This window comes from Amblyomma americanum, chromosome 3, assembly GCF_052857255.1.
Source record: "Amblyomma americanum isolate KBUSLIRL-KWMA chromosome 3, ASM5285725v1, whole genome shotgun sequence".
In the NCBI taxonomy this organism is placed as follows: Eukaryota; Metazoa; Arthropoda; class Arachnida; order Ixodida; family Ixodidae; genus Amblyomma; species Amblyomma americanum.
In genome coordinates, this window is record NC_135499.1 from 152,213,483 (window position 1) to 152,284,425 (window position 70,943).

The 70,943-nt window shown below is 48.4% G+C and overlaps 2 protein-coding genes across 15 annotated transcripts; one reads left to right on the forward strand and one right to left on the reverse strand.

Annotated features, from left to right (window-relative positions):
- The first annotated feature begins 217 nt into the window (after positions 1-217).
- Tm1 (tropomyosin 1) lies at positions 218-23,682 on the forward strand. Of its 14 annotated transcripts, none has more exons than XR_013313348.1 (10): positions 241-481; positions 3,781-3,906; positions 9,800-9,933; positions 10,727-10,844; positions 12,913-12,983; positions 15,448-15,523; positions 18,894-18,956; positions 19,970-20,039; positions 20,854-20,993; positions 22,810-23,682. XR_013313348.1 is itself a non-coding variant. In XM_077658405.1 (9 exons), the coding sequence occupies exons 1-9, from the start codon at positions 368-370 to the stop codon at positions 22,890-22,892; spliced, it is 855 nt and encodes a 284-aa protein (XP_077514531.1). In that variant the 5' UTR covers positions 218-367; the 3' UTR covers positions 22,893-23,682. The 14 variants fall into 14 exon arrangements, 8 of the variants coding, with proteins under 8 accessions (XP_077514531.1, XP_077514534.1, XP_077514533.1 ...); XR_013313349.1 differs by lacking the exon at positions 18,894-18,956 and adding an exon at positions 18,734-18,796 and having other exon boundaries at positions 244-481; XR_013313347.1 differs by lacking the exons at positions 10,727-10,844; positions 12,913-12,983; positions 18,894-18,956 and adding exons at positions 10,915-11,032; positions 12,597-12,667; positions 18,734-18,796 and having other exon boundaries at positions 266-481.
- Positions 23,683-33,487: 9,805 nt separating this feature from the next.
- LOC144124187 (uncharacterized) lies at positions 33,488-49,102 on the reverse strand. The gene is made up of 5 exons (XM_077656838.1): positions 48,740-49,102; positions 44,385-44,867; positions 42,404-42,631; positions 41,297-41,686; positions 33,488-33,689 (listed from the first exon to the last, which is right to left on the reverse strand). Exons 1-5 carry the CDS (start codon positions 49,100-49,102, stop codon positions 33,609-33,611), a joined length of 1,545 nt encoding a protein of 514 aa, XP_077512964.1. The 3' UTR covers positions 33,488-33,608.
- Between the last annotated feature and the right edge of the window lie 21,841 nt (positions 49,103-70,943).

Sequence of the window (70,943 nt, forward strand, 5' to 3'; positions counted from 1 at the left end):
AGCGGTCGTTGATGCGATGACGCGGCTGCGGTCGGAGGAGGACAAGGTTACGCGTGGCGGTTGTCGACCGTTGGCGGCGGTGTGCAGACCGCGGGGTCCGAGCCGAGAGAGCGGCGCTGCGGCGGCCAAGGCATTCCGGAGCGGGACCTCGGCCGTGCCATATTTGGCACGGGCACCGGGGGAGGCCGAGGGGCAGGAAACTCGAACCGCGTGACGTGGGCGAGCGCCAGGGGGCGCCGGCGTCGGGCCGCGAGGGATCTGAGGAACTGTCTTCTCGGCGTTCGGACTCCAGTCGTCCCAGGGCGTTCTCAACGAGTGGTCCAAGCTCCGTTCAGTGCTCAGCGAGCCAACCCGAACACCAGCCAAGATGGAGGCCATCAAGAAGAAGATGCAGGCGATGAAGCTGGAGAAGGATAATGCGGTCGACAGGGCAGAGACCGCCGAGCAGCAGTCCAGGGAGGCCGCTCTGCGCGCCGAGAAGGTACGGACGCGCGCACCGGGCACATGCAGTGCGTGAGAGTGCAGGCAGACAGGCAGGGCGAAACTGTGTCTTTAAACACACGCCCACACGTGTGGTGCAGATCTTGCTTGTGTGCAACAGTGCGATTCATTGTAGAAGCCGAGAGCACGAGTGCCGACATTGCCGCCTTGTTCGCGTGGCGAGGAACGGTGTGCCAGGGACTCGAAAAGGGCGTGCATAGCTGGAGAGAACGATAGCAACCACTTCTGTCATGCATGTTTTGAACTCCGCCCGTGGCATTCTTCGGCACACGACTTCTGTTGCTTAGCTGTTCGGCGCGTGCATTAGCTCCAAGTAATCAAGGACTGAGTGAAAGAAACTAAGAAGCCTTGTACTTGACTCTCTCATAGCCGTCGCTAGAACTGTATACCGTTTCTGTGATTGTGGAGAGCTGACGTGCCTCCCCATTAATTGAAAGTTGCTCTCAAATGTCCACAACAACTTGCAATCGGAATTATGGAAAGTAAAACTCGCGTGACGTAGCTCCGTGGTGTCCACTGAGGATTCACATTACGCTATCGGCCTTGTTTTAACACTCGTGAACATTGACCTGGCTGAGAGTTCTGAAAACAAACACGAGGCAGCTGAGAACAAGGGTAAGAAGTGTCCAACGAGCGCCTAGATCAATTGAACAAATTTAGCTAGCTGAGCAAATCAAGAAAAAAAAACTGAACAATGTCGTCCAACGTCCAGGCAGTCGTATTCTGCCGCGCTCCCTCTAAACGTGCCCTGTCCTTTCCAACCTAAAGTGGCAGATCGAGGCGGGAGGGCAGACGAGCCGGCGCTCGACGAGCGCTGCATCTGCAGCGGATCTATTTCGGACCTTCTAAATCTGGCGCCGCGAACCTAAACATGGGCACGCGTCCCGGCAAATACCTTTTCGGGTTCCCCCGTCGTGCAACGCGCGCCGGATGTGACGTCACGGCAGCCGGCATTCTTGCACGCATGCGCGTGGCCTCCCAGCGCATGCCAGATACGAGCGGTCCGTTTTTGTTCCGGCCGCCGACTCTGAAACTTCCCCGCTCGCGATTAAAGTTTTGAGGAGATAACTGTGCTCCGGTTCCGTTACAGTTGGCGTCGGAGCATTTCCCGATGAAGCACCCAGCTACCCGATGATGTGTACAGGAAGGCGTTTAACGTACGCGGCTATATTTGACTCTGTTTCGCACTGATTGCACACAAGCATATTTCACCTTCGAAAGAGGCTGTGCCCTGTCATCGCATCGATGACTAGTGCATATTACTCGTCGATCTTAATGTAGCGAAACACCACAGCGCAGTTGAAAATAAGAATAAACGGACTGACTCCAACGTCAGATGCACTGAGGTTGCACGAACCTGAATGTTAATCTTTGTGTCGTGAGCAGAACGGGTATTACACGAGTGCATTGTTTCCTATTAACAGCGAGGCATATTACGGAGCATCTCATAGAATGCTACCAAATACAAATGTCTGCTGTGGCACATATCAGGAAAACAACATGATCTATCATTTTCAATCTTTTCCTACGCTCTGTTTCGCCATATATGAGTGTTCATGAATGAAAGAACTTAAAGATCTTTTTTACCTTTTGATGCAAGAGAGATGTTTCAAACACAATATGCGACACACAAAAAAAAAAGGTTAAACATGTTTCAAGGACAAAGATATTTCGATGGTATTTTGTTCTCTGATATCAAGGGCAAGAGCTTCTAAGTGCTTCAACTTTATAACCTCTGTTATGCTTACACCAACATGCCGATCAATACATTCACACATCACTTAAACGTCTATTCACAACCTCAAATTTGAACGTATCTTTCGGAAATGCACTTATATAGTTTAATATCGCACATATATAATTGCTGCTGTCTGTTTTTTTTTTTCTAGTATTTCATGATGAGTAAAAACTAATACTTCATTGGCTAGTTTCATACAGCTGCTAGGATGAGAAATTAAATCCCGTTCACCGCCTAGTTTATTTATATACTTCAGCATTTCGGGATTTGCACGCCTACGTGCTGTATGCCATATCCTAACTTCACAATTTGATTGTTATTAATATTTTTATCTGTTCTTTTAGTCAGTTTTACTTTAGTTTTAGCATTTGCTCCTAGTGTCCACAGTAGCGTTACCTGATGGATCAAGTGTCATGCAGTGTCGAACAAAGCAAAAGCGACACCTTCAGAAAGAACGAGCAGATCAGCTAATCGTTTTACCTCGAGAGTGTTCTTCGTACCTTACGGCGATCAAACTTTGTTTTTATTGCGACTGGCCATCAATAAGGGATATCTTTTTATTTATTTATTTTTTGTAATGTCACTAAGCTAATGAGTGCTAGATGCAACAGCGAAAACTGTGACGCACATTTTATATATAATTCATTTTAATAATTCCCAACATTCTAAAACAAAACATCGCAGACCACCAAGTTCTTAAAAGAATAATCAAGCACATCGGTATACCCATGCCTGTTGTGATACAGTGTGCATATATAACAATACGGTTTGTTTTGTTGAGAGGCGCACGTGAACTTGCGCTCTCAAATGTATCCCCAAGCTGCATCCAAGTAAACTTTTCATATGGTCGGATGTCGCGCGTGCTACAAAAGAAAAGAAGATAAATGAACAGCAAAGTAATCGAGATTTAGAAATGCGGGTGTTTTTTTTATTACTATTTCGGGAAGCTCACCGGAACCATTTCGAACAGTTTAACTATTGTCACCTTTCCCACCGGTTACACGCTCATGCAGATCCCACACATGCAATGGTGAACACACTGTTTGTATACGTTTGCATATAAAAGCAGCGTTCAACCGTGCGTTCACGCTTGTTCACATAGAAGCGTGGCGTAGGATGACTTAGCATAACTCAGAGGTATACTCTTGTTCCGCCAGCGTCAGTACAGCGTGAGATAACCGCTCTGCGTGCGTTCCAAGCTTCGACTTTCTCTCAGTAGCATCCTAGAAAACCTCATTTGGTGGAAAGGATAATTGCGCGAGCCGCGTAGCTGCGTCTGGCGCTGTGTCCGATCCTGCTCTCCAGGCGAGCTATAAGCGCACGTGGACGCGTGGCCGGTGGTGGCAAGCGCACGTGCAGGACAAGAACGCGGGGCGTAGAAAGGTTAGAAAGCGACGCATGCAGCTGCGCGTGGAACGCCCATTGGCGTGCATGAGTGGCTGATATTAGAAGGGATAACAATGAGTGCTCGTTGTTCGTGGAAGTGTCTTCCTTTTCTGACCGTGTGTCTTGGGCGGCGTGTCCCTGTTCCTCCCCTGCAGGCCGAAGAGGAGGTGCGCAGCCTTCAGAAGAAGATCCAGCAGATCGAGAATGAGCTCGACCAGGTGCAGGAGCAGCTGTCGCAGGCCAACAGCAAGCTGGAAGAGAAGGACAAGGCACTGCAGGCCGTGAGTATGATAAACATCAGTGTGAACTGACTAAGCGCAGAACTGGCCGTGTGACAGTTCGTCTTATGCTACGGGACATCAGATTTACAGCGTTTCGGGCTGACAGGCGGTATGTAGATAGCAGCACTTCCGTCTGTAAGATGTGTTCGGATACGAGCTATAGTGGTTCGGCGGTGTGCCTCAAGATGTGAACTCGGGTTCCCGCTGAAACCTAGAGTGCAGTAATTAGCCGCCCCCTCTCGTCTTCTCAATAATTGGTGCGTATTTTTTATCGGGGTTGGGACGCTGATGTGCAGGCGTTAGTGGGAATGCATGTTCTGTGAGGTTAACGACAATTAGACATAAGCGAGAAAAAAAATGTTTGGTCACAAAAACAGCATAGTCATCAAGCGATGCGGCAATGTCAAACGTTGTATACACACCCCTAGGCGTGAATAGCCTAATGCTATCTATGCACATAGTGTGCAGATGGCGATTCCCGTATGTATTTCCGCAGATGCGCTCTTCCCGAAGCGAAAATGAAGATTGCTGCAAAACCCTGCAGGCTCACTATTCGTGATCATTTTATAATCGTAAGCAAAAACAAAATCGCATCATCGTTCAACATTCGCGTGTTCGTCCGATGAGCAGTTCCTTTGTTCTTGCGGTCTCGCGGGTCCAGCTATCCGAAGGCGAGATAAAGACCCCTCCCTACTCCACTCCCGACGCAGTGTAGTACATTGCACGTTTACGCCGCAACGCGCGTTTAGGCGTGCGCGCGCGCGGTGGCGAGGAATGCCCGTCGCGCCATTTGCATGCATTCCAGCGTGCGGCGGCGCTGGCTGTCGCGTCGTCCCTGAGCGGACGGCGAAAGCGTCGCTAACCCAGTTCGCTTCGGGGCCCGCACAAGGGCGCCCCTTTCACGCCGCGGCTGAAAGCCGACACCGCGACCGTCGCGCGCAACAGGGGCACGTGCGGCTGCAGTACGGGTCGACCACGACGTCGCCGCGCGGTGGATACCGCGCTACGTGGACCCCGCGCTCTTAGGCCGCATCAAGCGCGACGCCAAGCGCGACGCTTCTGTTCTGCGGCGGCGGCGATTGCGAAGCCTGCCTACTGCGATGACCCGATAAGGGAGCACTGGCTCCCGTTCGGTGGTTCCTTGTCTCGAGCACCGCGCCACTGTACTGAGCCGGCGTATCTGCCTATCTATCGAAGCCGCGCTGGGTGAAAAAAAGACGCGGTGAGACGAAAGGAAGGCAACGCCATCGTATATATAGTCGACAAAAAAGGGAGAAAGGTACTAGAGAAGCAGGGAAAAAGTACCGGTCGCCGGACCTGACGTGGCCACACATGACTGTAAAGGTCTTCGTCCTCAATCTGGCGGGCGGATTGCCGTAAACATCAGGTCTTGTGGATAACGAACAATCACGGGTGAAAAACGTTCGGCGTGAGAAAGCGTCGACGCTGAGTGGGGTCGAAACCTCTTTATAGATGATTCCGCAGAGCCCAGAATTCTCGACACGGTGCTTGTCGCCGAACCGTTACACCGCGCCTAATTATGCCGGTGCTTGTTTTGGTTGAAGTGGTTGGCTGGTATCCCGCTGGTAGCCCTGTAAAGCTAGCTCTAAGGGCGTTCCTGTAACAAGGGTGCGCGCGATGCAAATGTAAGGCGGCGGGACGCGGAGAGGTACTGCCTCGTAAGACGCCCTACCGGTGCCACCGTCCCGCCTCACCTGCAGTGGTCCCACGTTGAGAAACATCCGTTGGCAATTTGCAATTCGTAAACGGTTCGTGAGGTGTCGACAGGGTTACAAGCGCGTTATCAAATTTCTGCGTCGGCTTAGCTGGGGGTCGATCGCGCAACATGCGAGGCCCTGTACGCTGACCGCATGCACATTGCCGCCATTGTGGATCCAGATAGGTGTAGTGTCTAGCCCCTTAATTTGACTCCATCTTATGTTGGCCTTTTATTCCCTGCTATACGACCTTTCCACCGTCTTTATGAAGGTAGGGAGATCGCACTCTCCTTAAACAATTAAAAGGAGAGAAATAAAGGGAAGGAAAGTACACACTGCGCCATATGACGCATTAGGATGTTTCGCTTATGGGTGATATGGCTGATGTAAGACTCGAACGTTGCTCATCTTTTGCAACTCGCATCTAAAAACATTAATTTGTTTAGTTAGTTCCTTGCGGCTTCTGCCCAAAAAAAAAATCGTTGCTTTCCGACTTGAAAGGAGTGTGTTCTTCAGGCGCATTGTTATATACGTTCACGTTTTATTATGCGGCCACTTAAAGGCAGCACGACCGCAAATGAATTCATGCATTATAATCTAGTCGCGAACATCACAGCAAATTTCTGACCACAGACAGCCTCGGAGCGTACTCGAACAAGTGTGTTGTTGGTAATATTTCGTCGGAGAAGTTTCCTTTTATCCCAGGGGCAAAAGGAAAAACGGTCATGAAAAAAAATAATTTTCGAACAAGCTCCAGCCCACACACACACGAATCCCCTACAGATGACTTCATACTGACCACTGGAAAGAATTTGCTGCTGCCTAATGCGATCCTGGCCACAAAATCAGCGTACAGATTATATTATTTAACATGGAGAATCTGTTTATGATGAACGTTGTACATTCAATATTCAAAAGCCCGCCTCAAGGTAACCTGAAACTCAGGGAGCGCACCGCTCGGCTTATGACGCGCACGCCAAGTTTTGCTGTCAAAACTCGGGCAGATAATCCGAAGAAGTACTTCAGATGCTGTAATTGGTGGAATTTGTTGCTTTATATTGCCTTTTATGGTCACGTATACGCTGCAGGAAGCTTAGTTATGACTAAGGAGACTTCTATGCTGGGTGACTACATCTGCGCGCGCGCGCGCTACTCCGTAGAGCCGCTGTACGCACGCGGCCTCGCCCATCACGACCTTGTATACATGCGCCGTTCGGCGACTTCGTCCACGTTAGGCCTGTAGCGGGTGTGTATCCCCACCCAGTTGTCAGTATTTCGGCGTCTTAGCATTACCAGTCAAAATGAGCGCCGTCCAGCAGGGAACGTTGCTAGAAGTGCTCAAGAAAAAAATGCGGGCCATGAAAGACGAGCTGGAAACCGCAAAAGAGCAAGCAGAGGACGCACAATCACGAGTTATGGAAGAAATCCGGCGTCGTGAAGAAGTGAGTGGCCAACTTTGCATTGTAGCAGGAGTGCGGTGCCGGAGATCGCATGTTTCTGACTTGCGAGCATCCGTAAATCCCGATCAGTGAGTGCTGTGCAATTTGGGCGACATATTCGCCTGTGCGAAACTTTATTTCGCCTTCGTCGAAGCCTTATAAGGACCGAGTTTGTAACCCACATTACGCAAACCACCCCGGTCTTGTTGCAGTTGTGTGTTATTTTTGCCCCTCCGAAAGTGCGGCCACCTCGCATGCCATCGGCCGGACACGTAGCGTCAACTTGGTGTGTTTTGGCCCGTGCCACAGCGTAGATTGGTATGCGCGCTGAGTTGCCGCACCTTTGGAGATTTGTTTTCTCAAGCGCCGCTCCCCACTCGGCATCCGGCGCGGTATTCTAGACGACGGACCGACCTTGGAGGCGCGCAACATAGCGCTAGAGCGAAAAAATGTCGAGGAAATTAAAACGTTCCGATACCATCGAATACCCATTGGCTACCGGCGGTGGCCCGCCGTGGCCGGCTCTTCACCTCCCCCTCCCATCCCCCTTCCTTTAGTGCCCTAAGCTGGTTTTTACGCTCTGGTATATTCGACCCGGAATTTGTGGCCGGCCGGTTCGCAGCGTCGCTGCGTTCCAAACCACAGGCCCGCAGATGCGTGTCCTGAACGCCAGTTTCCGGGCCAGTGGCATTGCTGCCCCCGAAAGTCGGTTCCTAAAGCACGTATTGGTGCCAAACGCTGTTGTGTGTCGATGTAGTCGCGCGGACTGCGGCGTTCGATGCCGATCGTAATATAACACCTAGCGCACGCATAGCTTGTGTGTCCGCGCGTTTCCGCGCTGTAGTTGTCAAGTGAAATTTACGCCCGATCGCGATGCATCCGCCGGTGTGTGCCTGGCTCGGTTCTAGCAGTTGGCTCGCTTGTTTGTTTAGTTCGTAAGACACGGCCTGGGACGAGAGTCCGCACCTCGATTGTGTGCCGACGGCGGTCTATTGCCTTGTCCTTCGGATGCGGTAACGTCGGGCTGAACGGAGGGCGTCTGCTGCCAACGCATTGTGTTTGTATGGTTTAACTCCAATGCAGTGGATTTCAAAAGGAGTAGTATTTTCTGGCATCTGGGGGTGAAATTTATTCATACGTGTAGTCGGACGTTGCTTATGTAATTTTTGTCCAGCAATTGCATAGCAACACACTGAATTATTGTCACACGTTATCTCTATCTGTTTGAAGCAAGATTATTTATCCACAATGTAAATGTCAAGGTATCGGTTGCCGCATGCTTTCAGTCACAAATGCAAGAGTGTGTTATGCTTAAACTGCACTTCCTGAATGTGTCACTGTAATTAAACACAAAAGAAGCTTTTTTTAATTACAATCAATGTTGTGTCTATAGGCTAATGTGGTCATGTTAAGATGTGCTAAGGGTCATTTTAACGAGAGCAAAAGATGTAGAACTCAAAAGCACTATAGAGTGCATGTCATGCTTTAAGTTGTCTTTGCTACAGCGCGCTATTTGAAGACGTTCCACTGCAGGTCGTTGAAAGCTCATGCAGGGTTTTTTCATATTATCCCACTGTTAAGTGTGTTGGCGTGCAATGTAATGATAAATGCTGTTGGCAAAATACAAAGCATGTGTAGGTGACCATGATGTGGCCTCATTTTTTCCATTTAATTCTTCATGTCGGAAAGGTTGCTTTTCTATATCTTATGGCATGATAACATTGTCCTGTTGGCCTGTCTACTGTAGGTGGTTGCTTTATCAAGCTGGCAAGCATGGGCATCACAGACATGTTTTTATTCATTTTATTTTTCTTTGTTTTGGGGACAGTCAATGGCAGTTTGTAAATTACTTTTGACAAGAAACAAGTAAAAGTCACTCCCTCCTTAGGCCACTGTTAAGCCAGCTTGAATTTGGAATGTGAATGAGCATCATTCACCATTTGAACTGCCAACTTTTCATGATGACTGTAATATTCATTGAAAAATTACCACAGGAGTTGAGAGATGTTGCAAAAAAGCTCCCTGGAGCTTCTATCACTACATTTGCTCAAATGCTCATATTGGGCACACCAGCTCACCTTGAACCATGGTACCACTTTCCCGATTAGCTAGTAGCACGCAAACAAGCAGTGATAAAAGGCGTATGCTCTTTGAAATGTCGGGCACCTTACAATTGTGTTTATTGCTGTACATTTTACAGCAGTAACTGTCCTGGATATCTAACATAGGTGTTACCAGTGTTGTTAGTAGTTCAGCTCGAAACTATGCTGCATTTACTACGTTTCTAATGTGTGTAGCCTCAACTGTACCAAATGAATTGCATTTTACCTGGCCTGACTTGCTTGTAAGGTGTGGCTGATGCTACATGGATAATTTAGAACAGTAACCTGATTGGAAAGGTACTCTGCTGCATCATAGCCATGTGACACCGGTTGCATATGGCCTGTATGCTTGGTGTAGCTTGTTTGCTTTCTTTAACTGGCATTTACTTCCAAAACAGCCCCACCTGACTGACCCTACTGCTTAGGCAGCAGCTGCAGTTCCAACAGGATGCATTATGGCAGCAGAAATACTCTGCGTGAACTTAGGTTGTGATAGTGTGGGCGTCACCTGTATTCTTGTTCCTGACTGCTAACAGAAGCACTTTGTTTTGTTTTTTGACTGTTGAAAAAGGAAAATGATGTGCTGGTCACCAACTCACCACCATTGCCTCTGAAACTCTCAAATTGTGTGCAGGCTGAGGCTGAGGTTGCTGCCCACAACAGGCGCATCCAGCTGCTGGAGGAGGACCTGGAACGCTCTGAGGAACGACTCAAGATTGCCACCCAGAAACTGGAAGAGGCCTCCCAGGCGGCTGACGAAAGCGAACGGTACTTTTTCACCTTAGTCTTGACTCTTAATTTGACTCCTTTTCATTGATGCCCATAGCTCCGGGCAGCAGCTGGAATACTGAGGTAACATTTGGGCCTCAATTCAGTGGTCAGAAGAAGTTTAGTGTTGCACTTTAGAGCAACGCTAAAATGGCTTATGTACCTCCAACCTTAGGAGCCAGATTTGCTCCCTTGTGAGCCAGATTTGGTTAGGACCAGGTGGCAATTTAGTTCCTTTGAAAATAATCTTGTGGTTGTGCGTAATTTTGCATTGGTTTTACCTGTTGTGATATTGTGAAGCCAGGCTCCCTCAAATATTCATTAAGTCTGCATTATTAATGTGTAAAACTCTATTTTCTAGCTGTTTCACTGTCACTATTCTCATTACAACGCAGTTATATATACTTATAGTGGCTATTTTATTGTTGCTTATCTCAAACCTGCATCTTTTTTAGACATTAGTACTAGCATCAGCATCACTCTTATTGCTGACTGAACAGTCTGTACCAATATTCATTACTCTCTTGTTGTACATTGTTTCTGCCAGGGAATATGTTTACTGGTTTTGTCCATCGCGCATGAAAATACATGTCGTCTTGACGGAAGCTTAGCTTTCTTTAAGAGGGGGAAATATGTAAGGCACCGCATGAGCAGCAACTGTACACACATGCTCAGATTCTTTTCCCTTTTCTTTTCTTCTGAGTGGGAAAGGTAAAAAATTGAGGTGCAGTGCTCGCAGCACTCGGTGTGTCCTTTGTGCTGCTCTCAAATGTGCATAACTTCGCTCGTCAAGCATCCGCAAGGCACTGGAGAACCGCACCAACATGGAAGACGACCGGATCACACTGCTGGAGAACCAGCTGGGCCAGGCGCGCCTCATAGCCGAGGAGTCTGACAAAAAATATGAAGAGGTGAGGTCTTGAGGCCAGCTGGAGCTGACCGCGCCGTTCTTTCTTTCTTTCTTCCCACTCTCGCGGACAGCATGCGCAAAATGCTGGAGCACAGGAGCATCACCGACGAAGAGCGCATGGACGGTCTCGAGGGGCAGCTCAAGGAAGCGCGCACGATGGCTGAGGATGCCGACAGGAAATACGACGAGGTGACTTGGCTCTGAGAGAGAGTGGAAGCGTCTTGGAGGGGCAGCATGCTGTGTGCCCTGCTGCACACTGCCCTCTGCTCCGTGTGTGCCCTCCTCGCTCCTTCCAGCTTCCCCCTAACAGAGCCACGTACACTCTTGTCCAGTGTTTTTCGCTGCACCTGTCTGTGCACTTGACATAACATGGTGTGTGGGCCTGCACCCATTTGCCTAGTAGACCTCGCCACTAGGGCGCCACTAGTGTGTCTTCTAGGTGCATGGTTTTCCTGGTGTGTTCCTTCGCTGCGGTGTGCTGCAAAGGGGTTTTTGTTAGCCAACTTACCATAGTGAGACTATACTACAGTGTGCTTCCCTGTTTCCGCCGTCTTTAATGGCATTGCAGTGTAGGTGGTCAGGTTTGAATGGGTTTTAGTTATGAGTAGACTCCTCTTTCTATGCATATGTGTGCGTGAAAGGCACAAGAAACATCACTTGGAGTCTCCAAGTGTGTACCATGCATTTTCTGGCAGGGCATTCCTGAAGTGATGGTCTAACCGGGAGACTATTGCACTTCATCATGATATTTGTCTAGTTTTGGGGAAACATAACTTTGTTTTCTTTTTTCTTCATGGATGTCATTTTTAACTTCTAAATCAGCATTATGTTGGAAGCTCCTCAACTTGTTAGACACCTTTGATTTCTGCAGCAAAGGGTATACCGCAACTGATTGACGTTTGGAGTGCAGTTTTCTTTTCTGCTTGAGTGTGCAACATACTTACGTCCACTAACTCTGCACGTTCCTCCATGTTTGTTGCTGTGAGCTAAACTGCAGTGACATTGTGAGCAGTGGCTTTTGATGCTTGCAGAAAAAGATTGAACTGCTGTAATGGTCATGAAGTCCTTTAAACAAGAATGTTTATTTTTGTACTCACCAAGATATTAAGTAAATCAGCATGCCTGTTTTTTTGTAAACCCCAGTCTACTATAGTTAATGATCTCTGAAGCATCATTCAAGTGCCTGCATGGTGGAGATGCACATAAGTAGTGATTGTAAATGGCAGCAGAAAATGTAGATTCTTTATTTATTGCTTATGTAAATAGATTATTGCTTACTTCTTATTCAGGAGGCTACCTTGTGAAAAGTGCACTGCCTAGTCTTGGTGGAAGTCTCAAAGTCAGTCAGTTAGCTATGGACGTTTAGTTTAAGGGCTATAATCAGAGTGCAGTGAGGACTTATTATGTTGTGGGTGAAACAGTTGCGCGGATGTGTGTTAAGTTCATTTACTTTTTTGTTTGCTTGTACTGCTTCCTGCCTACTTTAAAATCTATTTGATCAGGCTGAGTTATCAACAGAAGTAGGCAATTCTATAGCAGACTAGATCCTTTTTAATATTATTTTTTTCAGACAGTCGGATCTGAGGTTTAGTGATGAAAACTTGGCAATATTTGACTTCATGAAAAGCAGACCAGTGCACGGTAGCTGAACGTGCTAAACATATATTGAGGTTACATAGAAAAGGGCTAATAATGGTTAGGGAAAGTTACCAAACACTGCCGAGACTAAGCGCTCTGTGTGTGTGTGGCACAGGTGGCCCGCAAGTTGGCCATGGTTGAGGCCGACCTCGAACGCGCTGAGGAGCGTGCAGAGACTGGTGAGACGTAAGTGGTTCCGCACGACGCCCTCATCATGTGTGCCAGTTTGTGCGTGTGCATATGCATCATTGATGGATCATTGTGAGCGTGTGTCGCGTGTTCTTGGCTTGCATCTCGCTCACCATTTGCGTGTGTTTGCTCTTCCCATCTCCTTGCTGTGCCCCAACCCATCCATCTTTCCCTGATGACTGCCCCCCTGCCGTCGTGCAACGCATGTGCAATGTGCGCATGGTGTGTGGTGGCACATAAAGATGGCACGCCGCATTGCCCTCCTGGAGGCCGACCTGGAAAGAGCCGAGGAGAGGGCCTCCACGGGCGAGAGGTGAGGCCGTGCCACGCTCTTCCTTTTCTAACTACCTCCCAGCTTTTCCATTGACTGCACCAGTTGCAATGTGTGAGGAGTCTGGGTCATGGGTCACACCTCTGACTTCCTCCATCTGTCTGTTGTTGACAGGAAGCAGTACCTTTGGCTGTACGTGCCGTGGGTTAGCCAGTTTGGTTGTCGAGAAAAACAATTCATCAATTCCTCGGATGGTGTTCACATGTCCAGTACTTTGTGACCATTGAGCAATCGACGTGACCCTTACCCTTGCTAACAGTTGCAACTGGGATGGTTAAGGAGCTGATGTCATTTCTTAATTCGTGTCCCAGCTAAAACCTTACTGGAAGTGCTGCATGTTTTCAGAGTGCCTGGCATTCATAAGGTTGATGTATTAACCACTCATCTAGTGGCATGGGTTTTTTTTTTTTTCTGTCTTTGTAAGCATGTAGTAAGAAGAGGGAACTTGAGAAGTACAAAACAGTCACCTTAGCTGCAGATCCTATATCTGTTGGGAGGAATGTGGTTTCGCTGACTTTTATTGCTCTTGTGAATGTGAGGCAGTGGATGAATGGTAAAGTAAAATGCTAGGCAAGGCTACTGTTGCCTCAGAATATTGTTATCAATGTTGTGCAGTGTGTGAGAAATACACAGATGCAATTTTAAAAATCTGCTTTTAAAGGGCCACAGAAAGGGGTGTTTGAGCTTGGCTTTAAAATGCTTGCACTATGTAGAGTACAGGCCACCGAGCGTCCATGCCGCGCACGAGACCTCAGAAGCAGGCGGGAAATTTACAATAAATTTTTAAAAATTCCCTCCCGCTTTCACACCTCGTGGCGATGCGCGGTGCCGGGCTTTCGCGCGAAAACCTGGCAGGCAACGTCACGTCTTGCAAGTGACGTCAGCAGCCGGGGGTAATCATTGGTTCACAGCGCCAAATTCTTTCAGACGTCACGCGCTACCGCGGCCGCGGAGTGGCAGCTGGCGGAGGTAGGGGAGGGGCCGAGTGAGTGGGGCCGGCGGAGGACCGCCGCCGTTTTGCCGTGTGAGAGGAGAGGGAAAGGCGCGAAGACGCGGAAGTTCAAATTTTGTCTGCATATAACTCAGCTTCCACAAAACGCATTAAAATAATTCTTGCTGGGGGATAATTATGAACCGCCGTCTTTTAACATCACAGACATATCGCACCTTTATTGAGACCCCCTTTCTGGGTCCCTTTAACTTCTCTTATTGGCGCAGTTGTGGTTTTTGAAATGCAGTAGTAGTCAAGGGGAGCTTTATGGGGCTGGCGTCTCATTATCAGCAGCACATGTTAAGGTGCAAGACCAATAGGGTGTGGATAAAAAGATTGGCTCTGCATATTTTATTGCCTAGAAATAACAATGGTCTGGTACTTTTGTTGTCCTGTGCAGCGTATCTTCTGCTGTATGTAAGCAGGCTTACCAGGGGCCATAGTTGGTGGAGCAGGTTGTCATTTGTCACCTGTTGGTGGAAGTGACAGCAAGCGCTCATACTCAGGGCCATGCGCAGTGGTAACATGTTGTTCAGTCTTGCATTTTATCACAAATAACAAAATCCACTTGCATGTCGTAAATTTTTGTGTAACCTGTTGTCTGTGTGTATTACTTACCAGCAAGTGTATGATGAACATGAGCTGCGTTTTCTTGTTTTACCCCTGCCACAAAAAAATATAGTTGCGTCCCCCAAATTTTTTTGTCTGCGCTTGGCACAACGTCAACATCTGATATGTTATTTAGCTAATTTTATGCCGATACCAACGGAGGATGTTTTCAGGAAATCTTTAGCAATGTTTTTTGTTTATTGGCCCTTTGGGGACTGTTTTGATTTTGCTTTCTTCGCTTTATTCGGTGAAAATTGTAGTTTGCATTGACGGATGATTTCTGTGCTTTCAGGCACTTTTTAACATTGTGGCTAATTCAGGCAGCCATGAAGCGCACGATTTGCCTGTTAAGAAACGTGTCGAGCCACCTGGTAGCAAGTTTCTGCTTGAACAGATCCTGAAACAACTGCAGCGGTGGCAAAGTTGTTTGAGCATCCGTCTCGCATGCAGGAAGTGCGGGGTTCGATCCCCAGGGCTGCCGGATACCCACTGGTGATACAGCAGGTACAAGCTTCCCCTGCCTGGTGCTCGGCTTCTTTAGGGTGAAATGCTTGGGAAATGGGTCTTTGACTCCACCTCGAGTAGAAGAAAAAAACCTTAGCCATGGCGCTCTTTGGCCGCAGATGCCCTTGCGCCATCAGATCCTGAAACACTCTTGTTTGTCCTTTCCCCATGTCGGTTTCTGTTGACCTTATCCCAGAAGAAATATTGGCTGCATTGACCATTACTATCATCAGATACTGAAACACTATTGTTTGTCCTTTCCCCATGTCGGTTTTTATTGATCTTATCCCAGAAGAAATATTGGCTGCATTGACCATTATTGTCCACCTTCCTTGTGTGCAGCAAAATTGTGGAGCTTGAGGAGGAGCTGCGTGTTGTCGGCAACAACCTGAAGTCCCTGGAAGTGAGCGAAGAGAAGGTAATCCACAGTTGTCATCACTTCATTTATGCCAGCAGGATTGAGCAGCTTTCATGATTGTCTCTTGTGAAAAAAAAGAAAACAAATGGTCCAAACTTTTTTAAGTGCCGAAGGCTTTGCTGATACAGTTAAACCTCGATATAACGAACTTCAATATAACGAAATCCTCAATATAACGAAGTTACAAGGCATATTCAACTTATTCCCCATTGGAAACCATGTATATTTTGCCTCGACATAACGAAGTAATATTGCTGCAATTTCATTACAACGAAGTCGCGTATCCTAAAAAAATTTACCCGGAAGGAAAATGTCGCCGTGACGATGACGGCCGCGGGGAAAGCGGTGCTAGCGTGAGTCACTTGGGTAACCCACGCGGATGGGCCTCATGGGGCGCGTGGAATTCGCTCCCAGCAAGCGGGAGAGAGAGAGAGCAACCCTCTCTCTTCCCCCCGTCCGGGCCCGTCTTTATCACGGTGGTCTTTATTTTATTTTTTTGCTCGGTCGCCGGCGACGGCGCACTCCTCTCCCCCCCCCCCCCACTCCTCCCAGGCTTCTTTGCTGTGCATGCGTCAGCTTACACGCCCGTCTCTCATTGGATCTGCCAACCCATGTGATTGCTTGCGCACTTGCGCGGCCGCCGTCGCCGCCGTACTCCTTTGTCCGCGTTGTCGCGTTGTTCACTCGCTGCTACCACACGTGCTGGATACATCGCAGGCGTTGCTTTGGTTCCCTCGTGTATGCCCGCGTGCGTCGCCGCCATGAGTGGCAAGAGGAAAGCCCTTTCGCTTGAGCAAAAAGAGGCGATTCTGGACGCAGTTTCGAAAGGCGGAAAGAAGAAGGACGTAGCGGCTCGATTCAGCATATCCATGAGTACGCTTTCAACAATTTTGAAAGCCAAGGAGTCTATCCTCAGCTCAGTGAAGTGTGGAACGAGCGCCCAACGTAAGCGATTGAAGCCTGCTACGTATCAAGACGTAGATAAGGCTGTGTTCGCCTGGTTCATGGACGCCAGAGCGCAGAATGTGCCGGTAAGTGGGGCAATTTTGCAGCAAAAAGCAAAGGATTTCGGTTGCCTGCTCGAGAAGGATTCATTCAAGGCAAGCAGTGGTTGGCTCCACCGTTTTAAGGCCCGGTACGGGATCGTCGGACGGCTGCTGTGCGGGGAGTCAACGTCGACTGACGCGCCTGAAGCCGCTAGTTGGCTGGAGAAGGAAATGCCAGCAATACTGACGCGATACCAGCCATCGGACGTTTACAACGCGGACGAAACTGGATTTTTTTATCAGATGCTACCGAATCGGACGCTAGCACTGAAAGGTGATCGCTGCCATGGTGGCAAACAGAGTAAACTGCGCATAACTGCTCTGCTGTGCGCCAACATGGATGGCAGTGATAAGAGAGTGCCGCTTGTGATTGGCAAGAGCAAGAAGCCGCAGTGCTTCAGAAACGCTCGGAAGCTGGAAGTGGAGTACACTTCTAACACGAAAGCGTGGATGTCCCGCGACATCTTCCGTGACTGGCTCCGGGCGTTCGACAAGGATATGAAGAATGGCGGCCGCAGCGTGTGCCTCTTAGTGGACAATTGTTCCGCCCATCACGTCGACGACTTAGAGCTTACCAATGTCGAGCTACGGTTTTTTCCACCGAACTGCACGTCGCTGCTTCAGCCGCTCGACCAAGGAGTCATCAACAGCGTGAAGTGTGCGTATCGTCGCCGGTTGATCGACAAGCTGCTGCTCAATCTCCGCTTAAAACGCCCCACTAAGGTGGATATTTTTCAAGCCTTAGAGATGTTTTACGCATCGTGGAAGGCGACATCAAAGGAAATTATCAAGAACTGCTTCCGGAAAACCGGGTTTGAGAACGGCGTGGCAGCAGCAGCGAGTGCCTCCGAAGACAATAACAGCACGGAGGCTAATGAAAGGGCTCCGTTCGATGGCGAGGAAGGCGATCAAGCCGGCCTTGAAGAAGCATGGAGGTGCCTGGAGAGTGACGGGGCCGTTCCTGACGGTGTCGCTCTGGAAGACTTCCTCTACGCAGACTCTTGCGTCGTTGCCACCGAGGAAGTTACCGACGACTCCATCGTGCAGGATGTGCTAGGAAGCATGCAGGAGGACCCAGGCAGCGATATCGATGCTGAAGACGACGATGCCCCGAGCAGCCGCGAAGTGCTTGACGCAATTGATGTTCTGCGGCGACACGCGAGTTCGATTGGGCAGCAAGATGCAATGCAATCCTTGTGGGCCTATGAACGCAGTGTGAGGCCATCTCTGATTGCAAAGCAGACGCAAAAGAAAGTCACTGATTACTTTCAGAGAAAATAAAGGATGAGTGCTTACAACTGGCAAGTGATTTGGTAATGTTTCCGCATGCTAGGTACGAAATTTCGATGCAACGAAATTTCATTATAACGAAGTAAAGTGCCGATTTTTACGAATTCGTTATATCGAGGTTTAACTGTAGTGGGAAAAGTTGTCGAAAAATTTTTGTTGCTTAAGGTTTATATTTGACTGTTACCTGACCTTTGAGGGTTGGCATGAATCAGTATATGCTAGAAACGAGTATGATTCTGCACAAGAGTGATACGAGACTGGTGCAAAAGTAGCACTGCATGTTCAATTACTCATTTAAATTAACATTGTACAGGGGGCTCTTGTTAATTTTACTTGCTGATTTGAACTGATATTTTGTTCCTGTGAGCATTCAGTGTATTAAAATGGCTCCTGTTGACCACCACGTGATTGAAACATATTCTCAGCCCTCTTTGAGTTTTAATTATCGAGAGCCGGTTGAACAGTGTTTTGTTGGGCTGGTACCATTATCAAGAAGCCACTTCATTCTAAGTATATTATTGTTGAGTGATGCTATGTGCATCTTTCTCAAGCATTTTTGCCTGGTGTGTTGTTGAACTTGTTACGTCTAGCTTGTCCTTGGAAATAAGTAGCTACCACTGGGCCTTGGATTCACCACTCTGCCATAGGACTGGCTCTTCGGGTCAATCTTCGGGATGACCAATTGTGGGGTAAACTCCAAACTGGCGAAAAGTGAGCGCCCCGCTGGCCTCACTTCGTTTTCCTTCTTTTTCATGGACTTCAGCTGTCAAACCTCCTGTTCGGCATGCATTGCCAGATCCTTTTTTTTTTTTCCCCTTCTTCTCGTCCCATAATGCCTCTCTTTTCCGGGGGTTTGGGATGTTGTGAACCACAGGCCCAGCAGCGTGAGGAGGCGTATGCGACTCAGATCAGCACAATGACTGCCAAACTGAAGGAGGTAAAGTGTGCCCTTACGTCCTAACTCCGCTGTGTGTGTGTGTCTCTCTCTCTTCGTTCTCGTGTGCCGCTGGACGCGCTGGACGGACGGGGTTTAGGCCCTGCAAAAGGAGGAGACGTACGAGGGCCAAATCCGGCAGATGACTGCTAGGCTGCAAGAGGTACGCCACACTGGCACCCCCCTTCGCTGCGGTTGTTGCCCCCTCGCCATCGTCGATTGCTTGTTGTGGTGGCCCCCTTCGTTTCTTGCACACTTTTCGAACTACCTGCTCAGTATATTTTTCCCTCTCACCGTCTTCCTCTTTCCTTTATTTCTGCCCGTAGCCTAGCAGAATGACCGCAGCCCGTGAAGCACACCCCTGTAGCTGGCGTTACGATTTCTTGCATCCCAACTTTGTCACCTGCCGTGTTGAAGCATAACGTAGCTGTTTAATGAACCCCATAAGCTAAGAAGCCTGCAATGTAGCGTGTCGTGAACTAACTGCGTTTTAGTCTTCTGTGGCAGTTCCTTAGATTCCATTTACTAATGGCTCTACAGTTCTAGAATATGTGTGTCTCACTTTGTCTTGTCACCATGTAATGTTTGCTTGTGTAGTAGCAGCTGCTATGCATCTCCGCTATTGCGTTAACGGGGCAGTAAACTGTCCCACTTTCTTTCACCGAGATGTTTCATGGTTTGTGCACTTGTTTATGTTTATGTTGAAAGCTATATTTTCGTTTCCCCTTCCTTTCTTTCTCTTCTTTCTTTTGCAATGTCGGCTTTTTATGCGTAATTGGAGCAGTACCTATTGTGCAAGTCAAATTTTTTGCGAGTAGCTTCCGCTGCATGCTGCTCGAACTTGATCAGCAATATTAGGTTTAGAGTGTGTGTTCCCACTGCGGTCTTTTAATTTGCCTTATGTTCTGAAAAATCCATGCACAGTATGTGCATGCAGTGGAAACACTTGTACTTTTGCAGACAAGTAAAAGCAGTGCATGATTTCAAATAAGTGTGATACCTTTACTGTACCTGTTCTGTTACTCTGTACATGAAATACAGGCTGAGAGGCTTCTGTAATGTTAAAAATACTTTACAAGCTAATAAGAGTTGACAGGCGTGTGATGGATATTTTGGCGACGTGATTCATGCTTCCTTCTTGTGTGATATCCGTTCGGTTGTTTCTGCCGCACACAGGCTGAAGCCCGGGCTGAGTTCGCCGAGAGGTCAGTGCAGAAACTGCAGAAGGAAGTGGACAGACTGGAAGGTAAGTACTCGTCCAAGAGATGCATGCCATTGTTGCGTTTATTTGCATGCAGGCAGTCTAATTCATTTGGTTTGCAGTGGTTTCTCTCAGTGCATGAAGTGATTAACACAGTGTGAAAGTTCGGAAATGTGGGATATCGCTTTAGAGCAGTAATCAGATGCAAGAGCAGGCTTAGCACACAAATGTACACTGTCTGCTGTATGGCGGTACCTGTACAAGCTACTTTTATGCATTTTTAATTAAGTTCACATACACTCTCTCTCACTAGCAAATAACTGATTGAGCATACTGTTCGTTTAAGTGTGGTTGACAGTTTGCTCATCTATGTTTTAGAACATGGAATGACAGATTTCCCAAAGCTTTGCAGTTAAGGCAGTGCTTTTGTAGCGATAGTTATATTACGGTAGCATTTCGAGCCTTCAGCGTGGCGGCGCAGCCACCCTGTCACGTGGTTGGTCACATGGTGCGGAGCAGCTGCCGGCGACGCGGCGTCGTGGCTGATCACGTGTTTCGTCACATGGTTGGTCACGTGACATCAAGTTCCACTCGGCCAGCTGTGGCTATCGCGTCACTCCAGGTTTAACCAGAGCTAAACCACCGCCAATTTTTTCTTCTAATGTTTTGACTTTGCATAAGGGAGGCATCTGTCAGTTTGGAAATTGCTCAGGAAACCATCTCCTTTAATTTCTAAGACTTGCATTAAGATATGAGAGATCACCGAATGCTAAGGGACTGCACAAACAAAATGTTGAGAGCAGTAGTGGCCAGCAACATGGAGGCGCAGTGGGGCAGCACGGCTCTTCCATTGACACAGACGAGCTGCTTGTGGAGCGCGAGAGGAACCACATGCTTCAGGAAGAGGTGGAGACCACCCTGAAGGACCTGCAGTCCATGTGACCGGGCTCCACGGCACTCCACTCTGCCTGCCACTGCTTTCTTCCCCCCTCTGTCCAGGTGTGACTAACCGCATCCTGTTGTCCCCCACCCCCTACTTAGGTTCCGAGTGTGGTGCTAGAGGCAGCCACCTGCCTGCGTGTGGTGCATGCGCCATCTCTTGTCAAAAGTGTGCAGGGCGCCTTGCAGCCAAAGCAGTAGCCTGGCCGTGTGGCGTGTCACTGCTGCCATGTTGAAAGACAGAAACCTGTCAGCAATTCCAAACTCGTTTGATAACTGCTCCGGTCTATCATCACAAAGTAGCCTGAATACTTTTGGCAAAAGATTGTGCATTTAACACATTGTAACAACAGTAGCGTCAGCATCCGCTCTGTGAATGAGGTTGAGACAAGGACGTTAATGAATTCTCATGGATGTCATGCAATGAGAGATGAGGACAAGCAGCACGAATTGAAATAGCGCTACAGAGCTATCCTCACTGTTGTCAGCTAGACAAAATATAGTACGCGACATTTGTGCAGCTTAGATGTTGGCACACATGCCCTGTGGGTGAAACGCAAAAGGCGTTTTAAAAAGTCATCTCTCAGCAGCAGCTGTGTAATGATAATCATCTTAGCAAAGATTTTAAACCTTAAAGCCTTTGTCAGGGCTGTAATTTTATTTATGCACTGGTTGTATGTCAGCTTGATAAGTTTAATATAGTGCAAGAATCTTTGACAAAAATTTAGGTGCAATTGAAAAAACTCGTATGTATTAGCACAAAACGTGATTTGTTCATGTGCATTGTGTGCACAGTGTTTGATGGCCTGTTCTTAATTGTTAGCTGCAGTGAAAAAGTTGTATGCCTGCTATTGTGGTGGCTTGTGGTGTGCACGTCCTTGGTTGGTTTGGTGGTTGTGTGTTGCTGTGGTGAGGTTTGCGGTGAATAACACTTATAGGGAAAAAAAAAAGCTAACTGGATCGAATTGGTAGTCCTTTGCTGTGCTGCCAACTGCCTTGCTGTGAAGCCTTTAATGCCAGTGTGTTTGTGCTGTACTTTTGCAATAGGAAGTTTATGGAGTACCACTGTTGTAGAAGCTTTGAAACGTACCATGCCTAGGGCTCCGATTCTTACTTGCTCTAGCACCATTATCAGTCACAGCAAGGCATTTGTTGAGAGTAGTTTACTGCATGCGACACACATGAAAATTCGTAAATTTTGATCTTGTCACAGCTGAAATAAATCTAAGTGTACGTACTATATTCTATATGTACCATTAACCTGTATATGTTGCATGGCATGTGTGCCCCTTGGTCTTATAAACAATGACTTCAATACACTTGGCATCTGTTCACTCTTGCCATATTGAAGACAGATATGTGCATCTACGTGTTAATGTGTAATTTGTGAACACGCTTTCAGAGTTCTGCTCATTCTTTCGTTGTTGTTTTTTTCTGGAATCATGACTATCATTTAGATTTCAGCTAGGTGTTGAGCTCACTAAGCTCTTCCTTGAGTCTCATATGCTTCACTTGAAATTGGGGGCTTTCTGTTTCTTTAACATGGTGCATTGATGTTATCAGGGCATCAATTTCTGGGAATCGACAAGCTGACATATCTGATGGCTTTCACCGCTATTTATCATGCAAGTTGCTAGATAAGTTTTCACACTAGGATCGAATAGCACCCGTACATACTTATACCGCCTTTCTCGTGTAGCTTGGCATGCCGTTGTTTGATTTATTTTGAAGAAGCATCAATGGTTTTTCAGACATGGGTAGCTTGACGTGTATATCTTGTAGCTTGTCCAGGGGACCTTTACTCTCGGTTACTTTAACTCTCAGTTACTTTAGCAAGACCTCGAGCTTACTGTTGCATCGCTGTGCCCGCCCGCAGACGAGCTTGTCCAGGAGAAGGAGAAGTACAAGGCTATCTCGGACGAGCTGGACCAGACCTTCTCCGAACTCACTGGCTACTAAGCTCCACGCAAAGGGACTGGCGCCACCGTTGTTTCTACCGCTGCTCTGCCGAAGTTTCACTCTCACTCCGTCGTTGTCGTTGGGGGGGTAGGCTAGGACAGCAGGGGGACAATGCCTTTTACACAGATGGAGACTGGGAGAGCAGGAGGGGCCTGTTGCGACCGCTGCTACGACGTCCACCCGAATCAACACAGGGGCACGGTTGCCGCGTTGTCGGCAATTCGGTCTCACCGTATTGTTGGACTGCAGGTTTAGGGAAGGAAGGAGCACCGATTTCTTCTTGTTTTGTCCTCTGTACTCTTGTTATGTTATGGATAAAAAACAACAGTGCCTCTCCGCTCTCACCTTTCTCTTTCTTCATTGCCCGTTCTTCTCAAGACACCAAACACGCATACAGACACAGAAGAACTAGCTCTCTCTATCCTTTTTCTCAGCTCTATGCATTTCCCCTGTTTTTTTTTTTTATCTGGCAAGGTTGTAAGTTTTTACATCTTGTTTTCCTGCCAATGTGAGAATGCGAGTGCTCCCATGCTTTTTTTTTTTTCTTGGGATGGGAAGAAAAGGAAAGTGTTAAGTTTTGTGCCTAGGAATTCGAGGAAAGTGTTGTTCTGACACGTCATGCTGTACTCTGGACACGATTGGAGGCCTCCATAGCGTGTTTGCATCACAGGCGCCCCAGCCGTTTCTAAGAGCAAGCAAGGTTGATTGATAAACCAAAACTGCCAAGCAATTTGTATGCCAATATATCTGGTAATAAAAGAAAACCATATTTAAAGGTGCTCTGGCAAAATGGTGTTCATTTGTTTGTCTTGTGTGCAAACCTGAATTGCTGTGCTCTTGCCAGTGTATAGATTGTGTGAAGCAGAGGAGGGCCAGTACGCATTTCTGCGAGTTCCAGGGTGACGCAAGTGGTAGAGGAGCATGTTAGAAACAACTCGGTCTTTATGTGTACAAATATGTTTGTTGCTTGTGTCTCGCAACTTTGAGCCTGTTCTGTCTTTGTAGGTAGCTTGAGGTGGTGTGACAGCCTAACATGATTTTGCACATTTTACGTATGCAATTCTTAAAGAAGAAGAAAAAACACTGGGAACGCGCACTGCAATCTTGCCGTTACAGGACCCAGAGCGACTGCTCACAGCCACTTGTATCACTGTAAAAGCAAGTCCACATTAATAACGAAGATGAGTATATACACGACTTGGCATTCCTTGTTGTGCTGCATGAACACAGCTCGGCAATGTAGGCATGCGGTACGTATGGCTTGGGCAGAGCGTGCACACCCTTGCTTCAAGATACGTGATGGACGGTAGCGCCTAGAAAATTCTGCGTGTCCTGGTCAAAGCTGCTGCTTTTGCTCGCTAAGCTTTTTTGTTAAAGCACTGTGATCAACATGGAAACCTCCAGCGCGCAGATAGCTGCATAGAATAATGGTGTCTCAATAGGCCGCTCGCCGAAATTCCAGCACTCAATCTTGGTCTCATGAAAGTGTCGTTAAAGCTTTCCACCATAAGAACAAAGCTTCGGTACCTTTGCTCGGCTAGTGGGCTGCGCTTTCATTGTCGTTCTTTAGTCATTGATTTTAATTCATTCATAACAAAGAAGGTTCTATTTGTATGTTGTAGGCAGGCTAGCCCTTTATTTCAGGCTCTGAATGGCCATTTAAGCACTTGCAATCAAGTCGTGAGGGCTACATGCTGATGCATGGTTTACACACTGTGGTTTCTTGCAAGGGAAACCCACATCGTTGCAGTGCTGGAAACCCATTCCGTGTTCTTATGGTAGAACACGACATGTTATAATGTAAATTAAAGTGCATTCTGCTGTACTGAGAGGCAGCACACAGACTTACTGCTTTGGCCACTGTTAACAATGCAAGTAAACCAAGCCTAACTATGTCCTATACAGGGAGCCCACTAGAAAGCATCTTTTGAAATCGGTAGATGGTTTGATTTTACATCTAGCCCTTAAGTTGCAAGCTGCTGCTCTGACTGCCTCTGATGTGGACTTCCAACATTGAATGTGCACGATCTTGCACAGTTCGCGAAAAGCACTGCAGTAAAGTTTTCCACAATCTCAGCCTGTAGCATTTAGACGATTTTACATTATTTGAAGGAATGTATTTCAGAAAACCAAACACTAGTGGGGTGCTCCAGGTTAATTTCGACCACTTGGGGCTCCTTAACATGCTGTAACGTCGCACAGCACATTGACATGTTTACGTTTTGCCTCCATCGAGATGCAGCCATCGTGGCCCAGATTCAATCCCGCAACCTTGGGTTCAGCAGCCAAATACAATGGCCACCAAGCCACAGTAGCAAATCAAGACCATACCTCAGCACCACAAAAGCTGGCTCACGGTCACTCGCACTCACATCCACTCACACACTCAACCACTTACAATTCCGTCCACTCGCACTCATGTCCACTCACTGTTTTCTTGTTTGCTGACATTGAAGGGGACGATAGATTTACTGCCACAGCCGATGACGCTCGTGGCTCCCCTAGCATAGCCTGGGCCTCAGAGATGTAGTGGTGAGCCGCCCGGGGCTCTGTCGGGCTTTTTGGCCAATTTTCGCAGTTTCAGTGGTCAAAGAAAGTGGTCGCTTATCATGCGTCTTCCACGGCCTGAGCCAATGTTACGCACATGGGCTTCCACGCTTGCTGCTGAGACGAGTGCCTGTTTAGCGTCAGCTACAATTGATTATAGACACGTTTTTGAACAGTGTCTAAGTATCAATCATGAGTTTGCCTTGACAATGACATGTCGGCGAGTCTGCATGAACACGTACACTGGACGCACGTGGCGACTATGAATACTTTTCACTGCGTGGGAATTCTAAATTTAGAGTTCCTCATGAAAAGGGAAGTGGGCTGCAAGTACAGATTTGCCCTGCAGAGAAAGGATGGCTGGCATCGTATAGCAGGTATGCGCCACCACTCTGCGGACATGCCTGCCGTGCAGTACGTTGTCTGCACTGCACATAATCCCTGGCTGGAGGAGGCTTGAGAAACCAGCGCGGTGTTCTTGCTTAAAGCCAGTGCGTGCAGAGACCACATGCGCATCTATGTGCCAACACTGCACCAAATTATTCTCCCATAGTTCACTGCGTTGTTGGTTAAGGGAGGGAACGTCGTTTGTGGGAGAATGCATATGCAGCTAACTTGTCAGCCATTTTGCCGTGCATGCCGTTCTGAAATGGTAGGACGTTACTGGAACAAAGCCACGTCCAGAAGTTCTTAGAGGAAATCCTAATGTCCAGTTCAAGGGTATACTCATGCTGTCCAGATATCGATGCGGGTAGAATTGCCGAAATCGGAGCATGCAAACAGAAGTTATTCCACTTAAAACATTGAAAATGCAAGTATAAAACAAAATCGCATTTCACGTGCCCATCTGCTGGGTGTGAAATACACTATATGCCATGCTGTATATAGTGTTGCGAATATACAACACAAGGCATAGTGACAAGGGGCAAAAAACAATGAAAGGCTCGTGAGAGCCCGTGTGGCTCCCAGTGTCTGTCCCTTGTCATTGTGTCTTGCGCTGTATATTCGCAACACCATAGACAGCATCACCTTGTGTTATGTTAGGACAGATACTAGAGCGTTTCTTGGGAAGTTTTTAGCACCTCATCTCAAGTTGCCACTCTTGTTCAGTAATTCATAGCCACAGCAGTGCTATGTCTGACCTTTGAAAAGGTCTTGTTGGTTTGGGGTCATGGTGTCCACCAGTCATCCATTGCATATGGAAGTGCACCACATATTGTTTGAATGCTTGCCTAGGCCAACCTTCTGACCTCTACACTGGACAAGTATAGAGGTCATGCTACCCAGCATGACAGCAGAGCCCATGTTGTTGCCTGTGAGACAGCCATCATGGTTTGATGTCACATTAACTAGGAACCTATCACCAGTACACCGTTGTGCGGAGGCATGGCTTCATTTTCTTCTCCGATGTAATCTGAGGCTGTTCAATGTTCTGTTTGCTTCTTTTTTCCAACCAGGTGTTGACTTCTGCACACGTAGTAACTCCAGAGGGCAACGTATTCTCGGGGAACGACTTTTGTGCTTAAAGATGACTTGGGTCGCACTTTCATGCAGTCGGCTAAAGTGCGAACTACCACGAGGTTCCACCTGTCGCCTTATGCCCAAACTTCAAACCTTTCTTCTGCAGTTCTACACCTAGCTAGGTGTGTGCAAATATCCTCCTGTTTGATTTGCGGAAGAATCACATAATATGTATTCCAAAAATATTCAAAGCCATTCGAATACAATCTCCAGTGTTTGAATAGTTTTAGGAAAACGGACACAAAGTTCGGAATCAAGCACGCCAAAATTTTCTTTGGCGGCTTTTTCAAAAACGGCCCACTCCAACGTCACACAGCATGTTGCCGCTTTGGTCTGCACGTTCGCCACGTTGCTGTACATATGTGTGGCGGCGTTCATGATACCCAAACCTGTGACCTTCAATACTAGATGATGCGCAGGGCTTAGCCAGGTCCAGCAAACTCTGTCTTCATGCCTGGCTCAAAACTGATGGTGACAGTGAATTTTTATGGCAAAACTGTCCTCTCACTTATCAATGAGATGTGGCACTATTTTTCGCTGTCATCGTCGGTAGCAAATGATAATTTTCCTAGGCGCATGAAATGACAGTACACAGAGTTAATGTGCTGACTCTGTGAAGCGTGCCTCATAGTGGAGATCACTATTGAGTCTTTTGACAGCTACATGTTTAACTCCATGCCACTAGGCCTTTGCTGTTTCATATGAATATTTGTTGTGTACGAATATTTGCACAAATGGCAAATAATCATACAAATATTTGATTTGCTCCTTTAATTATTTGGTTCATATTTGATTTGGTTGATACCTAAACTATTCGATTCGGTACAGAAGCAAGAATATTCGCATTCGATTTGATTTCTAAAAAGAACTGCTCGCACACCCCTACACCTAGCAGCATTTCACACTGTCTTATAACAAGTCAGTGTTTCAAAACACCAAAAGAAGTGGTAGTTTTATCCTCATGAAATATGTCTCAAAAAAGAAAAACATCAATTCACAGCTCAGGAATGCAAGAATATAGTTTTAACACATGTCCTTTGGTGTATTTCCTAACGATATTACAGACAGCTTTTGAATAATCATTGTCAGGTCAAGAAAACGCTGTCGGTTTGACCACTTCCTGACATTTCTTCCCAAGTGTACTAGTCTTCCATGTTGTCAGATGCAGCATTGATAATGACCTGTTTGCTACTAAGATTGAAAATGAATCTGCTTGAAACCGAGCTGTGGCACACAGGAAAAGAATTCAAAATGTTAGCATCCATATAAATACAAGCCACTGCAGTTTACAAAAAGAATACTTCATATTACATGCCGGCTTATACAGTAGGCTATAAGAGTTTAAGCCTCGCGGCTTCAAAAGATTGTATTGTTTTCAAAGGCCAATGGCATAACATATGTTGGAATTTCAGCAATTAACGGCTTCCTGTTTACGAGCAGCAGGCAGTCGCTAGCTGAGGGTTGTTCCCCCTCTAAAGAGAGTGCTTGTCTATTCATGAACCGACACAGCCATCGGCGACCAGCACTGTTATGCCATACTACCGATCTAGCCGCTGAGCTTCAACCTGGGCTACTTGCGTCAACATATCAGGAACTCGAGCTCTCCTTCCTTCAGTGAACTTTGCGAGATGCGTTTCAAGCTCCGTTCGTCGTTTGTAGGCTCTGCTTTTGGTCACTGTTGCAGCAGGCACTGCGTCAGCTTCTTTGGCCAATATCTTCCGATTTCTTATGGCTTCCCTGATAACATTTTGCTAGCTGTGCTCTGAACGACTGTCACCAGGTGGATCTAATCGTGATCGGAGCTCTTACTACGCCGATGCCTTTTGCCGCACTGCGCGAACTGGTAATAAATGGCGACCCGAAGACGAGAGGGAGAAATTGGATAACCACGAAGGAGGACAGAAAATAGTCTGCACTTCTGTGCAAGGCTACATTCACGCTTGACTTGCGATCCTCACCTTGTAACTTGCATGAATCTGGTACAGGCAAGCGCGAAAATTCAGTCCAACCGCGCTATAACGAAACAATGGATATAACAAAGGAATAGCTCAGGCATGTAGCCAGGAATTTTTTTCGGGAGTGGTCCAAAGTAATTTATTCTCGCTGGAGGGGAACGGGGGGGTGCGCTGGCCGCTGGCTGAGCACTGCCAAAAGAATGGGGGGGGGGGGGGGGTGAACTTGATATCGGCGATACGTGCCTGGAATAGCTATTCCCCTTCAAAGCTGTCACGTAGAAGACAAGTGTATTTGACATCTGATTTTTGCTAACAAAATTTCGCACTAGGGTAAAAAGAAAATTGTAAACTGGGGGTTTAACGCCCTGAAACGATGCATATGGACTACGAAGGACGCCATAGTAACGGGCTCCAGGTTAATTTAGGTCGTCCGGGACGTTTTTAAGTGTACTGACGTGGCAGAGCACATGGGCGCCTTTTGTGTTTCTCCTCCGTTGCGGCTGGGATTGTCCCCGAAGGAATATAAAGAACCCCACCTGTGTGTGTCTGGCCACTTCGCGCTCAGTAATGTCCGTAGTTATGTGATGCGGCACGATGAATTAGCCGCGCATAACCGGTTTTGTCGAGCACCGCTCAAAACTTTTCCCACCTAGAGGGTTCCGCTTGCAGTGTTTCCCGGGACGATTCGTCGGCTTCGCTGCGTTTTGACGCTGGTGCGCCCACCTTCGCCAAGCTACGTTACGCACGGCCTGCTACACCTCGACGAAGCTGCTAACGTCATTGGAGTATCCCATTGTTCTCCAGCCTTCTAACTGCACCCTGCCACTGCTTCCGGATGCCGTCTTTCGTTTAGTTCCTGTTCTTGCGGTGTGGTCGCGTGGCGTGACCGTTTAGCAGTGCTTAAGGTGTGCTTGAGGTTATCGGCGTCCCGCTGGTAATACAAGGTCAAGAGTGAAAACAGTGGGAAACGAAAGCTTAACACGATTTTCGCTGGCGAAAAGGCGGCCATGATAAAAGTACCGCTAACCTTCGGTCTGGCACGCTGATTCTCCGCCACAAGACATCCCTGTAAAGCGGTGAAGCAAACCACACTGGTACTCTCGACGGGAGGCGAGCGAACATCCAGGCACCATAGACGTGACCGACGCCGCGCGCACTCTTTCACGGCGCACCGTTTTCAGCGCCAAGAAACCGAGGCAAAGAGATTTAGCATAGCGGAAACATACTAGCGCAGACGTATAACGGATTACCTGATGCCTCCTGCGCATGCGTAGTGGCAGGGGCGGGCCCAGCTAGATGGGGACACTGCGTGCGCCTAGCGGGCATCCGGTATGCTAAAACTCTCTGCAGAGCATTGTTTTGCCGAGACCCGTTTTCTAGGCGTGGAAGCCTATCGGGCCGCAAAGAAGCGGGCGCGCATGGCGAGGCTGACGTATCCGATCACTAACAGCGGACTAAACGCCAGCTGTGTTGTCCTCGGTCTACACTTTTGTAGGTAGGCCCGTTGGCATGCAAAAGCCAAGCTCTCTTAAGTCTATAACGAAGAAATAGTGGGGCCCTTCGACGAAGTTATAAGGCGGTTCAACTGTATTTCTACCTGTATTCATGACATACTACAGGTTTAAACAGGGTGTTCCAGTTCTCCCGTCGCCGTAAGGGGAGACAGGCTTCCAAGGGTGGAACTGTTATGGACAACTGAAACACGTGATTGATATTCGAACGAAAACCGCAAACTTTTCGTTGGAGAAATTGTTTGACGGAGTAGATTGTTTTAAAACGTTGCATGTGATGAGAGTTATTCGGAAGAAAAATGAACTGCGCTACTATTTAACATTAAATGTCCACAGCCTTGATCATCTTTTCACTTCAATGCAGTGTTCATACGCGGAGACAAAAAGGACAGGACGCGCGAACGAATAAAATAGGAGCTGCTAACACCGGATTATGGCCAGCGGGTTCCTGTATTGCTTCGTTCACCAATGGCAGCAGTAAACGAAATCAGCTCTTTAGCAGGGACATTGGGAATAGGGTGACCCTATCAGCGGCATAGGGGAATAGTGCGCATGCGCAGGACAGTAACCGGAGGGGCATTGTTGCCCTGCGTCTGCGCATTGGTGCCCCGCTATTCCCCTATGCCCCTAACCGATAGGGCCAGCCTATTCTAACAAAATCCAGAGGTATTAAAATTCTTGACCTTGTAATTTCTTCTTATTTGCTTTTTGTTTAGATGACAAGAAAGCCTTAAGCAGTGGACTACTTTTTGTCTCGGATTAATTCTGTGTAGAGGCTCTGAATATGGGCGGAGCTTCACTGCAAGCTCAAGTTGTATCCGACTAAGTGTCAGCTGTACTTAGGAGAAGAAACTTCGTCTGATTCGCTACCGCTTAATCTGCTGCCTAATGCATTTCCGCTTAACGGGCGCGCCGAAAATCGATCGAGGAGAGGCGGAGAATGCGGCAAAAATGGAAAGCAAGCGCCCCCAAGCGGATGCTTCAAGAAACACTGGGTGCACAAACGGAGAGGAGAAAGCAATTTCGCTGCATCATTTCGCTATTGCCACCTCGCCTTAAATATCGCGTCAGAGTAACCTAAGTTAAATAAGTGGCTTTAAATTTGCATCGCTAGGCAATGATAAGATTTCATTTCACGAAGAGGTCCTTATGAGGTTTCCAGGAGAACTGAAAGGTTTTCGGCTTGAGAAGTAGACAAGAAACCTCGGAAAGCAGCCCTTAAATCCATCCTCCATTTTAAATAAAACGGCTATTTCGGGAGTATACAGTCGATCGTGCGCGCTTTGGTCGTGTCTCTTCCGTGACCCTTTTACTCTTATTTTGTGAACACACGGCAAAAGTGAGAGGTCGAAAACTGACTCTCCTAATTTGTTGCCTTGTAAGGCTTTTTATGCTTGCGTTTGAAATATCCTATCCATTATATACTTCTCCGGGGTGTTACAGTCGTGCCTTGTTAATATGAAAACTTTAGTTCCCGCGCTTAAGTGTACATAAAGCGAGCTAATCGGGAAGAAAAAAAAAGCTCAGGAAAAAAATTATGGCCCAGCTAGTTTGCTTATGGGCATATGGCGGTGGGCACTGCAGCGGAAGTCAGATAAAATCTTGGGATCTTCAAGTGCATTATCCTAATAGCCATTCTCTTTAATACAGTGCAGTGCAGTCTTAAGCGCCCTGTATTCTATGAGGCGCGTGATGACATCCAATGGCGTGGTGACGCATCTCTACGACTGTTAACATCCCGCGATCCGGTAGTATACGAACACCCTCTGGAGAATTCTCTACAAGGTGTTGGTAGTGCGCGGACCTCAGTCGGCAGACAGGTGCTGAATGCAGCTTTCAACGCAGCATAAGCTGCATAGAGAGGTTTCTTCACAACTATTCATGCAATACGGCAAATGGCAAGGCGCGTGGGCGGGCACATTGAAACTGTAAAGCCCAAACGACCAGAAAAAAAGTCATCACTCAAGTATATTGCACTTTCCCACTGTGTTCCACTCGTGTCCTGCAGTCAGGATGCATGAAAGATCTGGTTGAGGCAGTCGAGATTTCTTTCCCATCGTTGTCCATATTAACGCGACCAAAATTCATGGGCCCCAATAGGATCTGTGCATTTTCACCTTGTCTATTGTCCACACAGCGAGGCGTAAATACAGTTAAGAAATTCTGCCCCTGAAAAACTGTTCACAATTCGAGTCGCCCGTATACTAACGGGGGTCGTATTAGCGAGACACGACTGTATACGCATTAGCCTCCTTTTGATCCTTTATCGGAGGATAAAAGCAACCGATGAGAACATTGCGTGTTAAAGAAAATTATAATGCGTTCTGTACTGTGTTGCCGAAAGTTGCCAGAGCAAACGACAACAGCGCCACTATTCTGCAGCTAATCGGCTACGCACTGTTGCTTCTGACGCAACAGGACTTCCTCCGCGCGATGCCCTCGAAAAGCTGCGGTTCACAACAGGTCTAACTGTGTCTACACAAGTTCAGGTGCAAGGGGAACTCTTGATGGCGCGCAGCGCGGTGAGGCTGGTAGTGTAACCATTCGCCCTGAGGATAGCAGTGAAAGCATTTTATCCTGTCCTCATCTGTTATGCAGATCGTTTTTGAACGGACCGAACGTCGAAGCCACCGAGGGTTTGTTGGACATTGAATGATTTGAGCTAAACCGCGGGTACATATACTGCTCGGGGCGTTATCTTCCGCAGCACAGACGTCACTTGCCCGTCTGTTCTTATCACAATGACGACAAGGAATGAAAAATTACTATGTTGTTGTTGTCGTTGCCTCAGAAGCGACGACACATACTCACGAATGGAGGAATTGGCTAGGGTTTGGTGCAGATCCAAACAGGAGAAAAAGTCGTCCAGGCTTATCTCAAGCGGCTCATAAATAGAAATTGAGGAATCTGTGAAAACGAATAACAAATTTTACACCATGTGCACTCATAACCTATGCAGCGTCGTCTCTGTCTCTCCTCGGCCACAGAAAAGTTCAACAGTAAAGACATGACTCTGTGTACACTAAAGCTGCGTATTTTTTTTATTATTAAATAGGTGCGTCAAATACAGCTAAAGCGAATACGCGTGCTACCGAACGCGCTACCAAAGGAGCGTCTTGGTCCAAGGCCCGGTTGAGGCCTGCGTGAATCCACGGCAGCCGTGGCACCGTGGTGGCACGTCCTCATGGCGCCTGATGCTCTGCGTGGCCGTTCGTGTTGACGTCGGCGAAGACGTCAGCGCTTGGCGAGGCGAATACGCGCACCTGCGTACGCAGAGGAGGTGGTGGTTGAAGCTCTGCATCGTCAGGACACTTGGGCATGCGTCCCTTCGCACTGAACGCGCCCATGCGACAGCCCGCGAATCTATGGTATACGAGCACCAGAACAGGACGCTCGCAACCTGGACGATGCGGAGGTCGCAGCGGAAACTCTGTACACCCCCCCCCCCTTACTTGCCCCCCGCGTACACACGTAGCGCTACACTGCATGGAGTTTCAGCAGGGGCGTTAATCTCACCCTTCTCCACCCTCCACTCAATGGGCGCTTATATGGCCCCGACAAAAGTCGGGTCGAGTGGACTGTCGGAGTGAAAACCGGTTGTCGAGCTCATGTATACGCTAGGGGGTCAAGCTAAATGACCGTCGAGTAGAGCTGGGCCAGCCCGACTGCAGGGGTTGGGTTGACTCGGCCCGGCCCGGTCGGAAGGAGCTTAGCGGTTCCTCTCCTGCCTCATCTCTGGTCTGGAGGCGCCCTCCTCTTCTGGCATCCGCGCGTGGTTTGCTTGCTCGATGCTAGGGGTAGCGACGATCTCTGCCCGACAGAAAACGGGTTCATATAAACGCGGTCGCGTCGGCCTAGTCAGTCCGACATCTGGTGCGCCCCGACTCGACGCGTCGCTGTCGGGTTCGTGTAAACAAGGCTACAGTGGCGCCTCGCCCGGTAAGAGGCGGCTGAGTAGCGCGCGTTCCAAACCTGCTCTTACCCAGAGCTACGCATCCTTCACATCTTTTCCTCTTCTGCCTACCTTGCCCGCTGCACCCATCCTAAGACTGCAAACCGCCCTTCTGAACACCACATGGGCATGGCGCCCCACCTGTTATCACCTCTCCCGCACCCGCTTCGTGGGAGGCTCGGCTGCGCAGCACTACGATGGCTGCTTCATCGGGCTCGGGTGACAGCCTTTGCTGTAGGAGCCCTGATGCCCTCCATCGAGTCAACAGCATTATTGCTGTTGCAAATGGGTTGCAAGCCCCAAGGGTAGCGTTGGCCTGGCGGCCTGGGGCAAAGCTGGAAACATCCGAAGGTCCCGGCAAAGGATAAGTCGACTGGCAACAGAACAACTTGTTTATTCTGGCATCGCCAAAAGAGCAGCCGGTCAGGGCGACCACGTTACTCGCAGGAAGAAATCGAAGTCTCTCGTTGGCGTCCGGGGCAGCTCGCTTTATACCCACGGAGTCGAGGGCAAGAGGGAACGGCTTGGGAAGAGTCATCCGATACGGCGACGCTTGAACATGTTCAGGCGTGACGGGCGCGTCCGCCAGGCCGGCGCCGGTCAGACCTCCTCGCCTCCCAGTTGAGGAGCTCCTCTCCCCGGCTGCCGCGCTTTGACAAGCGTGGGCAAAACATGCACACACACACACACGCACGCACGACGACACGTGGCACTGAAACATGCCTGGACGCGCTTGGCGGGAGGCGTTGCGGCCGCGATGAACGAAGCCGCGGCGTCCGTTGCATCCGCGCCGGCTATACCGCGCGTCGTAGGTAGGCGAGACGTAACAGACCGCCCCGCCGGGAGAAGGAGATCCCGATGGTCAGGGGACTGCATCCGCTGTCCAGAGGGATGTCGCTCGATGATGCTCGTAATCGAAACCGATCGTCCCTCGACGTTGCTTGAGCGCAGCGCACAGAGAAGGCCTCGTTCTCGGGTTCAGGATCACATAGGACACTGTAAAGTCACTTCGGGAGAGTTGCCATTTTTGTGCTCGTTCCCAGCAAGCGTTAGAACTACGCCGAAACGCAACCGCTCAGTCAGCAAGCACGAGACAACCCTCACTAAGCTCTGCCAGGCTCTTTCCCCTTTTATACTACTGCCTAGTTCCTTACAGTAGTCAAGCAGCACTCAGAACGCGTCCACAAATTGGAAAATTGCACTAGAAAGCACATAATCACTTTGAAACACTAAACAAAAGCAATATGTTAAAAATCCTGCCTCAGGAAGAAAACATCAGTAACCAACAACTTTGAGGCGGATTCCTACGTTAGGGGCTTCGACTTAAGCCATCGGCGTTACCGTTGAGACTCCCCTTTTTGTAACGCACCTCAAAGGAATATTGTTGCAAAGCGAGGCTCCAGCGCAGGAGGCGGCCATTTTTGGGAGAGATGGTCTGCAGCCATTGGAGAGGGCAGTGATCCGTCTCAATGATAAACCTCGAGCCGGCTAGGTAGCATGACAATTTCTGAACGGCCCACACGAGACACGCACACTCTTTCTCAGTGGCGCTGTACGCCTGCTCACGACAGGTCAGCTTACGACTAGCATACAGGACGGGGTGTTCCACTTCTCCATTGTCCCTTTGGCACAGTACAACGCCCATGCCTCGCTCACTAGCATCGCACTGAACAACGAACCCTTTTGTGTAGTCTGGCGATCGTAGCACAGGCTGGCTTGTTAGGGCGCTCTTTAGGGCGCTGAAAGCTCTTTCCTTGGTCTCGCTCCAGACGACTGTTTGGGGCTCTGTTTTTCTTAGAGCATCCGTCAGGGGAGCCGCGATATCGGAGTACCTGGGGATGTACCTCTGATAGTAGCCGGCGACACCTAAGAACGACCGAATATCGGTCTTCGTGCGCGGTTGCGGGAAGTCTCGCACAGCGGCCACCTTTATTTCAGAGGGGCGGCGACGACCCTGTCCAATCACGTGACCGAGGTATACAACCTCGGCCTGTGCTAATTGGCACTTGGGAGCTTTGACTGTCAAGCCCGCTTCGCGCAGGCGGGTTAGCACTGCCCGCAAGTGTGCCATATGCTCAGACCAGGATGCGGAGAATATCGCTACGTCGTCTAAATACGGTAATGCGAATTCTTCCTGTCCTCGCAACACTTTGTCCATGAGGCTTGAAAAGCAGTATGGCGCGTTCTTCAAACCAAAACTCAAAACTTTAGGACGGAATGTTCCCATTGGTGAAATGAACGCCGCATACCTACTAGCCTCTTCTGTAAGTGGAACCTGCCAATAACCCCTGACAAGATCTAGGGTGGAAATAAACTGAGCGCTACTAACTTTCTCAAGGCGCTCCTCGATGTTAGGGATCGGATAAATTTGATCCTTAGTGATAGAATTAAGCCTGCGGTAGTCGACGCAAGGACGAGGTTCCTTGCCCGGTACCTCAACTAAAATCAAAGGGGAGGTATAATCACTCTCACCCGCCTCAATAACACCGAGCTGTAGCATTTTCTTTACCTCAGCCTCCATAATATCGCGCTGGCGGGGTGACACCCGGTACGCCTTGGATCGTACTGGCTCTGGCGAGGTAAGTTCTATATCATGAGTAAGGACAGAAGTCCTACCAGGCCTCTCAGAGAACTGACCTTGAAACTCTTGTAAGAGTTGGTGTAGTTCGGTTCTCTGCTCAGCTGACAGCGGTGCTTTAATGATTAAGTCACTAATGACCTGATCAGTGTCTTCCCTGTTCGTCACTGAGCCTAGTCCCGGAAGCTCGACCGGAAGCTCTTCTAACTTTCCCGTGTCGCGCATTTCATCTCCAGTACCTGGTGCCTTCAACGCTACAGGCTCAATTTTATCCAGTTCGGACGTGCTCGGAATATCAGCTTGCTGCGCCTCCGACCCTTTCTCATTGTTCGACAACGTCGGCCCCGCAACTACCGCCTTTGCAGCGAGCTCCCGAACTCTCGGTCTGGTTAAGGCCTGAACGCTAGCCTCACCAAACAAAAGCCCCTTCTCGCGCAGGAGGTGATCGGACCTGTTCGAAAATAGGTACGGGTACTGGGGGGGCAGCCTAGATGACACTACGGCCTCAGTCTCAAGTGCTCCGAAAGGTCCTTCAATAAGCACTTTTGCTACGGGCAGACACACGCTATGAGCTTCCACGGCTTGCTTGATCCATGCGCACTCGCCCGTGAACATATCGGGTTCTACGTAAGAGGGGTGAACTACATCCATTGTAGCTGCGGAATCACGAAGCACTCGGCACTCTTTCCCGTTCACGAGGAAGTCTCGCATGTAAGGCTCGAGAAGCTTCATGTTCTCGTCAGTGCTACATAATGACAAACACACGACTTCTCTTTTTGTTTCTGGACACTGCGCCGAAAAGTGACCCGGCTTCTGGCACGTATAACACACGCGCGCTTGCCTCGCCTCGAACCGCTTTCTGCGTTCGGCTTCGGCTGCCGCCGTCTCCTTACGTTCGGTCGGACTGCTTACACTCGCATCCGCACTACGCGTGTCCCCCCTTGCTCTCATGGGTGTGAACTTCGGCCTCTCAGACTTGGAGCCAAATTCACCCTTTTGACCGTCCTTAGCTCCGCGAGCCCGACGCGTCACAAACTCCTCGGCTAGCTCGGCGGCTTTAGCCACTGTACTAACGTCTGGCCTATCCAAGACCCAGTACCGCACGTTCTCAGGTAACCGACTATAAAACTGTTCCAGCCCGAAACACTGCAGAATTTTCTCGTGGTCACCAAACGCTTTCTCTTCTTTGAGCCACTCCTGCATGTTTGACATAAGCCTGTAGGCAAACTCTGTATATGACTCATTTCTGCCTTTTTCATTTTCCCGAAACTTCCGACGGAACGCCTCCGCTGACAGCCTGTACTTTTTTAGCAGACTCGATTTCACTTGGTCGAAATCCTCTGCCTCCTCTCTCTTCAAGCGAGCGACTACGTCGGCCGCCTCGCCGGGTAACAAAGTGAGCAAGCGCTGTGGCCACGTTTCCCGAGAGAACCCCTGCTTCTCGCACGTTCGCTCAAAGTTAACCAGGAACAAACCAATGTCCTCTCCAAGCTTAAACGGCCGCATCAGGTCAGTCATTTTGAACGATACTCGTTCTCCTGCACCGTGTGCCTGACTTCCATTACGAGCGCGTTCCATCTCTACCTCGAGACGCTTCATTTCCAAAGCGTGTTGACGGTCGCGCTCTTCTTTCTCTTTCTGTTTTTGTTCTTTACGTTCTCGCTCCTCTTTCTCTTTTTGTTCTTTACGTTCGCGCTCGTCTTTCTCTTTTTGCTCTTTACGTTCGCGCTCGTTTTTCTCTTTTTCTTTTTGTTCCCTCTCCTCAATGGTCTCAAGGCATTCCGACAGCTCGTCATCCTCAGCCTCCAACTCAAGAATAGCCCTTAGCAGTTCTGGTTTTCTGAGTTTGTCTGAGACATCCAGACCCAACTCTCTTGCAAGCTCCAGCAATTTCGGTTTGCGCAACGACTTCAAATCCATGGCTGCTCCGAATGCTGCTTTCTCTACTGCCTACTATTGTCTTGCCGCAAACTAACCCGGCAGCAACGACAACCACAATTACCAGCTCTGTTTCTGACACTAACAAAAGCCTGGCAAAACTCAGAAGAAGAAAGTCCCGCACTCACCAAACCTCGCAGCCACGAATTCAGCGCAGTCGTTCCGCTGCAGGCAACCAGTCATCACACAGGGCTCGTTGCACTGCTCCCGGATGGTCGTTGTGCTGCTCAGCATACAGTTGACCGCATATCTTCGCTGCTGGCCTCCGTTGTCGGGATCTCACCGCTGGCAACCAGTTGTTGCAAATGGGTTGCAAGCCCCAAGGGTAGCGTTGGCCTGGCGGCCTGGGGCAAAGCTGGAAACATCCGAAGGTCCCGGCAAAGGATAAGTCGACTGGCAACAGAACAACTTGTTTATTCTGGCATCGCCAAAAGAGCAGCCGGTCAGGGCGACCACGTTACTCGCAGGAAGAAATCGAAGTCTCTCGTTGGCGTCCGGGGCAGCTCGCTTTATACCCACGGAGTCGAGGGCAAGAGGGAACGGCTTGGGAAGAGTCATCCGATACGGCGACGCTTGAACATGTTCAGGCGTGACGGGCGCGTCCGCCAGGCCGGCGCCGGTCAGACCTCCTCGCCTCCCAGTTGAGGAGCTCCTCTCCCCGGCTGCCGCGCTTTGACAAGCGTGGGCAAAACATGCACACACACACACACGCACGCACGACGACACGTGGCACTGAAACATGCCTGGACGCGCTTGGCGGGAGGCGTTGCGGCCGCGATGAACGAAGCCGCGGCGTCCGTTGCATCCGCGCCGGCTATACCGCGCGTCGTAGGTAGGCGAGACGTAACATTGCTGATAGACACAGACCTTCTAGCAGTGCTTCAGAGTGTTTATTTGCATATGAAACGCTCAGAAACCACCGGGGACACTATACGTGTCCATGCCCTTGACGCAGTAGTAACGGACGCGTCAGTGGCGGTCTGGTGCAAAACGATTGGCCGCGTCGTCATGACAGATCACTCAAGGCCATTGGTTGGAAGGCCGCCTCTGAGGGGTATTTTCCGCTTCGTTCTTAAATTCTGTGTCCGACTACATAACGATACATTTTGAAGGAAAAAAGGCAGGTGTTGTCTCGAGGAGAGGCATGAAGGCAAAAAGGGACATTCATCAAAGGTTGTCGCTATTTAATTGTTTTTTTTAAAGAGTTTGTGGACCAAAAAAAATGCCGCTTAAACTGTGCCGCGTAAAGGCTGCTCTACAAGATGCAACGCGCACGAAAAAGTACGGCCCAGTCGCATTGTGGTCACAGCGCCAATCGCAGTCGCTATTTCACAGGCTAACGATTTCAGTCGGTGCGGCGCGAGCGGCTTTTCATAGTCAAGAAATGCTTTGGCGAATATATGTGTCAAAACCCTTATTAAGCGTTTATTTTATAATCGTAATTCTATCGAGCTATCATGTTCGATAAAACATTTCAGGTTGTTGTTTTTTTTTTTTGCATTAGTTAACAGACGCGCAACTACGAGGAGCCAGCCACCCCTGTCTGTCTGTTACTGCCAGGAAGAAAGAAAGGAAAGTGCACAGGCCTGCTCACTGGCTCAAGCCGAGCCACAATCGCTACCACGTGCAGATAGAAGGAGAGTTGAAAGATGGGATAGAAAGACAGGATAGTAAAGACGCGCTAAAGACAAGGGCGATCCCGGAGGCAGTGCAATACCGGGCCAACCGGTGGCGGGAGTGAAGCATCCTTCAAACTCTCCGCCACATTTCCAAAAATAAGTCCAACTTGGACCCGTAACAGATACTCTACGGGGTCCGGACAATCGCAGTACAGCCACCCTTGAAATCCTACTGGTTGACGACTCGGGTGTTCGCAACGATCGCGCCGACGGTGTAGTGTTCTACCGACAGTGCGGCAGTGCGACCAACTCGTTGGAAGTCTGTCGCAAAAGGTTTTCGACGAAACCGACGCGCCGTTCTGTCGCAAAACGTCGGAATTCGCGCAGCGCTGCGGCTACAATCGTATCATGTGAAACACGCGTCCTTCAGTCTGCTGCTGTCTTAAAACTGCTTATAACTCCCGCACAGACGTACAGAGAGCGTTCGAGGTGCGTTTAGTGGCGGCGTCTTACTTTCGCGCGTCCCTCCCTATGACAGTGGGCGCTGCACGGGGCGCGAGGCACGGACTGCGTGCGCGGGGTGGTCAGCCGATCGCGGGGAAGAGCTAAGTCTCGTTGGCGAGAGCTACGCGTGATCGGCGGCGGAAGGTGCCCCATAAACAGCTCTCGCTGTAATAGAGTTACTAACACTACCTAGTAACTCTGTGATACACTGTACAGTTACTATATAAGCCTATATGTATTAACTATAAAGCGGCGTCATCCGTTGGCGAAGCGACGCACCTGCGGTATGCGTGCCACACGCTGCAGGAAGTTGACCACCGCGCGGTGTGAATGCCCGCCGTAGACGGTGAGCGTGAGGTGCTGCAGCTGGGGACAGTGCTCAGCGCAGAGCTCGGCCACCGCGTGGGCCTCCATGGCGTTCATGTAGGACAGCGTGAGCGTAAGCCGCCGCAGCTCGGGGCACAGCGGCAGCAGCGCCGACGCGTCCACCATTGTCATCAGCTCGACCTCCCGGAGCGAGCTAGACAGCGCCCTGCTGCTGGCTGCAGGAGACGCCGTCGCCGTCGACGGGTCCGAGCGGCGCTCTTCGCTGGCGGGTGCTGGTCGGTGTCGTCGGAAGAAGCACCGCGCCACCAAGGACTCGAGCGCGGGGCAGGCGTCGATTAGGGCCTGGAAGAGTGGTCTCGCACTGCTTAGGCCATCGAGACGACCTCTCGTTGCGCCATTGCCGATGCTATATTGGAGTCAAAAGGGGAATTTGTTGGGCGACCGCAGCAACATTTTCTTACTGCGAAAGCAGCACCATTGTCACAGTGCGAAAATGCCGGTGTGGCGCAGGTCTTTAGTCTCAGAAAGAGAAGTTTTCACCCTCCAGAACCCGCCGCGGTGGCTCAGTGGTTAGGGCGCTCGACTACTGATCCGGAGTTCCCGGGTTCGAACCCGACCGCGGCGACTGCGTTTTTATGGAGGAAAAACGCTAAGGCGGCCGTGTGCTGTGCGATGTCAGTGCACGTTGAAGATCCCCAGCTGGTCGAAATTATTCCGGAGCCCTCCACTACGGCACCTCTTTCTTACTTTCTTCTTTAACTCCCTCCTTTATCCCTTCCCTTACGGCGCGGTTCAGGTGTCCAACGATATATGAGACAGATACTGCGCCATTTCCTTTCCCCAAAAACCAATTATATCACCCTCCAGAAGCTCCGCCCACCAGCCGTCTTGCTTATTGGACACCAGTGGGAAATGCCATGGTGCTACGAAAGTAGCACCGTAGGAGGTGGAGTGGACTAAACCTGCTTGGCAATGGCTGGGGTTTCTGCGGTTTGTCTTGATCGCACGCGTTACATTCGATGTGCGTGGGCAAGAAAGGAAGCGCTCGCTCTCATTCACCACAGGCTTCCAAGCCGGGCGCACGACAAAGACCTGTGGCCGTATGTACGTCTCGGTGGGCAGTTCCAGGTGGCGCAGGTTGGCCGCGGCGTCCCCGAGCGCCTCGAACAGTGACTCATCCAAGAAGTGGTGCATGCCCGTGCCTCCGTAGGAGATGTACAGCCGCTCCAGGTGCCGCAGCCTGCCCAGGGGAACGAGGTCGCGCGGCCTTCCCGCACGGATCACGACCTGCAGATAGACGCAAGCATCATTGTGACGTTCAACCCCCTTCTGACACACCTTATTCTGAAGCGTGATCACCTCTGCGCGTAGCCTCGTTGCCCATCACCCAGTTCTGCACGCTGGTTGAGGCAACGCTCGCAATTGCCTGCCTTCTGATCAACTATATTTCAGCGATAAAATAGTTACACTATTAGTTTGTCATTATTGATCACTGTCACAAGTTTAAAAAATAAACATTCCTTTTTTGTCCTCAGTTTCGCTGACTGTTGGCCTGCTTAGTTAATGATTTATATTACGTAAAGCTTCATTTTTAAAGACAGCTGCTCATCCGTTCATCATACGCGTCGTCTCACAGGGATCACCAATTCAAGTTCCGCGTGTCCCATCATGCCGTCGGAGTGCCAGCTGTACTTCAGCTGTTTGAACCCTGCAGGAACAATTAAGCCCACGCCTGCAACAATCGCCTTTTTTTTCCTTCACTGCTATCATTTATAGTCGGATATAACTCGAATCGGTAAATACTGCTCAACAGAGACCTTCCAATCTTTAATTGGGGCCGACCTATTGGCACGAGACCGCGGTGAACCTCCTTGCACCTGCCACGGCCACTATACTCGCGGTCAACTTTCTGTGGCTCTGCAGCCAAGGCTATGCAGGAAAGGAAAGGAGACCGGATTTGTCCCCGCGCCACCTCCTTCCGCTGCTTATACCTAGCTTTGGCTTCAGGGCCACAGAAAGTTGACCGGAAGTATAGAAAGTGCAAGGTGGTTGTCCGCGACATCCTGACAATAGGTCGATGACACTGGTTGGAGGGCCTCCTTTGAGGAGCATTTGCCGCTTTTTTCTTGAGTTGTACACCCGTCCAATAGCGTAAAGCTGTAACCGCATGGCGCGTTTTCCGCGAGCGAAAAACGCGACGCGCGGCGAACGCCCGCGTTGCCGCCGACGCGCGAGCACCCGCACGAAAAAAGGGAGCGGCGCTTTCGCGTCGCGGTGGCATGCTCTCTGCCAGCGAGATAAATACGAAAACGGCGGGTAAACATGCCAAGTTCACACGCTTGTCGAGGCGAATGTACATAGAACAAGCAGGGCAGCCACATCACGTGTGCACAGATTCAGATTTGGTGCATACCGTCTACGCTGAGGGCATCTGATATATAGCTCGCCAAGCCTGGCCACGTTTCATGTTGTTTTTGTAGTTGCGGTCGCGTACGTCCCACAGGACGCGACGCTTCTCCACTTAAGTTATTAGGGCCTAGTTGAAGGTTGCTTTGTCCATTTCAGGTGAACACGATTCGTGAACGAAATCACGGTAGCACGTGTTTTCTTTGACGCACGCGCAAGTTCAGCTGAGAAAAAAAAATTGCACCAAAGAGGTTCCGTCGAGATGCGGATGCGCAGAGAGCAAGGCCATCTGGTGGCAAAACCACAAACCCAAAATGCCACGTGACCAAATGCCACGTGACTTACCTGAACTCTGATTGGCGGACGCGCCGCGTGAGGCGTTTTTTTTTCTACTCCGAGTAGGAGCACGCGGCGGCGCGATTTCGTGACGGATCATACTGGGCACGCGTCAAAATGACGCGCGCGTCCCACCATCCGCGCGTCAATCGCGCCTGAAATCGCGCCATGCGGTTCCGCCTTTATAGGTCTCAGGTGTGATCCATTCACCTAACCTGCACTCTTCTACAGCACATCTGCCCGCCTCGAGAGGAGGGAAATAAACGAATCGAGAGAACAGCTGCGTAGCCCTACGTACCTCTCTCAAGTTGGGGCAAAGCGTGGCAAGAAGCTGCAGAGCAGGCGTGAAGGGAGCCAAGGGCGTAGCGGGAGCTGGCGATTCGTGCGTCACCTGGGCCGCTTCCAGCCTAGCGGCCATCGCCTCCGCGTCGGAGTCCAGGGCGCCGATGGCCTGCGACACGTCGCAGCACAGCTCCCGCAGTGCGGGCATCTGCACCAGCAGGACGCGCAGCTCGCGAACCGTCAGCGAGTTCCGGTGAAGCGCGCTCGCCGGCGACGCGATCCACACCAGGCCGACATGCTCCAGGCTCGGGTATGGACCGCACGCGGCCATCCTATCCACGTCGACGGGAAAATCGGTGCGCAGCCACTTCAGGGACTTGGCGCGGCCCAGGAGCCTCGCCAGGCACTCGATGTCCTGTTGGCGTTGCTGGATGCAGCGCTCATCGGGGCCCAGATTCCAGCCTGCTTCAGTGGTCGTGTCCTGGCACATGCATCGGATCTGCAATCAGACGGCCGTCCACGGCGCATATATACTTCCTGTCGCCGTTATGTGGCTGCACATGCTGTACACGCAATTAGACCGCCTACGCTGGCTGGAGGCATCAAAATTCAGTGTATGCATCTGAAGTACCTCAGCATGAGACGCGTGTATAAGAATCTCCGCCCACGCTGGCTTTTCAGAGTCAGTCAAGGCGTATGTTTACAAGAGCTATAACCTTCAAGCACCTTAATCTTGATGTATCTCAACATCAAGTTGTCGCAAGAGGACATTGTCGTCATGAAGTGACCGGCACAAGACCTCAAGACGTGCTTGTATATAGCGTCCTACCCGTCAGTATTGCTGGAGATTGTCCTGTCAGGCGTAGTGACGGATGATCCTGCAGATGGAAGTCATTGCGGTCCTCTGAACGAAGCCACTTGGCGCGGTGCGCACGGCCCGCTGCGCTATGATGCGCCAAGGTTTCTGTGCGTTGTGCAGCGTCAAGGCGCTATGCTGCACTAAGTTTCCAAGGTCATTGGCGTTCCCCCGTTCTCCTACCTCCTCGCTACGCGAGCCTGCTCCGGCAGCGCCACGATTCTTGCTTGGCACTTTAGTTATAGTTTTCAATGCATGGCCTCATTGTTAAAGCCTCTTGACATCGCGTTTGACGGCATCGGCGTCCCGCTGCTTTCACAAGGCGAAGCAATCGAACACGAAATCTAAAAAAAAAAAGCCGCCGCGGTAGCTCAGTGGTTATGGCGCTCGGCTGCTGACCCAAAAGACGCGAGTTCGATCACGGCCGTGGCGGTCGAATTTCGATGGAGGCGAAATTCTAGAGGCCCGTGTACTGTGCGATGTCAGGGCACGTTAAAGAACCCCATGTGGTCGAAATATCCGGAGCCCTTCACTACGGAGTCCCTCATAGCCTGAGTCGCTTTGGGACGTTAAACACCCATAAACCAAACCAAACCTCAAAACATTTCCGGCCGTTGACCAGAAAGCGGCCATCATAGATGGCGGTGGTGGTGGTGAAAGCATTTATTTGAATATTGCAGAGAGGTTGCGTGGGGAGCAATCCCTAGTGGGCCGCTCCCCTTACAGTACTAGGTGGAGTCCCTTATTCAGGGACCCCATTGGTCTGGGCCGCCACTCGAGCTCGCTGAACTAGGGCTTGTTGGGCCGGTAGGTCCAGGCAGCTGAGCAGGGCCGCCTCCCAGTCCTCTCGGGTAGGGGAAGGGGGTAGGGGCGGAAGAGAAGGATTGTGTTGGCATGCCCAGACCATGTGGAACGTGTCAGCCACCTCCCCACAGAAAGAGCAGAGGCCGGAGAAAGAAGTGTCGAAATGTTTGAGCACTGCCGGGCACAGTAGAGTGTTAGTGAAAAGTCTAAGCAGTATTCTCTCGTCCGCTTTCCCTAGCCCCTTGAGAGGAGCCGGGTACTGACGGTGCGAGTCCCGGTAATAAGCGGAGATATCTTTGAAAGTTAACAGAGGATAGGACTCCTGGTCCAGATCGGTAGGGTCTACGTCGGGGGCCCGGTTAGTGAGTGCGCGGGCGACCGAGTTGGTGGCCTCATTCCCTGGTAGGCCCTGGTGGCCTGGAGTCCAAATGAGAAATCGGGTCGTGGGGTCCTGATCCCGAGCTGCTCTCCGAAGTATTCGTTGTGCCGTTGGCGTTATCCAGCCCAATTCATAATTCTGGCAAGCCCCTCGCGAGTCAGATATGATGAATTTAGATTCAGCGTGGGAGGCCGAGGCGGAATCAGAGATCGGGCATAACATGCCCAAATATGGTCCCACCTCGCTGAAAGGGGTGTCCTCTTGGTCCAGACAACTTTAGAAGGATGATGCCGGCAAAGCTTTCGGGTTGCAACAAAAATTTCCGGCCTTCCGGACGAAAATCACAGGAGCAGATGTGGAGCGCGTTCGCCCTCTTCGCGCGTCCGCAGCGCCCTCCATCATAGATGGCGGCACCGAGCGCAAACGTCTGCCTTCGATCTGGTGTACGCATTCTCCGCAAGACAAAATTGTTATGCGGTGAAGTGTGACTAGCAAGCTTATGCGTTGTGCGGAGAAGCCAACCAAAACTGGTACTTGCGATGAAATCTTAATGCGCGTTGTTTTACAGCGGCATTTTTCGCCTTCGAAACTCAGAAAGGCAGGAAATATTCAGAACAGACATTTCCCTATCCTCCACGGCATCGTTCCCCCGAGACCCATTTTCTAGGCGCTGAATCCTTGCGGGCTGTGAAGAAAACGGGCGCGAGGTGGCAATTAAGGAACACGTTCGGTCGGTGTACATTCTAAACACAAATATATACGCCTATATAAACTTCTTTCTACGTCTATATAAACTTCTTTACGCAGAGTTCGGCTGCGTGGTTGGCGCTGGGTGCGCGTGTTGAAGGCTCCGTCAGCACACATCAGCGACAGGCTAAACGCCAGCTATGTTGTCCTCGGTATACACGGCGGCAGATAAGCCCGCCGGCACGCGACAGTTGCAGCCAAAGTATTCGTAGTGTACGGCTTTAACGAAGAAGCTTCGGGACACGTTCAACTTCGGTACAACGAGGCTTAACTGCGCTTGAAAAATCAGCGATGGTGCAGCTAAGTCGCACCGTTTGGCAAGCTCTGGACTTCCAAGACACGAATGCAAGGGGTCGTTCCGCTGTAATTGTCACTACAGTCCTATATAGATGCACAGCCTAATGGAGAAGGCGCCTCCAGTGAGAGCGTGTTGGGCTCTAGGATTGTAGTGCTCTGATAATGGAACTGAAGATGAAATTGGTCTGTTTTTCTAAAGAAGTTTTCATGTTTCTCCAACATGTTTCTCCAATAACATACCCACCGTTAGCAGTCGGTAGGGCGTAGGGGCTCAACCAGTTCTAGTAACGTTGGGCTTTCCAGCCCTATTAAGAACCATACTGCTTCTTCATATTGTTTGGCTCGCGTATTTCTCGGACTGTTTTCGTCCAAAAAATGTGGTTCAGCATAACTTTCCAAAGTAAAATTTCTCCTTTGCGAAGGGCGGTCTCCTACTACCCCCTTCCCTCATGAATCTGACCCTGTCGTTAAAGCACCCACGCTTATCACGATTCTTGAGGAATACGCTGCACAATCCATTAAAAGCTTGCAGGTATACCTGCATTGCCCCACTGTATGAAATGCAGTAGGGTATTCCTTTATGTAGTACAGGGCACCTTCTTGTCGCGCTTCTCATAGCGGAGCTGCCACAGAGGACCATGTATTCTTCAAGGACCTAATCTACGCTTATACAGGCGCACAGGTGCACCTGTGCGTACGCCGAATGTCATGAAACAGGCTAACGCCCCTTATATGGCTAGCGATCAGTGCAAAGCATAAGCAAAGGTACATCCAGTCCGGTGGTAAATTGAACTGCGCACAGAGCATTGCTGCGTGCCGTAGCAAAAAAAAAAAAAATCGCAGTGTTAGACTCAAAAGTTTCTTTTCCCCGCAGCAGTTTTGAAACTCCGTCAATCTGGGGAACCTGAGACAATTTAGACTCTTGAAATTCCCCAGAACTGAGAGAAAAATCCCTTTACGCCTAATTTTACTCCTATTCCCTAAAAGAGAAAATTTTCCGTGTGAAACATCACTGTTTGTACAGGTGCGCACCTGTGCACTCGAGTGAAGGGACTCACTAAACTGAACGGACACAGGAAAAGCCAAAATAGATACATTTCACGTATTGAACTATTGAAGGTAGAGCATGACGACCAGCAATGTGGGCTGTCTGCGCCAACGCTCGGTGGTGTTTTATCTATGTACAGGCCGGATTGGCCTTAGCGGTCTGTCAGCATTGTTCCGCTTTGAGTCGGTGCAGATATGCACGCGGGTGGGAACGCACACAGCGCGCGCATGCGCAGCGCACCTTGTCGACTCTGAGCCGCGTGAGGATGCGCGGTTCCACGGCTCCCAGCAGGGCGCGCAGGTCGTCGTGCGTGAGCAGCAGCCTGTCGAGCAGCAGCTCGTGTAGCCTGGACTGCGCGTATAGCGGCGCCAGGTCCCGCCAGAGCACCTGGCGCAGCGGCGACACTTCGGCCACGCTGTCGCCCAGCTGCTGCAGCTCGCGGCCGGACAGCCGCCACAGGCTGCCCAGCACGGAGGGCGAGCCTCGACGGAAAAGCGCCGACGCCCGCGCCGTGCACAGCGCCCGCAGTGTGTCCACGTGCCTGCGCAGCGGTGAAAAGCCTGCGATCGCTGTATGGCCCACGCGTCCTGCGTTCTGAAGCATTCCGTTCGGTAGGCCTGCCTCGGGAGCCGACAAGCACAATATAAACTCCTGTGACCTGCTGGCGAGTAACCGCGATATCTCGACGTTGGTTTCACGTGACTCGTGTGCAGGCACAAAAAAAAAATGGTAGGGTTTTAACGTAGTTGAACCGAATAGGACGTACGAAAGCGCTTGAGGCAACACCGCCTCAAAGGCAACCGCATGCATGATAAAGGTCAAAGTTCAAGGGTCAAGGCCAAAGGAAAGGTTGAAGCTTCACACATACCCCGGCTTTTTCAGCTTTGCTAGTGAGTGCTTTGGCACGAAAACGCACCACACGTTTACCTTTGTAGTAATGTGAACTGCAGCAATAGCTGGGCTGGTGCGAAATGCTGCGCTGTCACGCGCAGTCATGCACCCATGCGTCACGCACTGTCAGGCACGGTCGCTCGTCCATCCGGCGTGACAAGCGCAATGAGGGAAATGGGTGACAGGGAGAACCAACCAGCGTGGTGCGCTGCACCTGTACCCTATACTTCTCTCCTCCTGTGACGTCACTAGGGGGTTAGTGGTTCTGACCAACTGACTTGGCGCGCCACACCTGCTCCAAGTGGCACCGACCATTAGAATAATGTTATGAAATTGTTGAGCGAGTTGCAGTAATGTTACATGTTATAGGTATACTGAAGGTTATGCTAATGCGAAAAAATACCAAATGACGTTTTTGTAACGTGGTAAACGCTATCTTGACGTTCAAACTAAACATTATGCTAATGCTATGCTCGAGACATTTTGCGTGTTCAGTTCATGACTATAAAACAACGTTATAAATTCTAATGCAATTAAATTCTCAAATCATAACCATAAAAACGACAATGCCAAGATTTTCAAGCACGTCTCAGAGCTTTTGTCACTCTTTGTGCAGTACAGATTTTTTTTCATCTATCTATGCAGCTAAATAGCTGAGATAATGCCTGCCATAGACTGCATGCGCAGGCCAAAAATTTCATTAGAAAACTTTTCATGTTAGCCATCCCCCGCTGTCACTTAAGCACCCTTCATGGCAGGCTATATTTTATCTACAGTACCACTAAGGGCCCTCGTGCGAGGGTATTACATGGGGGGGAAGAGAGAGATTGCAAATATGGCTGCATCGCGCGAAAATACATCCGCTTTCAAAAGCATGCAGTCAAAGCAACCCCTCCAGTGCGCGTAACCAGTCGAAAAGCCAAATTTTGTCGAGCCACAGCGCCAACGGTAATCGCGTTTTCGAAATTCTAAAAACTGATATGGCTATTACTAACGACCGGATACAACTCTTTAATTGCAAATAGGCGCCTAACACTACTAGTTAGAAAGTTAATTATTAAAAATTAGTTAACCATCTTATTAGACTCAAGACGATTCCCCGGTTTTCAAGTGTCCGCCAACACTGGTAATACTATGCCGCAAAACGCATATTTTTACCCCAAAAAGCCTATTTTTGAAAATTTTTGAAAGTGTTCGCTGAAGCACCCAGTATACAAGCTTCAGGTTATGATATTTGTTTGAAGGTGGGTATGTGAGTTGCATGCGCAGCCCTAGTTGCCTCCTTGCAAAGTGTCGATTGCAGTTGTGTGCGCTCACTGCCCGGACTGGCCATGCAGGGGTACTTTACCATTTTGGCGAAAGTTGCATGTATGCTGTTGAAATGTTTAATTAAGGTTTGGAGAAGGTTATTCCAAAGATAATTTTGCAGTGTTTCACAAACGCTAGAAAAAGAGGACATTAACTGTAAAAACGTTTAACCAAATCAAAAAAGTAACATTGCAGTGCCCTCCACTACGGCACCTCTTCTTCCTTTCTTCTTTCACTCCCTCCCTTATCCCTTCCCTTACGGCGCGGTTCAGGTGTCCAACGATATATGAGACAGATACTGCGCCATTTCCTTTCCCCAAAAAACCAATTATTATTATTATTTAACGTTTCGGTGTTATGATTGTCGCTGTCCTATCCCCTTTCCTCCTATAGCACTCCTTCGTGTTACGCCGACGACAACGCGCAACGGAGAAACGTGGCCTTAACTGTTAACAGCTGTCGCTGCAAAATTTGCCTGCACACACTAACCATTAGGTGCTGAAATGCATTCCCACTTACTGCGTCGATTGCTGAACGTGCGCTATAGTTTTCACCTTCTTCATTATCTTCGTGCATGTTCAGGTGCCAGCCCTGAGATCGGAGCCTTACTTTTCTGTTTTCACGAAGTAGCGTTGTAGCTTTCCTCTTCAGCCGTGTGTATATATATATATATATATATATATATATATATATATATATATATATATATATATATATATATATATATATATATATATATATATATATATTACTTATCAAGCAGCAACCATGCCGCCGGTAGGATCCGAACCCACGACCTCCGAATATCGCGTTCGGTAAGAGCACGGGACGCGATATTCGGAGGTCGTGGGTTCGGATCCCACCGGCGGGGCGACATGATTGTTTTTTCTGCTGCTTGATAAGTAATTTTCTTTAAAACTAATTGATTGGCACTAGATATTTAAAATATAGAAACATTCCCCTATGCACCTTGGTTTCGGTGACTGTTGGCTTCCTTAATATATATATATATATATATATATATATATATATATATATATATATATATATATATATATATATATATATATATATATATATATATATATATATATATATATATAATATATATCCACTTCGTTACCCTTAAGGACAGCGGTTATCTTGCCTTCGCATTACATGCCCTGCCCAAGCCCATTTCTTTCTCTTGATTTCGACTAGGATGTCCTTAACCCGTGTTTGTTCCCTCACTCACTCTGCCCGCTTCCGATCTCTTAACGTTACACCTATCATTTTTCTTTTCATGGCTCGCTGCGTTGTCCTCAACTTAAGCTGAACGCTTTTCGTTAGCCTCCACGTTTCTGCCCCGTAGGTGAGTACCGGTAAGATTATGCTGTTGTACACTATCCTCTTGAGGGAAATGGGTAAACTGTCACTCATGATCTGCGAGAATTTGCCATATGCGCTCCACCCCATTCTTATCCTTCTAGTTATCTCCCTCTCATGATCCGGATCAGCTGTGACTACCTGCCCTAAGTAGACGTATTCCGTCACAATTTCTAGGTTCTCGCTGCCAATTGTGAACTGTTGTTCCCTTGCTAGGCTGTTGAACATTACCTTGGTTTTCTGCATGTTAATTTTTAGACCCATCGATCTGCTCTGCCTGTCTAACTCATTGATCATGATTTGCAGTTCACCTCCTGAATGACTCAGCAAGGCAATGTCATCAGCAAATCGCAGATTATTTAGGTATTCTCCATTTATTCTTATTCCCAACTGTTCCCAATTCAGGCCTCGAAATACCTCCTGTAAACACGCGGTGAACAGCATTGGCGAAATCGTGTCTCCTTGCCTGACGCCCTTCCTTATTGGAATTTTATTGCTGACTTTATGGAGGACTATAGTAGCTGTGCAGTTGCTATATATATCTTCCAGTATTTTGACATAAGGCTCTTCTACCCCCTGATTACGCAATGCCTGTATCACTGCTGAGGTTTCCACTGAGTCGAATCCTTTCTCGTAATCAATGAAAGCTATATATAGGGGTTGGTTATAATCTGCGCATTTCTCTATCACCTGATTGATAGTGTGAATATGATCTATTGTGGAATATCCTTTACGAAAGCCTGCCTGATCATTTGGTTGATTAAGTCTAACGTTGCCCGGACTCTATTATCGATTACCTTAGTAAATACTTTGTAGGCAACGCATAGTAAGCTGATCGGCCTGTAATTTTTCAAGTCCTTGGCGTCTCCCTTCTTATGAATTAAGATAATGTTTGCATTCTTCCAAGCTTCTGGTACAGTCGAGGTCATAAGGCATTGCGTATACAGGGTGGCTAGTTTTTCTAGCACATTGTCCCCTCCATCCTTCAACAGATCTGCTGTTACCTGATCCTCCCCAGCTGCTTTTCCCCTTTTCATTGCTTCTAAGGCTTTCTTTACTTCATCTTTCGTTACTGGCGGGATGACGCATTGCTGTACACTGCTGTCTTTCTCATTAACGCTCCGATTACATTGGCTACTGTACAGGTCTGTGTAGAACTCTTCGGCCACGTTAACTATCTCATCCATATTGCTAATGACATTGCCCTGCTTATCTCTTAATGCATACATCTGGTTTTTACCTATGCCTAGTTTCCTCTTCACTGTATTTAGGCTACCTCCGTTCTTTATAGCATGCTCGATTCTCTCCATATTAAACTTCCTTATGTCGGCTACCTTGCGCTTATTTATTAACTTTGATAGCTCCGTTAGTTCTATTCTATCGGTAAAGTTAGATGCCCTCATGTTTTGGCGCTTCTTAATCAGATCTTTCGTCACCTGAGATAGCTTCCCGGTATCCTTTCGAACTGTCCTACCGCCTACTTCTACTGCGCACTCCGTAATTATTGATGTCAGATTATCGTGCATTGAATTAACATCAAGATCATCTTCCTCAGTTAAAGCCGAATATCTGTTTTGCAGCGCTATCCTAAACTCCTGTGCTTTCCCTCTTACGGCTAACTCGTTAATGGTCTTCTTCTTCACTAGCTTCTTCCGTTCCCTCTTCAAGTCTAAGCTAAGTCCAGACCTTACCATTCTGTGGTCGCTGCAACGCACCTTTCCGAGGACGGCCACATCCTGAATGATGCCAGGTTTAGCGCATAGTATGAAGTCAATTTCATTTTTAATCTCACCATTGGGGCTCTTCCAGGTCCACTTCCTGTTTTCTCGTTTGCGGAAGAAGGTATTCATGATCCGTAAATTATTTCTATCCGCGAATTCGGCTAATAACTCTCCCCTGCTATTTCTAGAGCCTGTCCCATAGTCACCTACCGCGTGGTCGTCAGCCTGCTTCTTTCCCACCTTCGCATTGAAGTCGCCCATCAGTACAGTGTACTGCGATTTTGCTTTATTCATTGCTGATTCTACGTCCTCATAGAAACTTTCAACGGTCTGGTCATCATGGCTGGACCACTTTCAGCTTGTACCTCCTATTCAGCCTAATTACTATAGCTGCTACCCTCTCGTTAATACTGTAGAACTCCTCTACGTTGCCAGCTATATCCTTATTAATGAGGAATCCCACACCTAGTTCTCGTCTATCCTCTAACCCACGATAGCACAGTATGTGTCCGTCCTTTAGTACTGTGTACGCCTCACCTGTCCTCCTAACTTCGCTAAGCCCTATCACACCCCATTTAATTCCCGCTAGTTCCTCAAACAGCACTGCTAGGCTAGCCTCACTAGCTAAAGTTCTAGCGTTAAACGTTGCCAGGTTCAGATTCCAATGGCGGCCTGTCCAATAGCCGCCCTTAAATCGATGCTAATCAATAATATTGTTCCTTTATTTCTGATGCCAAGCTAGCTCGGCATGTTCGCCATTCGCGTCTCGTAAACGACTCACCCTGCAGCTGACCAGACGGCAGTCAGGAGTTCGTATACACGTAGCAACACCCAGCAACGCTTCAGCCGCTGTTTGCGAGCAAAGTTTAGCACGAAAGCCGTACGTGGGCGGCACGCATGACACAACGAAGCTGAAAGCGCCAGACTGCATGGAAAACTGGCGAAGAGAACACCGGAGTGATTTGCTCCAGCAGCGCGTATGTTGTCTGTGGACTCAAGAACGCAATCTAAAAATTAGGGCTCCAACCGTACCTGTTTTTATGGACGTAGCAAAAGCGCCCGTCAAGAATCTCCACGGCGTACATTGTAGCTCCCAGTTTTCTTCTTCTTCTGTTCTCCTCCTCGACGTCAGTGTGGAGGTCATTATTCTGTCGCACAACAACCTTCACTTACTTTGGTTTAAATACTTTAGATAAATTCAATTTTATTGGCGAATAAAAATTATTGTCGCAGCAAATTGAGCTCAAAATATATAGCGCTTGTCGTTTAACCGAAACTTATAAAGACAGAACTATTAAAAAAACAACGAAAATCTTAAAAATATATGCAGTGCGACCGCGTATATTTACTAAAAGAAGTTAAGAAATAGTTATAAAAATACTGAGCTTTACTTTTCCAGAAGGAAGCTCGAGCATGGTTCTTGCTGTAATCAGCGTGTTAATTATCTTTGCAGTATTAAGCAGTATTTGCAGTAGCTCCCATTCTCAGCAAATAAGGCCAACATCGTCCGAACTTGGAAACGAACATGGGGGAGAGCCTGACGCAGAGCAATGAAATGAACTTATCCGAAATATTTAGAAAAGTTTTCTTCCAAACTGCATCAAGCAGAAAAAAATTACGGAGGGCACTTAGGACTACTTACGTGCTGTGAATGCGAAATCATGCACGCGGGGTTTTCGGCTGCAGTGAAGCTGATATGTTCGCGCCGCCCAAATGGAATTTGCTGAAGGCAACGATACCCAAACACAGCGCGAGTGCGCTAAACTGCTTCTGAGGCGGCAACAGCAACGACTGGCAGCTTAGAGCGCGGGCTGTTGTGCTGCGGTGATGGTGGCCAGCGAAGATGATCTATTCGCGCCGGCCTGCATGGGTTCGAAACCCACTTCGAAGGAAATTTTATCTTTCTTTCTTTCCTGCCGATGGCGTCATGAGGTCACGTGGGGCTTTCGGTCCGTTTCTCTTGGACGGTCGGTCAACGCCGGGTTTTCTGATCGATGAGCCATGTAATGCTTTCGCATTGAAATATCGCCAGTCCAGACCGGGATTTGAACCGTCGGCGGCGCAAACAGATCAGCTGACCACTCAGCCATTGCCGCATTTTTTTCTCTATTGCCTGTTCGGGCAAATACAGGAACACCCCAAAAGTGTCGGCTGGTATATGACATCAAAACTTATGGATTTTCATTTTGACAAGGACATCTATCAATTCAATAAGTTCATCAGAGCGAACTTGTTTATTGAATGCATCATGCGGCTCGCATGCATCTTCAACAAAATACGTACCCACAGGGCGTACGTCATGATCACAATCTGTCCCCATACGATTCCGCCAAATCGCATGCAGGCAAAAAAAAAAAACGCATCATATAGAAGCGACTCATTGTTAACGTCTAGAAACTGAAGGTCCTGGGCGAGGCAGGGGTGTCTTTTTAGAGCGCAGCTCTGAGACGACCGCTCCTGGCTTCCACGTCGTAGTTGTCAGCATTGCCGGCGTAATCGGCCTAACACGCCACCTGACAGGTCACCCTGTCACCTGACAGACGACAGGTGGCGGGTATGTACTAGCAGAGCGACATTGACACAGTGTATACAAATTGCGGAAAAGGAACACAGGCCCTTATGGCTAGCATTTCTGGATATTAGGGGAGCCTATGACAACGTTACTCAGGAGCATTTGTGGGACATACTGGGCACATTGGATGTGGAAAATGGAGTAATTAATCTTTATATATATATATATATATATATATATATATATATATATATATATATATATATATATATATATATATATATATATATATATATATATATATATATAGAGAGAGAGAGAGAGAGAGGTAACAGAGTGCTCATAAAATGGGGAAAAAATGTATCAGGGCCTGTACAGATACAGCGGGGGCTTAGGCAAGGATGTCCTCTGTCCCCTTTGTTGTTCATGTTGTACCTGCAAGGGTTGGAGACCAAGCTAGAGGGGAGCGGACTAGGCTTCAACCTATCTTTTTGCAAGCAAGGGGAATGGATTAAACAGACATTACCGGGACTAATAGACGCGGACGATATAGTGATAATGGCTGACAACAAGGAAGACTTGCAGAAGTTGTTAGACATATGCAGTAAAGAGGGAGATAGATTAGGCTTCAAGTATAGTAAGGAAAAATCTGCAGTCATGATATTTAATGAAGAGGGCGGCGAACATAGAATACAGGAGTTCGTGCTAAATGTAGTGAATGAGTACAAGTATCTTGGGGTTTGGATAAATAACAGTGCTGAGTATCTGACAGAACATGAAAAATATGTAATGATAAAGCTAGTAGGAATGCAGCTGTCATGAAAAATAGGGCACTGTGGAATTACAATAGGTATGAAGTGGTAAGAGGGATCTGGAAATGGGTGATGGTCCCTAGCCTGACCTTCGGTAATGCGGTCCTGTGTATGAGGCCAGATGTTCAAGCAAGGCTAGAAATTAAACAACGGGGAGTAGTGAGGTTAGGTTTGGGAGCACATGGCAATACACCAAATCAGGGGGTACAGGGTGATATGGGATGGGCGTCTTTCGAGAGCAGAGAGGCTAGCAGTAAGATAGCATCTGAGGAACGATTGAGAAAAATGGGGGAAAAGCAGTGGGCTAGGAAAGTTTTCAGATACGTGTATATAAAGAATGTTGACACGAAATGGAGAAAGCGAACTAGAAAATTGACAAGCAAATATCTGGACAGCAGTAAGGGGGCAAATCAGCAATTATCGGTCAAGAAAAAGGTTAAAGAAACAGAGAGAGTTCTGTGGAAAACAGGGATGCTAACGAAATCGGCAATGGGAACATACCGGACCTTTAAACAGGAAATTGGCAAAGAAAATATCTATGATAATTGTAAGGGAAGCTCTTTGTTGTTTGAGGCCAGGGCTAGAGTTTTGCGGACTAAGACGTATAGAGTCAGGTACCATGAGATAGACACTGTGCATTGCGTACGGAGAGGAGGAGGAAACGGCTGAACACTTGATACTTTTCTGCAAAGGGCGTCACCCTACAGTGGAAAGCAGCGGGGCTGACTTACCCAAGGCATTGGGGTTTAGGGATAGTGAAGGGAAAGTGGATTTTAAGAGGTTAGAAGTAACCAAGCGAAGGTTATACGATTAGTGGCTAAAAGCAAGACAGGAGTAAAATTTCACAAGGCATGGCTAGGTGGCTTGAGCCACCGCCCCGATTTAAAGGGTTCAGTCGTATCCATCCATCCAGCGAAACGCCACCTGCCACAGCGAGAGCGGTGGAATGGACAACCGGAAGGTGGCTGCCACGGGAACATCCTGGAGGGTGGCTAAAGTAGGGTGCCCTGATAGCCAACGGCGCTGGCCATCGTGACATCCTAGTGGCTAGCAGCGTGACACGCCACATGCCAGCCGTGGCGTGAGAATACGCGAACAGCTGTGATCAAGTTTCGCACTACCGGATATCGTAATCGTCTGCCAATTACGCTTCAACGCTTCAGGATGTGCCAATGCACCTCTTTATTAGAGTGGAGTTTGGATGGCTACGTACGTAATGTTGTGCAGTTTGAAGAACGTTTTAACTCCAGCTGGTGGGACCATCATTTTGTTCACGCGTTTTGGTACGTCCTCTCATGCACTGAAGAGGGACCTGTACATTGGTTCTGGAAACGTTATGTCTGCTCTGTCCGCGTTCAACCTTTTGCGTTTCAAATCTGTGAAGTAATCCCGTGAAAATGTTGCGGTCTCAAATCTACAGGCACTATTGATGGATGGATGGAAGGTAGGAGCGTCCCCTTTGAAACGGGGCAGTGGTTGTTGCCACTATGCTCAGTTTTTTTCCTTTATTTTTGTTTACTCTGCTGTAAGTTGTTAATACAATTCGCCCTTAATACAATACTAATTAATACAATACTAACCCCTTCCCGCAAGCGCCCTCTAACGGCGTGTCCGAGGCTGTCTGTGGAAGAAACGATTTATGTTTCGAAGAGAAGACGAGACGCGCAGCTGCAGAAGCTTTGGTGCCTGAGAAACTGAAACCGGGACACCAACTGTTTCGCAATGAGATTAGATATATGCATCCACCAAATGAAAGCCTATAAGAGGTTGTTGCAGAGTGTTCTCTCTAAAATCGTGATTGCCACACAAACGTCACAACCACTCAGCCGTTGTTGTTGTAATCCTCATAAAATGACACATGCACACACAGGGATATCGGCCAAGAACTGGGGTGCACAGAGAGTTTTTCAGATGAATTTTTTCATGGACAAAAAATAATGATTGCTGGGGGACATAGAAGTAAAAAAAAAGATGAAACACCGAAATAAAACGGGAAATGCATAACGCACGCAGGAGATGGACACTGTGGGATTTGTAGGCGAGTGATTAAGAATAATAATAACGATGATGATGACGATGATGAAATAAATAATAATAATAAATGTTAGCAAGGCAGCCGATTAGATTCCAGTAAGAAATTTTGACTGGCGGTAAAAACAGATCAATATGGCTGTACCCAAGTATGGTGGCGATCGGGCTGCTCAAACTAAGGCCAAGCTGTTGCAATGCCCTCTCTAAAAACAGTCTTCTCGTCATGGTGAAGCAGCGGAAAAATAACAAGAAATGGTCTATTGATCCCTAGCTGTTCACCACAGAATACGCAGACAGGAGAAAGCGCCAAACCTCTCGCACACCGCTTCGGAATTCGTCGTCTTCATTATCTTTGCAAATTTAAAATTATTTTTTGGGGAAAGGAAATGGCACAGTATCTGTCTCACATATCGGAGGACACCTGCGCCGTAAGGGAAGAGATAAAGGAGGGAGTGAAAGAAGAAAGGCAGAAAGAGGTGCCGTAGTGGAGGGCTCCGGAATAATTTCGACCACCTGGGGATCGTGCACTGACATCGCACACGGGCGCCTTTTGCGAAACGCGGCCGCCGCGGCCGCGGTCGGGTTCGGACCCGAGGACTCCTGATCAGTAACCGAGCGATTCATTATTTTTCATCCACGTTTTCTGGGCCGCGACTGTTGGCGGAGAACACCAAAATTAAAATAAAAATCAGTTTTGAGGAAAGTAAAAAGCGAATTAACTGTCTCAAAAGAAAGGGGCACCGTAGTATATAGGATTCTCCAAAGTTAAAAATAATTTCGGCCACTGACGTTGCACACCACACGGACGCCTTTGCGTTTCTCCGCGTGGAAACGCGGACGCCATGGCCGGGCTTGAACCCGGGTACCCCGGCACAGCTGTGCAAAAGCTGCATATATTGGAAGGGTGTTGGTGGGGAGACGGGCAAAAATAAACGTGAACACTAGAGCTTGAAAATTTTTTTTTTAATTGGTTTTGGGGAAAACGAAATGGCGCAGTATCTGTATCATATATCGTTGGACACCTGAACCGCGCCGTAAGGGAAGGGATAGGGAAGGAGTGAAAGAAGAAAGGAAGAAGAGGTGCCGCAGTGGAGGGCGCCGCCATCGCGCCGCCGCCATCTACGCAGCCACAGCACCGCTGTCGCCATCTGATCGCCGGCGCTAACCTGCTCTCGGAGTCTCTTTACGCCCTGCTGGGAACGATCGGCTAAGTTTCGGGTGGCTGATTGTGGCATTTTCTCTCTGCGTCTTTGCGCGGTAAGGCAGTAAGCCCGGACTATGTCCACCCAGTCTCCCGGCCAGGGGAGTTCCCTCTGGTCGGCTTCTCTGTCAACTGATCTCCTACCGTTGGAAGCTTTTTTGCGCAGTGGTGTCGGCAGTATCCCTGTCGCGCTGGTGCCTAAGGATGGTGGTGCTATCAGGATGAACAACCCTGGTGCTGTTCGGGCTGCTCTCCAGTCGACGATTTCTCATTATGAGTCAATCTCAGAGGTTCGCCAGTTTGGACGTGGTGGGATTCTGTGCAGATCGCCAGACCTCGCCTGTGTAAGAGATTTACTAAACTCCTCATCCTTTGCCTCCCTTCGGGTAAGTTCTTTCATCCCTTCTCATCTGGCGTGCACGAAAGGTATTGTACCAGGTGTAGACTCTTCCCTGTCTCCGGCAGAGACTCTTGAGCTTCTGTCGGCTGCAGGTGTTGTTGCTGTGCACCGCTGTAGCCGGGATGTAAACAACGTGCGGATGCCCACTGAATCAGTGATTGCTACCTTTGCCGGCACTTCCTGCCCCTCTGAAATCAAGGCATGGCCTCTAATTTTTCGGGTAGACCCATTATCATCTCGACCTCTGCAGTGTAACAACTGCTGGCGTTATGGACATAGCGCTGGCGGTTGCAAATCCAACTTGAGGTGTTGCACCTGTGGGGATGCTCATGCAACAAGCACCTGCACTGAGAAGAATGAGAAGTGTTGCCTTTGCGGTGGTGCGCACTCTGCAAACTACTCAAATTGTCCCTCTCGAGCTCAGGAAATTCAAATTCTGGAAATAATTGACAGGAAACGCTGTTCGCGCCGTGACGCTATTTCAGAGGTCAAAGAACGTGCCCGCGGTTATGCCGGTGTGACCGCTCGGCAAGGTGTCATGCTAGACTCAACGCTGACCCAGGCAATTGCGGCTGCTGTGGAGGCTTCGATGTCTAAAATGGTAGGAAAGATCGTCGCAAGTGTGTCGGAGTGCTTTACAAATGTTCTAGCGACTCAGATTACACATGCCGTGCAGGCTAGTTTGGCACCTCTTTCGACAATAATTCCCTCTCCTCTCATCCGGTCTCAAATTCCAGTAGCATCACAACCCCAGGAACAAACTTCTGTCACTTCCGCTGTACCTGCCTCGGGTACTTCGAGGGATGTTGATATAATGTATGATTCCGAGATGGTGGAGCCTGATGCGCGGCTTCTTAAGTGCAGTGGGTCCCCCATGTCTCATTCGTTGTCTTCTCAGGGCACCCAGCCCAAATCAAAGAAGAAGCAGCTTGGCACTAAACCCAAGGATACCATTTTGGAGCATGCAGTTGCTGCTGCTAGACTTTCGCAACCATAGCGTCGTTGCGAGTTCTGCAGTGGAACTGTCGCTCTATTCTTTCCGCTTCCACAGATTTACACTGCCTTTCTACTCAGCTTAATCCGGATGTCATAATTCTGCAAGAAACGTGGCTTTCAACCGACAAACATTTTCATATCAAAAATTATCGGTCATTTCGCCTAGACCGCCAGTCAAGAGGCGGGGGTTTACTAACTTTAGTCTCTTCAAAATTTTGCCACAGGGCTGTGGTATCTTTTCAACAAATGTCTCCTGACTGTGAGATTTTGGCAATAGACTTTGTACTTCCTGGGTGCTCTCCATTTTCAATAGCAAATTGTTATTTCCCCAATGGAGTCCAGGATGTTAGACCTCTGGATTTTTTACTCGTAAACTGTAAAAACCCAGTTCTCGTGGCTGGGGACTTTAATTCTCACCATGTGTCGTGGGGTTTTAGGACTAACTCATGCGGCAAGCGCCTTTGGGACTGGGTTTCTGATCACAACCTGATGTGCTTAAATTCAGGATCGGCCACTTATCTTCGCTCACACACTCAATCTGTTTTAGATCTCACGTTCATTAGTCCTGGAATTGGCGTAACGAATTGGTCGACAGTTGATAGCGGCACTTCAAGTGATCATATACCTATTCATTTTAATATCATATGTCGTGTTACTCCGGCGTCTTCTCAGTTACGGTCCCATGTAAATTATGACAGATTTCAGACGGCGTTGCGCTCTGCCCTTGCTCCAGTGTCTAACATCGCCGAGGTCCACCAGTCAGCAAGCATATGTCTGGCTATTGAGGAAAGCCGTAAAAAGTCGGAGTTCCTGGTGAGGCCAATAAAAGGGAATTCTTCTAACTGGTGGAATGCGGACTGTACAAGAGATTACAGGCGGAGGAAAGCAGCATGGAAAAAGCTTCTTCATAACCAATGTCCGAATAATTGGAGTGATTATAAATTTATTGCAGCCACCTTTAAACGCACAGTTTCTCGCGCAAAGGAAAAATATGACTCAGAACACTTAGATTATCTTTCAAAGGCGGGCAACCGACGTGCACTATTCGGTTTTCTACGGTCTAGGAAACAGCTCATGTCCTCTCATAATTTTCAGTCATTAGTTATGTCACCTGTAGAAGCTATCCAGGCGGTTGAATTAATAGCCACAGGCCTGCAAAAGCGGTTCTCGTCTTTACTACCTATGCGACCATTGTTGTTTGCACCAGTCGTACCAAATGATAATGCCTCACAAGTAAATCTATCAGAGCTTTCACAAGTTGTCCAGAGATTGCCAGCTGCTGCTCCTGGCCCTGATGGTGTTACCACAAAGATGCTCAAGATTCTATTTGAAGAGTCTCCCAACTCCTTATAGCACCTAATAAACTACTCTCTCAAACACGCTTGGATACCTTCTGAGTGGAAGCTGTCCAAGGTGATCCCTTTACTTAAAAATCAGGGTGGAGGCTATGAATTGGATAATATTAGGCCAATTTCTTTAACATCAAACGTGGTAAAGTTGATAGAAAGGTTGTTACTAATTCGGGTGTCAGCCATTGTGGACCGCAAAAGTATACTCAGCCCGTGCCAACTCGGTTTCCGGCCACGGTGTTCAATATGGAACGTACATGCTGATCTTGAGAGCAGAATTCTCCTTGCTCGTCGTCAACGCCTGGTCGCGGCTTTGGTTACGTTAGATGTCGCCAAAGCTTACGACAGTGTAGAACACTCCATCCTGATACATAGGCTACAGTCTCTTCAATTTCCAGATTATATAGTTGCATGGATATCTGCATTTCTTCATAACAGGGAATTCTTTTGCGTCCATAATGGTGTTCATTCAGAGAGGTATAGACAAACGCGAGGTGTACCGCAAGGAGCTGTTCTTTCTCCTGTGCTCTTTAATATTCTGTTAAGCTCAATTCCTCTCCACTGCCATGTACGCACTTACGTCTATGCGGACGACATTGCGTTTATTGCTGCTGCGCCGGATATACATTCTCTGTATGGTCTGTTGCAGTCATATTTGAATACACTTGAGCTCTGGTTGAGCTCATTACACCTGAAGTTAAATGTTGGCAAGTGCGCTACTCTTGTTTTCCCTCTATTCACTCCTGTAGTGGTCTCTCTCACTTGCCAGTTAAAAATAATACCGCAGGTTCAATCCCTAAAATACCTAGGGGTCATTTATGACAACAAACTCACCTGGCGACCTCACATTGACCATGTCGCGGCGAAAGGGGCTCGTGCCGTGGGCATGTTACGGAGATTATGTCATCACCGGTACGGCATGCGCAGAGATGCGCTATTAATGATCTACATAATGTATGTCAGGCCAATTTTAGAATTTGGATCAGTGTTGTTTTCAGGCTCGGCTACATATAAACTTCGCCCTCTCGTCCTTTTAGAGAGGGAAGCACTTCGCATGTGCCTCGGCCTTCCAAAATTTGTGGCTATCAATGTGCTGTACCTTGAAGCCCGCATTCCGTCTCTCTTATCACGACTTCAATTTTTAACCGTGCAAACTTACCTCAGGATCTATGAATCCCATTTCCACCGTTCCCAAAGCATTTTCTGTTCTCAGCCGACCTCCTTTTTTGGTGTCCCCTGGTCTCGTTTCAATTCCCCTCAGGTAGTGTTTGTGCAAAGATTACTTCAGCCTTTAGATGTAAACATTTATGATATCCTTCCTGCGCTTCGGAATGGGCCCACTATAAACATTGTTTTCGACGACATATTCCCAAAAAATGCAAAACTTTTGCCACCGAGTATTCTAAATGGCCTTCTAGAAGATCATCTGAGGACCCTACCAACCGATATAGCAATAGCCACTGATGCATCGCAATGCAATGAAAAAGCAGGTGTGGGAATATTTTGCTCCCATTTAGACTGGTCCTTTTCTCTGCGCCTTCCAGATTTCACCCCTATTTTTCAAGCAGAGTTTCTAGCAGTTGTACTTGCTCTACGCAAGCTAGACCCCTCTATTACAGCAGTTGCAGTAATTACTGATTCTTTATCTTTGTGTTCGTCCCTCGCTGCACAGGTTGACGGTCCCTTTTTATCAACTTTCTTATCCCTACTTCCTCCGCATTTGAGCCTTGTTCATTTAGTATGGGTTCCCGGCCACAGCAGTGTGACAATAAATGAGATTGCTGATAATCTCGCAAAGGCTTCCCTCAGCGGCCCTGTGTTGCCAATCATCCCGGCTACAGCCTACATTACAGCATCTAGATTTCGGCGACGTGCGTTTTTAAGCACGCAAGACACATCACTTTTAACATCGGCGGATTACGAGCACCTTAAATATTATTGGAACAGGAAAATTTGTTGCTCTCGGCAGCTTGAAGTATCACTGACGAGGCTACGCTGCCGCATCCCCCCTCTAAATTTCTATTTACACAGGTCGGGTTTGGCGCTCTCTCCCCTTTGTGCATTTTGCCGTGAGCCAGAATCTATTGAACATTTTTGGCTGTATTGTCGCCGATTCAACTCACTGAGAAAAAGGTTGCTGGAGGAGCCCTTGCAGCATCTTGGCCTTAGTTTGAGCAGCCCGCTCTTGCTATCATTTGGCGCCACCACATTTGGGTTCAGCCACAGATCTGTTTGCACCGCTGTTCAAAATTTCCTGATAGAATCTCACCGACTGCCTTGCTAAGTGTTTCCACCTTTTCTTTTCTATCAATTATTACATTTTGTCTAAATCATTAATATTTAATCACTCTCTTTATTATTATTCTTAAAATTTTAAAATCAAAACACTCATCCCTCTTCTGTTCATGACGAAAAATTCACCAGTGTTATGCTCCCACGTGCTTTTCCTTTTTGTTAACTGCGTTCAAGTGAATAGCCACCCGATTCTTGGCCGATCCCCCAGTGTGGGTATGTGCCATCTTTTGATAGGCTAACAACAACAACAACAACAACAATTTCGACCACCTGGGGATCTTTAACGTGCACTGACATCGCACAGCACACGGGCGCCTTAGCGTTTCGCCTCCATCGAAACGCGGCCGCCGCGGTCGGGTTCGAACCCGGGCACTCCGGATCAGTAGCCGAGCGACCTAACCACTGAGCCACCGCGGCGGGTACACTCGAGCTCTGAAATACAAGTTTTGGGGAAAGGAAAAGCGCAGTAACTGCTGTCAATGGACACATCAACCGTACCGTGGAGGGGAGGGATCAAGGAATTCGGAAGAGAAAGAAGAGGGCTGCGGATTTAGTAGTTGTTGTTTAGTAGTAGATAGTTACGAGAGACAACAAGGAAACCGGTGGAGGCGGATGAGAGGAAGCTTCGCCGAAAGCAAATTAACGCACGTCAGCGAGCGCGCGATCGGCTGACCTAATGCGCTGCACCACGCAAGACGAAATGTGTATACCGAAACAAATGAATTAAAATGATTTTTAAAAAATCACTAGCAACATAGAGCTAGCCAAAATAAAGTGAAGCAAAATACAAATGCAGAATTAAAATGCAAAGCATAAAATCATTAGTGAGCCAAAAAGCCAGCCTAAAACAAACCGAAATAATTGACACAACTTTGAGATGATGGGATGCAGCAAGAGACAAATGCATCATATGGAAATTTCCATCATCCTAAAAAGGCATTCAGCTTACACAGTTCATCGCAGCAGTGTCTGCCAATTTTTCCTATCACCTCTTCCTTTCTCAACTCCCTTCTGTTTGCACGCAGAGCAGTAATTAGTCGCTCAGCTGGTGCCAGTCAACAGAAGGTTCCTTCACTTTCCTGTTTTTTTTTTTTCATGCATTCGCTTCTATTGCTAAAGCGCGGCTAGCTGCATCAGATGGTAGGATTTCCATTGGGGCGTAGAGGCAATGGTGAGTTGCGACATTCCAGTATACCGATTGAGAGGAGGTTAGTTACATTCACCCATGCATGGATGCAGCAGGGGTATTCAAGGACTTTCACGATACTTATATGCTTTTCTTCTCATCCCCCTCTCACCTCCTCCATGTCTTTTTACTCACTGCACATTTCAGGCGCCCACCCTGAATGAGAGAGCTACTGGGTCTTTCCTTTCCTCATCATCAGCCCGACTATGCCTACTGAAAGACAAAGACCTCCCCTATAACTTTACAATTAACCGTGTCCTACTCCAGCGGCGGCCACCTTATCCCCACAAACTTTTTGATCTCATCCGACCCACCTAGCTTTCTGCAACCCCCTCCTGTGCTTGCCTTCTCTTGGAATCCAGTCCGCTACCTTTAGCGACCATCGGTTATCTTGCCTTAACATTGCATTACCTGCCCAAGCCCATTTCTTTTTGATTTCGACTAGGATGTCATTAACCAACATTTTTTTCCCAGATACACTCTGCTCTCTTCCTGTCTCTTAACGTTACACCAACCATTTTTCTTTCCATAGCTCGCTGCGTTTTCCTCAATTTAAGCTGATGGACCGCAGCGGTGGCCAAGTGGTTGAGCATCCGCCTCGCATGCGGGAGGTGCGGGGTTCGATCCCCAGTGCCGCCGGGTACCCACCGGTGATACAATGGGTACAAGCTTCCCCTGGCCTGCTGCTCTTCGTAATCAGGGTGAAATGCTTGGGAAATGGGTCTTTGACTACACCTTGAGCAAACGAAAATATCTCGTGCAATGGTGCTCTTGGCCACAAATGCCCTTGCGCCATAAAAATTTATTATCATCATCAATTTAAGTTGAACCTTTTTCGTATAACTTCCATGAGTACCGGTAAGGTATTAGCTGCTATATGTGTGTGCGTGCGTGCGTGCGTGCGTGCGTGCGTGCGTGCGTGCGTGCGTGCGTGTGTGTGTGTGTGTGTGTGTGTGTGTGTGTGTGTGTGTGTGTGTGTGTGTGTGTGTGTGTGTGTGTGTGTGTGTGTGTGTGTGTGTGTGTGTGTGTGTGAACACCAACAGTCACCGAAACCAAGGTGCATAGGGGATTGTTTCTATTTTTTTTAATTTGTAGTGCCAATCAATTGGAGAATACTTCGATTAATCTGTCGCTGAAAGAAAATTACTACTCCGTTTCATACATAGCTGTCTACACAGCCAAAGGTACGGAAGTAGTCCGTCAAAAAAAAACTAACAAAATGTGTCACTCCGCCTCGCGTCGTGGCTGAGTGGTACGAAGCGCGGGCATGTTTGTTCATTTTGTGAGGGGGCCCAGGTTCGATCCTCAGCGTAGGTTTGTTCTTTTTTTTATCTTTTTTCGGCGAATCTCTAGATAGAAAGTCTAAATGCGAGCCATATATAAGTGGCCTTTTTTGTTATCAAAATGAAATGACTTCTTTAATAAGAAGCGTGCTGTTAACTTTTTCCGCAGGGAAACGAAAGTGAAGTGAGAGTTGGCAACGGACGTGCTGAGAGGCGCTGTTTTTCGGTGTTCACGGATTTTTTCGCATGCTGCACACAATGAATCATTAATTGTGGGGTGATAGAATTCAGTGTGGCTTCAATTATTTTACTCCGCCAGAAAGGCCTTCTTTCTTAAACCTCACAACTGTCCGAGGGCTCACTCCGGTCATCTCGCCCACAATTGCGAGAACGTCACGCACAGTCTTCTCGGGGTGGAGCTTCCTTATGCTTGCGTAGACATTAACTATCACCGCCTTGCAGTCTTTAGAAAACTTTGGAGACTTCACCTTGGAAAAGAGGCGCTTCTCGCCTTTTGGCTCTGCTAAGGTGCAATCTAGCCACCTTAGCGGCGCAAGCATACCGAAACTACGCGAGCGACTGCCGACGCGACGTGCGCACTGGACCAGCGTGATTACCGTCCTCAGCGTCATGTCGCATATGTATTGTTGCGCGAAGTGGTGCAGCACATCCGGCAAGAGTGGAGAACATCTCTTCAGATTTCCTTCTGACCACAGGTATTTATGAATTCACTGACTATCGTATCCCTCTTTGCATAGCCGTTGGCGACCGTTGTGCCTTTGTTTTGACCGCCCTTGGTCGTTACCATTTGAAATTGCCGACGGAATAGAACTAGTTTTACCTGGCGCTGTTTACTGCAGTGGCTTTGGTTTTGCGAGATGAGTTTGATAAGTACGTTTAAGGACATTAAAGCAAAATTAAGGGAAGGTGCTGCAGTTTGAGATGGCCCAACAGCCGTTGCCTCTCATAAGCGTGGGACCGTTAGTTACCTTGCTTGCTTGTTCGCATGTGTGTGTGTGTGTGTCTGACTCACTGACTTTTCTCGCTGCCTTTAAAAGCTTATTCCCCGCAGATTCCAGTGCCCTCAGAGTGTATTTTAAATATGAATATTCTAACTTCTGTGCCTATAGCGTCGTCAGCGGAGTAATTGTAATGCTCAGTTTGGCTGTTTCTTTACGGAGTTCAGCGCGCTTGAATATTATTTCTTGCGTGTTCGTGCATGGTTTCTGCAGCAGTGATGCACGCCACATAAATTATCGAGCTGTTCAGACTAACACCACTAGTGTTGGACACCGCGCTGAAAGTCCATTGCACGCCGTGAGCCGCATATAGAAAGTCCGCCGGTCTTGTTTTTCTTACTTTTACCGGAGCTTTTCCTCGCGATATCCGCGCTCAACCACCCATGTACTCCGTGGAAGCGTTTCTCGAAACTATTGCCTACCGTAGTGCTGCCGCTCCAGCATTGTAAATTTCGCTCCACACTCCACCCCGGCTGTCCTCTACGCTGCTCGCTCGCGGGGCGCACGACTGACCTTGGAGGGCTCTGAACTCTCCGCATTATTCCCATCTCCTCACATATGTCTCTTATCTCGCGCCTTGTCCTTGACAGCTTTTGGGAAGCTCGCAAATAGTTTCGCCTAGTACGCCGGAAACGCTCGTTTCCGGCGGGTGGGTGAGGGGAAGGCGAAGGTCGCTTTCTTCTTGTCTGTGTCTTTTTTGGGACATTTCCCTTGCTTAAGCACTTTTTTCCCCTTCTTCTGGACCCATGCTATTTGCCTGCACCTTCAGTTTCTTGAAAGAGCAGTGTTTCCTGTTGATGTTCTGCTCACATCCCTTTCACACTTCCCATTTGATCACAGTGAAAGCAAAAGATGAAAAACTGTGCCTACTGGTTCATTTACCTGCTGTTCTTAATCCAGACTTCAAATTTGTGGGCAAGCAGCTGTCTGCCATAGCATAGCTACATTGGCACTTGTGTTTAATGGAGGAATTAGAAAAGAACGAATCATGGGTGGTGGTTAGTATGCAGTTACCTAGAGAAAAGTGTGAGTGGAATAATTGCTATGATCAGATAGAGCTTAAGTCTGCAGTGAAGCTCTGTCCCCATTTCTATCTGCTGCACAAAATTATGCCGCACCCAAAAAGCAGTTGGAACAAAGAACTAGTTATTGTTACCTAAACCAAAAGCAGATCACAAAAGAAAACATAAGCTCAAGAATTTTAAAGGTTCTGGCTTGTCGATCATAGCCAGACATTAAAAAGGTGATTTCATTCATCGTTTCGATTGGCCAGCATAGCAATAGACTAGCAGGCTGTGGCACATTGTTACAAACTGCTGTCTTATTTTGCTTGCATCCTGCCACAGTTGTTTTCACGCATATATGTTATATAATGTTCGTACCCCTTTGCTGTGTAAGGGGATGCTAATAAGCATTCCTGAAGTGAGGTATGCAAACCTTTAAAATGTATGAAATCATGTTATTTGGCTGTTTTTCAGATTCTCCATTTGGCTGAAATATGCCAATAGGCTTGAACTCCTGGAGACACCAAGGGAAAAGGTCTACAAAACATACAGGCTCTGCTCAAAGCACTTCACGAGGGATTGCTTCACTAGTGATGCCTGCACAAGGCATCCTTCCGTGAAGTCCCTTCCGTGAAGGTGCATGAGCCTCGTCTGAGAGCCTTGGTGCACCCGGGTAAGCAGAATTCCTCTCCCAGTAAATTCTTCCCAAGCTTGATCCCTCAGTATATCCTGTGGCTTTTTTGTTGCAGATTTCTATGAAGGAGGTGCGGCACAAGGTGAGGGCACTATTTTCAGAAAAACCCATCCTGTAAATGTAAGACCAAAGGGGACAATTGCATTCATAGAGGCTAACTGCAAACATCACTTCCCGGGCACAAAACTTTCCTGCTTCAATGTCATGTGGCCATTGTTTCAGTTGCATCAGACTGCAGTTGTGTACCATGTTGTAGCTTAAATTTCTCTTAACCATATTAACAATCAGATGCTGGATAGTGCACTCCAGCAGCAGTGAGGAAAATAATTTTTACAACTCTATGTTTAGTATTCTTGTCATTATTACTTACTGTTCGC

What these genes read in the sequence shown, in the direction of transcription:
- Tm1 (XM_077658405.1), top strand. Translation starts at nt 368, where the DNA reads ATGGAGGCCATCAAGAAGAAGATGCAGGCGATGAAGCTGGAGAAGGAT. An exon ending in CGTGCAGAGACTGGTGAGAC is followed by an intron (nt 12,668 to 15,447) that starts GTAAGTGGTTCC and finishes CCTTGTGTGCAG; the next exon opens with CAAAATTGTGGAGCTTGAGG. An exon ending in TGGAAGTGAGCGAAGAGAAG is followed by an intron (nt 15,524 to 18,893) that starts GTAATCCACAGT and finishes GACGGGGTTTAG; the next exon opens with GCCCTGCAAAAGGAGGAGAC.
- LOC144124187 (XM_077656838.1), bottom strand. Translation starts at nt 49,102, where the DNA reads ATGCTTCAGAACGCAGGACGCGTGGGCCATACAGCGATCGCAGGCTTT. An exon ending in GCCCGGCTTGGAAGCCTGTG is followed by an intron (nt 41,687 to 42,403) that starts GTGAATGAGAGC and finishes CCACTCTTCCAG; the next exon opens with GCCCTAATCGACGCCTGCCC. An exon ending in GTGTGGCACGCATACCGCAG is followed by an intron (nt 33,690 to 41,296) that starts GTGCGTCGCTTC and finishes CTGCGTACGCAG; the next exon opens with GTGCGCGTATTCGCCTCGCC.